Source organism: Amphiprion ocellaris, chromosome 2 (assembly GCF_022539595.1).
Source record: "Amphiprion ocellaris isolate individual 3 ecotype Okinawa chromosome 2, ASM2253959v1, whole genome shotgun sequence".
Taxonomy (NCBI): domain Eukaryota; kingdom Metazoa; phylum Chordata; class Actinopteri; family Pomacentridae; genus Amphiprion; species Amphiprion ocellaris.
In genome coordinates this window covers 35,222,172-35,283,119 of record NC_072767.1, presented here as the reverse complement: position 1 = coordinate 35,283,119, position 60,948 = coordinate 35,222,172, and the positions used below count along the sequence as shown (strand labels likewise).

The 60,948-nt window shown below is 40.9% G+C and overlaps 2 protein-coding genes across 2 annotated transcripts; both read right to left on the bottom strand.

Annotated features, from left to right (window-relative positions):
- Positions 1 to 9,289: 9,289 nt before the first annotated feature.
- pdgfra (platelet-derived growth factor receptor, alpha polypeptide) lies at positions 9,290 to 27,651 on the bottom strand. Its single transcript, XM_023271834.3, has 29 exons — positions 27,478 to 27,651; positions 25,258 to 25,333; positions 24,881 to 25,171; positions 23,231 to 23,491; positions 22,657 to 22,796; positions 21,593 to 21,755; positions 20,989 to 21,181; positions 20,520 to 20,635; positions 20,140 to 20,436; positions 19,783 to 20,049; positions 19,492 to 19,622; positions 19,212 to 19,380; positions 18,910 to 19,099; positions 18,652 to 18,767; positions 18,377 to 18,503; positions 18,048 to 18,244; positions 17,368 to 17,462; positions 16,790 to 16,922; positions 16,354 to 16,458; positions 15,493 to 15,603; positions 14,957 to 15,110; positions 14,113 to 14,273; positions 13,679 to 13,794; positions 13,015 to 13,137; positions 12,808 to 12,919; positions 12,619 to 12,718; positions 12,318 to 12,423; positions 11,304 to 11,539; positions 9,290 to 11,222 (listed from the first exon to the last, which is right to left on the bottom strand). The coding sequence occupies exons 2-29, from the start codon at positions 25,313 to 25,315 to the stop codon at positions 11,075 to 11,077; spliced, it is 4,416 nt and encodes a 1,471-aa protein (XP_023127602.2). The 5' UTR covers positions 25,316 to 25,333; positions 27,478 to 27,651; the 3' UTR covers positions 9,290 to 11,074.
- Positions 27,652 to 33,998: 6,347 nt separating this feature from the next.
- On the bottom strand, positions 33,999 to 35,542 carry gsx2 (GS homeobox 2). Its single transcript, XM_023271846.3, has 2 exons — positions 35,029 to 35,542; positions 33,999 to 34,798 (listed from the first exon to the last, which is right to left on the bottom strand). The coding sequence occupies exons 1-2, from the start codon at positions 35,402 to 35,404 to the stop codon at positions 34,458 to 34,460; spliced, it is 717 nt and encodes a 238-aa protein (XP_023127614.1). The 5' UTR covers positions 35,405 to 35,542; the 3' UTR covers positions 33,999 to 34,457.
- Between the last annotated feature and the right edge of the window lie 25,406 nt (positions 35,543 to 60,948).

Here is a 60,948-nt window from a genome sequence, read left to right as displayed (position 1 = left end):
ATACTAGCAACAGTGCACTTTTTGATGCAAAGAAAACATCATGTGTTAAAACTCATAAAACTCTCATAGCAATGACTCCACTGCATTCATCAAAGTAAACTGTGGTCTGTACTGTGAACATTGAGGGATACAGCATATTTTGATTATTGGGGCAAATTAGGAGCACAGAGCAAAGTGAGAAAATACAATGAAATACAAGAAAATAAAATAAAATTGACTGTCAGTAGTTTTGTATTTCATGGTGTTTTCTTCCTCTGCAGTCTTACTTTTTCTTCTCTAATGCTTTCTTCATATACTTTTGCTTCATCTACTTACACATGTTTCTTAAGTTGTAACAGAAATTTCCTGTAGGGAGAATTTAAATGATATGTCTGCATTAATATGGTCATATTTCATTTAACACAGGCATCACAGTAAAGCTGAAGTCGCTCTCCTGTCAATGGGAGTTATTATGAGTAAAGTGTTTGTCAAATTTGGCTTGGCATCTTTTTTTTTTACTGGCATCTTTTTTTTACTAGTAAGAAATACCTCAGATGAAGACAGATTCATTGTGAGTATTGTCAGGTCAGTTTAAAACAGCCAGTGACACATATGACAGATACATAGTTAATGGCCCTTACTTGCAAATGGTTTTGGAGAGAGATGCACTTGGTAATTTCAGAGAGTTTATTTCTGCCAGTTAGGCATATGAAAAGAGCCTGTGTACCCCACTTCTGCCTGAGGCTCCTCCAGAGTACCAACACAGCCCACTGATCACATGAATGGAAGGGTGTCATCCCCAGGCCAAAGCCACAAGTCAATAAGCACATGACTACTATACTGGCTTGGTAGCACGCAAGTACACATTTGTTCGCACAGACAAGCAGACACACCACAGAAAAGATGCACACTGAAGTTACTGTAAGACACAAAAACTGTTTTATGCAAAAAAACAAGCTCTCACAAGTTAAAAAACAAGCCACAAGCAAAATTGCTTTGAGTAAACATTGTTGTATCCAGGTCAAACTCCCAGGAAGCAGCAAGAAGCACAGTGGTTGGAGCCGAGAGCTATCAAATACATATGGGGAGAAGGGTAAATAAAAAAATAAAAATAAACCGAAAACAATCGTCACTTTGTCCAAAATTTCCAAGATGTCCGTGTGTGTTTGGAGGCGTAGGGGTCGGGGGTGGTGAAGATGCCACAGGGGCTTGTTGCTTTGCAAGAAGTTTGAAAGGAACTGAAACAGTTTGCTTGTTTCACTATGTACAGCTTCAGGGCAGGTGGTTCAAAGCACTGTCCACGGCCACTATCTCTACTGAAGATTCCCTCTCCTTTTCAGGTTATCCCAAAAGAGTTCAGTCATTCTGAGCTGTTATTCAGCAAATCCTGTAATGTGAGGCAGGCTGGGTACATTAATGTTTAACTGTGTGTACGGTACAGTGGAACTGTATAGCTGCGTGTCCTGTGTCCTCAGCAGTCACCATTACCGTCCAAGCGCTGCTCATCAGACCCCATTTTCTCTTCAAATTTACTCCCCTTGCAGTATTAACATTATATTGCCGGAGTGAGCAACATTAGCACTGACTTTGTAAGATTCCAAAATTCTTTGAGATACGATTTAGAAAATATGTGCTTTTTTTAAATGTCTATTTTAGTGCTGTTTTATTGCTGTTTATTGTTTTATTGCACATTGGTGTGGTGGTTAGCACTTTCGCCTTGCAGCTAGAAGGTCCCTGGTTTGCATCCTGACTTTCCCAGGATCTTTCTGCATGGAATTTGCATGTTCTACCTGTGCATGCGTGGCTTTCCTCCAGGTACTCCGGTTTCCTCCCACAATCCAAAAATGTGCTGAGGTTAACTGATTATTCTAAATTTGCCTGTAGGTGTGAGTGTGATTGTTTGTCCTGTTTTAAGTTACTGTATTGTTTTTAAGTTATTCTCTTGTTTTTCACTGTGAAGCACTATGGTCACCCTTTGGGCTGTTGTAAAGGACTATAGAAATAAACTTTGATTGATGGATTGCTTTTAAATCGTAAAAACTGCTAAAACAATCCAGTCATCTTGAGTTTCCGACACATAAATACATGAGTCTCCTCTAGGATAATGTAATTCCCTTCATGTCAGGTTTAGTTCCTCACAATTTTCCTTCTTACAAAAAAATGAAGCATAAAATTGTTTTTTTCCAGTACGTACGGCTGGAACTGTAACCTTCTGGAGTACATTTGCCACTGTCAAACCTGAAATGATCAGTTTTACGTTTTAAAATCAAAGAAATCTTATCAGTGATCTTTGAAGTTGCTTGTAGAAAACTAAAGTGCAGATCTAGACTGTTTCCTTCCTTCTGTATGCTCAGTTCAACTATAGCTAAAGCCTAATAGTTAGTGGACAGTGATGAAAGAGGTAGGAATGTTCTCATTTAACTCATTTAACTCTGTGCAAGAAAGCAAATTTCCCAAAATTTCAGCTATTTCCTTTAAAGAGCAACAATATTTGCTTATTTTCTTCAGAACATTGACAATTTTCCTGAAAAATGCTTGATGGCGCAAACTTGATTCCGTTAAGAATGTGTGGCTTGTGGTTACTCCGTCGTGGTCCAAAAATAACAAAATGAACACCAGTAAAGTCTATATTCAAAAAGTCATTGACCAAACTCACAATTATGAACAGATTTATCAATTTATTTACCTTCTGGCGTTCATCAAAAGTAACAAAGAACAAAGTCTTTCCAATGAACAGTCTGCCACGCCACGCCACACCATGCCACACCATGCCACACCATGCCACGGTCAAAAACAATTTACCTCCTGTTTTGCGTCACACCTGTGGCAATTAGTGTGGCCTTTAAATACACAGGTAACTGATTCGCAGCACCACTTGCTGGTTACTGATTGAAATGGCTCCAACAATGCTAAATAAACTGACTCATTGCTCATCCTCTGTGATTTATAAAATAGAAAACATGTTTTCTGACAAATGTAAAGTTAGGATCTGGTATCAGTGTTTAGGAATTTAGCCTCATACAGACATGGGACAAATTGGAGCCAGAGAGAGGATCTTTATTGTGACATTAAATCAGGAACATCAGCTTATTTGAAAGAAAAGCAATAAATCATGTCAGAAAACTTTAAAAATGGAGACAAGGGATGAAAGAAAAGCCTGTATGAAAATAAATGTTGCCTTTATGTAAACTTTCTTTAACTGAAGGGAACAAAACGTGTTTGTTGGAACTGAATATTTTGTACTAAATAGTGAAAGCGCAAGATGTGACCCGACAGAAATTTGCTTGGTAACTTAAAATACTGAATTAAAAAACAGGAAAGCATTTAAGTGGTGCTTGGTGTCCTGTCCTTGCCTCAGCCTGGAGCTGTCTCATATGATTCCTGAAAGCAAACTCTCATCAGAGTCATGAGTTAATATGTTTTTATGGCTTGCAGCAAATTCCCAACAATGGGGGCCTATGTGATTGCGACAATAAATTAGAGATTGACATCAATGGCTTTTTGGTCTTGACAGTTTGTGTTTCCTATGTATGTGAGAGTCCTTAGGGAGATTAGGCTAAAGGTACTGTTTGCATGCTACGACTGCTGTTTATTTTCCCGTCTTAGTGTCACAAATCAATGGCAGTATCTCTTACAGCGACGGCTTTTTAATCTGGATACAGTGCCCCTCTGTTAAACAAAAAGCCTGGGAAGCACACACAGAGCAAGTCCCTCAGAGAAAAAGGCATGAAATGAGACACCGGCCTCGAGGACGCATGGCAGCCAGGAGACAGATCTGTTTTACAGTGGATCTGTCTAAACCCTGAAACGCTCCTGGACCTGCTCTCCCTGAGGAGGCGAGGATGGAGACCGAGCCGACGGCAACAAGGCGTCGAGTTTCACGAAGGAGACTGATATTACATATCAAACAAACCAAAGAGATTGCTAATCTAATTGTCTCACACTCACTCGTGCAGCCAAATATATCAAAATCAGATTCCCTCTCACTCTGGCAAAGTAAAACATTACACAATCAAATTTACCTCAATATCTTTCATGACTTATGATCTGGTAAGGTCTCACTGAGTCTTTCCATATTGTTAAAAGAGATCTTTATTTGTCATTCTAAATTCAATTCAGTGTTTTCTGGGTTTTTTTTCTCAAAGCATTTGATCGATGCACCACATGCTACTGGCTTGTGCCTATGCATATGATGGTCTAAGAAGTCCTCCATTAGCGACTAAAAGAAATTAATTGTACTTGTGCAAAGGCAGACCCAATCAGAATGTCCAGTCATATGAGTTCTTACGTGCTGCTACGTGCTTAGATGTGCTAAAGTTGTTCCTTCTTCTACATAACAGCAAGCAACCATAGACACATTTAACAGGGACCCGACCACAGCTATGCATAAAGTGCTCTGAGTGGCTTTTCGAATTAGCCCAACAAGGGACACCAATGTAGGAAGCGTATCTCCAGCACTTATTAAATACGCAAGCATTGAATGATCAGTAATGTGGTTGCCTCATCCTAGTCTGTCCCCAAACAGATGGTTATTGTCACATTCGTTATTTTGGCTTGTTTGGTGGATTTGCTTAAAATTACTGCAAGTATACGTGTGTATGAGTTGGGTTGTGGCAGGTTGAATCCATTTATGTTGTGGTGACATGAGTCAAGGGAAATCAGGACATTTTGGGGTGAAGAGGTTAATGTAAGGGTCATTGTCAGGCAAGCATTGGTTATTGGTAAGGGAAAGTCTGCAGGAAATGAATGGGGAAATCAATGTGACGTCCTCTGAAGTGATGGAAATATGACTGTGTGTTTTTGATGGGTGATAATCTCGACAGGGCTAAAATCAATGTCATGCCTTTTGACAAATTTGCACGCTATTTTTAGCCACGCTACTGACATATCTGCATGTCAGTCTGTTGACTGATTGGTTTGTTTGTCTCCAGACTGGAATAATCAACAACTGCAAGATGGCTGTCAGGCAATTTTAGATGAAAATTCATGGTAGCCAGAGGTGTACTCAGCAGTTGCTTTCCATCCAGCTTTTTATGCACATTTTCAGTTTGGCCAAAAAAATAATTAACTAAAGGCTATTTAGTGAAGCAGAATATGGGGGAAAAAATTAACAGGATTACTAAAGTCACTGACACTGGGTTCCCGTCCAAATGTATCATAAATTTTAACAATTTTCAAAACTGTTGGCTGTGATTGAAATAAGTGGCATTTATTCACACAACTAGATCCCATAATTAGAAGAGTTCCAGTCAGACATCAAACAAAGAAAAACAAGCCACAAATGCATTCATGTCACAAAAGGCTTCGTGACTGAGACTAGACAGTGGAAACTGAGTTTTATTTTCTGGTAACAGCCAAAATCTTGAGTGACATTTAGGTCAGGTGTATTTCTGTATATTATCATTTATTCGTTAAACCAGTTTTTACTGCATATCACATTTACCTTATCAATACACAAAGCTTTCCACTTCTCTCAGTAAAACCTTTTCATTTTTTGCTATATTTTTAAACAAATAATTTTTGAAAAACTCGTTTTTTCAACCAGCAACAATCAGGGCCGAGAAATGAAGCCAATGCCAAATGCAGTCTGCAATTCCTCAAATGTCCTCTTGGGACTGCCTCCAAAAGCAGCTCAGTCTCCATTGACCCCCACGTTATAACGCACAACTTTACAGCAAATGTATACATGCTCATAGAATGGTACCAAAAAAGTTTTGGTCTTCATTGCTAACTTCCGCATTCATGACAGTTGTGCAGGTGGTGAATTTGTGTGTGACTCACCAGTTTAAATTGGATTAAGGCTTAAATTTATGCATATTTAGGGGGTGTGACTGCTTTGATTGACAGGTGGGTGTCATAACAGGAAAATCTATGGCTGAAAGATGTTTGCATGGTGCACCTCAGGCCCACTCACACTCCACCTCTGCTTATTTTTTTCATAAGCTGGGAGTTCAGAGGGGTTAAACACTGTCAAGATGAAAACAGGTTTCCTAAACCCGTGGGTGATGTCATGGAGGGTTTGTCCATCTTTACATACAGCCAATGGTTGGAACAGATGCTAACATCTCATGTTAGCAGTGGGAAAGTAAGCATGATGACATTAGTTCAAAGCCCATGCCTCATATTGTTGCTAGGAAGGCTGTAGACTCTTAGTTTTGTTAATACAAATTCTGACATTTCTTTCTTTTAAAAAAATAAATCTATATTCATGTTTGGCTAAAGAACCCAAAAGAGCTGCATTTTATCCCCTTTAGCTGAAGGTGGACTTTGAACATGTAAATTGCAAACATGGAAATAGATTCTGATCAGATATGTAAATCTACACAATACAACGGTTATGCTAAACCTTCAGTTATGTTCATGTTTACCACAGGGTTTTGCATCCATGTCCCACATTTGGTAAAGCTCAATGAATGGCTTATTTGTTAACTTTGTGGAGGGGCTCTTTCCATCGGCCTGCACACCACAACCAATATCATTTTTCTCTGAAACAAAGCCTCCCGTGTGGCCATTCTGGGAACTGCTGTTTTTCTTTTGTCAAATCAAAATTGTAACTTACCTTGTATGTCATATATTAATAAATAATGTGGATTTTAGTGAGAGATCAGTTGTTTATCAGTTGCAGTTGTTGCTAATAGACTCTCAGTTACATCACAAAATTCCAGATGTGAAGGTCATTTTTTGGCACAGGTGCATATTTTGCCAAGAAAAGCATATTTTTAAAAAACTGTTCTCTGCACAAGCAGCTCATTTTGGATGTAAAAAAAAAAAAAAAAGAATCTGCATGTAAATCAGGTGTTGATCCTTAGCACACAGATATATTTACCAACAGCCTAAAGCACATTTCTGCTTGCGCATCTAGCAGAAGTTCCTCTGCGAAGCCTGCTGGAAGATGCAGCTGTGGCTTGGAGCAGATACTGGTCTTGTTTTGCACCAGCACAGGTCTCCCTTCAGGCTTAAACAGTCTAACGAAACAAACAACAAAATACCCGAAAAACAAGACAGAATCAGTAAGAGAATAAGGGGGGAAAAAGCTATTTTTAATGATCCGTAATTTAGAATTTTGAAAGTATGAACAAAGTGATACAATAACACCACTGGAGAAACAAAATGCACCCTCAGGCAACTAATAAGTGTAATTATGCTTTTTTGCTGTGTGATTCTGGTTAAAGCTGCTGTTAAACAGCATGTCATCAAACAGGATTTTTTTGATCAGAGCCTTAAGAAATTATTTTTAATGAACTGCATGTGTGTCTTGGATGTGAAGTGATGCCACACAGCTGCATCTTCCTCACGCAACATTCTGGACACACGGAAGTATGCAGGGCATAACTGGATTAAAGAGGTCCACTCATACTGGCAAGGTCAGATCATCAGTTTTACCTCTGTGTGCGGACCTCCCCTTTCTGTCACTTTGTCTTGCATCCTGAGGACACCAAATATTATCTGGATACTGCCTCCCTCTAGTGGAGCTATAAGACAATGACTGTGTTACTGTCAGCAAATGGAACATTTTCAGATGGTGTAACATATGTTCAGCATTCAATCACATAAACTGCTGCCAGAGCACCGACACAACTGCGCAGCACATTAAATGACCCAAAACTTAAGTTTTTTGCAGTTCGTTGGCAGGATAGTTGGATTAATTGAACGGATTGCTTACACCACATATTGTGTGTAGTCAAAACATACTGATACTTTGTGCCAAGGCTGATATTCATTTCATTAATTTGTGCTACTTAATTTGACATGTGAAATGTTAGTCCTTTGCATGATGGACACTAAGTGTATTTGCACCAAAGTGATACTTACATACAGTTTTGAGGTTCTTATACTTGACATTTTCCATTTCATGCTACTTCATAATTCTGCTTCAGTACATTTCACATGCTAATTGTGTTTCACTACCTGACATCTGTAGTTATTTTCAGGCTTATGATGAACAAAAAAGAAATGTGCTTATGAAATTGGTCTACTTGACAGCAATCTGAACCCAGAAAAGTTGAGCACTCCACAGCTTGAACTTAGACAAGTACAGTATGGGTTACCAGAATTTAGAAACTGCAGAATACTTACCTGCATATTTATGACCATTTGCATAATTATTAACAGTTAGTGTAACTACCTATAGGGACAATATTTAATGAACCGCATGGTTGATATGTACAGTACTGGAGTGGTTTGGGGGGTTATTCAGGATACCAGTGGTGGCCCTATTTCAACTCCCACTGGGCCAATTTTGGTGAAGTTTCAGTCAATTTTAAGGTCATTTATGTGTGTAATATACTGGAGAGCTCAATGCCATCGGTGTAAATGTTGAGACATATAGTAGTACTTCTTTAAATATCTTCTGTTCTCTTCACCTTTTTTATTTGCTCCACAGCTTTGCATCATTTACCCGAGTTACTGCCTTGTCAATTTGTAACTTGTAAGTTATTTGTACACACCCCTCTTCAATAAGAACTATTTTTAACATACTGCTTAAGTCATGTTTTTGGGGCACTTAGTATTTCAAATTTTACAATACAGATGTATAGGCTGGCAAATAGATTTAATTGTCATGTAAAACAGTGATTCTCAGCCTATTAGGGTTGTGACGCCTTACAAGCAACAATGATATTACAATAGCTGCATGTCTGAGTGATCCCTGGATATATTTCCGTTTTAAACTTTGTAAATGGTTTAATTGAAATGCAACTATTTGAAACAACTAAAGGTTGCATAAAGATCTGAAAAATGACTACTGCTTTGTTTTTTTTTCTTTCTTCGAGTTGTGCTAATTAATTATGTCACCGCCTCTCAGATTAACCTTAACCCGTGGAGGAGGCAGGACCACTGGTTAGGAATCACTGGCCTGAACTGCCATACACAGTACAGTAATGTATCAGTCGCATGGGCCAATTTACTACAGAAAGTGTACTTTTACTTGATATAGCAGCATTTTTACTGGATCTGGGTATTTCTAACACTTGTTTGCTTGTTTGCATGTGTCATTGTATGTATTTGACATACCACCAACCTAGGGAGAAAGAATTTCTCTTTCTACTCTTATGTGATTTATATCGCAAATATAGTACACTGTTGGATATATAAATGCATAAACATACACTGATAAAAATATATAATGCATGAATATGAATGTAAAATGAGCATCAGTCAGTTAATGCTTTGTATTCTCATTCTTCTTGTCTGGGAATGCTGCTTTTCCAATTACATTGAATCACTTTGTGGACCCCACAGGTTGTATTTTTTGCCTATTTCCACCTAGTGCATAGTGCAATACTTTAAAAACAGAGTGAGCAAGGACATGTTTGCTTTGTTTTTTACATTATAAATCATTTATTGAAATATAAATCATCTGAATGTACACGATGTAAAATAATGGAACATAGTATTAAATCATCGTACTGGGTGTGATTACCTATTATTACAGATAGGGTACCGTCAACAACACGTCACTCATCTGCAGCACAAACATTCACATCCACGCTGCTATAAACATCCAAGGCCAAAGCAAGACTTGTTTCTTTTTTTTAAACATTTTTTCTCTGTTTGCTCAGCCTGGCTAATTTGTCTGCAACATCCAAAACAAAATGGAAGAAAAAGGAAAGTGCAACAACTGATTGTAGTTTATATCACAGTCACCGGGAAGAGGCAAAGGCAGTGGCACAGCAGTTGGAAGATATGGAGGGTAGAAACAGTCTACAGATAATTGATGTATGACATCAGAACGACATGAATCTCTAGTTCATCTAGTGTCTCAGTATAACTAGAACCTGCTAATAGACTTCAGGACAAGAGATAAAATATGAGGCAAGAGGACACAAACTTCTGGTAAAGCACTGATATAATAAACTGTGATTTTTTGGCCATACTGTCATGTTTACTGACATGATTATCTCTCTTTCATCTCTTATATTTCCATGCCTCTCTTCGACTATGCTATTCTACTTCTCGCAATAAATGTGTGAAAACATGAATAGTTCTCAATCAGTGTTTTATCTATCAATGACAATGTTGTCGACTACATTATTTTCTTGTTGGAAATAAGAAATATTTCCTTTCTTGTAATGGATTTGTCAAAAGCACTGGCTTCACCAGGGGGTGCAGAAGCTTAATATGTGCTTATATAAAATATTTGATTGTTATCCCAATAACTCTTTCTTATAAAACAACTCTGGAGCTATTTACATTACAAGCACACTTTCCTTGATAGAGCCCATATGAAAAATATGGCTGAAGTCTTTATCGGGGACAAAATGAATGCTTTTGTATTTGAGCAAAAAGGTTAGACAATGCAAAGATGCATGCAACTCAGAAGCTTTTTTTCTAACCATTCAAACAGCTATGGTCGACATCTACTTGGTATTCACAAATAATACATGTTTACATAACGATGAAGTAAAAAAATAAATTTGAATTACTGCACGTACTTAACCGTTGAAGACATTATATGGTCATATACAAAAAAATGCACACAGTCCAAATCTTGTGCTTTTTTTATCCAAGTACTGCTACTGATTGTGCCAGCATCAGGTGCTTCTCGTGCGGCAGGTGATTTTAGAGTGAGTTTACCCGCCAATGCTGTTGCTAGTATTGGAATAATCTAGTTTAAATAGTGCATCTGTAGTGGTTAAATATATATCATATGAAATACATCCTGTGGTGTTCATTTAGAGTTGCTGACCAACATGTTTACTTCATCCCTTCTTGCTTATATTGCTGTTAAAGAATGCCCGACAGAATAAAGCTCTGCAAAACAAAAAGACAACCTTTTTATCTGTTTTATCTACAGGCTCGGTGGTCCATTCAGTCCTTTCTTTGAGTCACCTTTCCATCAATGCTCACCCACTCCTCCAACCCAACAGGGGGCATTGTCCAGGGAGAAGTGATGGGCGTACCGTACGTCACCACAGACTCATGCAGACAGTGAAGTGGTTTTGTTCTGTCCTCTGAAGGGCGGGCAAAGAGAAGGAATAGCAGGGCTGGAGGGCCGACGGCTAAGTCTTTGGTTGATTTACAAGTCTTTCTCTAGTTTCCCGTGTCCTTGTACCCCTTTTCCTTTGCTGCTCCAGCTCTACAGGCTGGGCAGTTGTCACAGAAAGCTGTCCTCCACCAGGTCACTACAGTCCAGACACATCTCGTCCAGCAGTGTGATGTCCTCCAGAGTCTCACCCTCACGCTTAGCGAAGGTAGAGCTGCTGGAGCCCGTCTCGATGGCGCTCTCCTCGGACGTTTGAGAACTGCAAGGAAAAGCACAAGTTAAGTCCATCTGTGGTGCAATTCAGTACGATGTAATACAAGTAGATGATTGGTCCATTTACCTGTGTCTGTTCCTCTTTCCGTATTCTTCATCAGATATTGGGTCCAAGTCAGGCAGAGGAATGATGTAGCCGCTGTCGGAACTCAGCCGCTGCTCATCGAAGCCGCTTTCCCTGTCTTTCAGCTTACCCTGGTTCTTGTACGTGATGCCAATGTAGTCCTCGTCATTTTCCACGCACACACGAGTAACAGCAGGATGGTCACTCTTGAGGAACTCATGGTTCACCTTCTCATAATGCTGCACAAGACAGACAGACACAAAAGATGCTTTTAGATGGTGGAAGCACAAAGATATCACATTTATCTTGCTGTACAGAAGCAATGATGATACGACAAAATGTTTACGAGTAGAAGCACAGATAAAATTAAGCTCTGCAAATCCACAGCTGTGGAGGACTGTGATATGAGAATGTGTGATCACTTGCTGTGTCGCCAGCTGGATGGTGAGATCCAAACTGAAAATCACACGTCCCATGAAAGCCTGAGGTGCTAAAAATGGAGTTGGTCCCTCCTCCTCTGCCGCCAGCTTTTAAAATCTTGAGGAAGGCAGAGGTAAAGCTGTTTTGATGTGCCATGTGTGGTGTGGAGTTTAATGGGGTAATTAAGGTTGGGTGGTGGAGGCGAGAACTGGGGCTGCGTCATTACCTAGACTGAAGGCAGCCACTCTGACAGCCAGCTGCTGCATTGGCAATCTAATCACTTGTAGGTTTGTGTTCTAAAGAATCACAGTGAGCCTGCAGAAACACTCCTAATGTAGTTGAGGAGGAAGTGGAGGGGGTTTTAATTGAACAGCTTGCTACTTTAAGACTGTATTTAAACTATGTTCAACCTGTACTTTGCTTGGCAAAATGATACCTAAATAGCCAATAAACAGTCAGAAAATGAAAAAATAAAGACAAGAACAGAATGTTCAACTATGGGGTCAAGAATGAGGTAAGCTGAGGTGGTAAATTTAAAAAGCAGGTGTTAGGAATCCACAGAGGTCTGAGGATGTGAGAGGTCACAGGGAGACTCACCCTCTTGTAGCTGGAGGGCAGCAAAGAAGCCACATTTTCACTCAGACCCAGGAAAGAAGGCCTCTTCTCTGGTTCACTGTTCCAGCACTTCATCATCATCTCATACCTGAAAAGCAAAAACAGGCAATGTCACTACAGAAAACAGTACAACCTGTCCTGCGCCTTGTAATTTTGACATGACTGATGTCAGAACAAACTGTTCTGGGCATACAGTCCAATGCTTTCCTCATTTTACATGACGTCAGGGAAACTTTGCATAATCCACAGCAATATCATAAGAATCCCACGAGGGATCACGTACACATCATGTGGTGCATGCTCTGGTTTTGACATCCTGTATCCACTCTTGATCTTGTTGTAGAAGCTCGAGTCTACCACCATTCCTGGGTATGGGGTGCCACCTTCAGACAAAGACATATTCTTATGAATTTATTGATCTACTCCAATCTCAGGCATTTCATTTCACTGAAAGAAATTTGCAGAGGCTCACCTAAGGAGAATATCTCCCAGAGAAGGATGCCATAGGACCAAACATCACTGAGAGTGGTGTACAGGTTGTCAAAAATACTTTCTGGTGCCATCCACTTCACTGGCAGGAAAGTCTGTGTGATGACAGACAGGAAATTTTCAATCAAAACCCTTGTGGAAAAACTGTAGCATGTTTTAGGCATAAAATTAAGTATGAACAGAGACTTACGCTCCCTTTGGAGACATAGTTGTTGTCATGCATGATGTCCCTGGCCAGTCCAAAGTCACAGATCTTCACTATCTTGCCCTGAGAGAGGAGGACATTCCTGGCTGCGAGATCCCGATGCACACACTGTTAACAGAAAGAGTAAGCAAAGTTAGCAGCACCATACATGATAGAGTTGTTTTCAATTCTCATTCCCATTCATTCTCAAACCAACACATTCTGCTCCCACAGCTACTGACTACAGCTATTTCTGTGTGTATTTCACTTCAGCCAAGTTCATTTTTGATGCTGTTTCATATTGCTTTATAAAGCATAGCCTTTGTGTAAACATGCCAGTTGGAGGGACGTCTGTGACCACTGGATATTTAGGGATAATAACTATGAAACGGAATGAATAGCTTCTGGCTGCAGCGTGTCCCTGCCTGGTAATTCTAACTCTGGCTGTGCTGCTACTATATTCAGCCCCTGGACTCTCTCCTGAGTGGGCTCAGCAGTCTTCACGGGACTGCTTATCACACAACCGCTGATTTTTCTCAGTCCCTCCTCGGCCATCCATGGCTGCCATCATATAGAACACAGTGCAAAATCTACAACCTGCCATTAGTGCAGTGGGAAGCAGGGGAATGTGAGGTTGTAGATCTGAGAAAAAAAAGACTTTCAAACTTACATTTTTGGAAGCCAGGAACTCCATGCCTTTGGCCACCTGGTAGGTGAAGCTGAGCAGGTCGGTGGTGGTGAGGCCTTCATTCATGTCGTCAGACAGCAGGTTGTCCATCTCGCACTCTGGTTTGGCAAACACATGCACACATACAATGAGGCGGTCCTTGAGTAAATGTTCATCATGTATTGTAAATATAGTACTGCCTGCTCAAACCTGGCTTTTACTAATGGCAGGGAGAAACCTGGCATTATTATGCATGTGCTACAATTATCCTCTCCATGTAATTACAGGGCTGTACCAGTCCTAAATTCTGACAAGGGTGTACCCCTCAACCAGCACTGACTCAAACACAACGCCAAGGCCAAGCAAGTACACACCAATAATTCTGAGGACAGAGTGAAGAGAAGGACAGGGAGAAGAGGAAGAGCTGCAGTGCCTACCACTCGAGCTTTTCTGCGATGGTGGGTGGTCGTAGTTAGACCTCTGGATGTCTGTGTACTTGGAGGCGTTGCTCATCTCCAGCATGGGCACATACTGAGTGTTGTCAGCCTGCTTCATATCCATGTAGTCGCCTTTACTCTCAAAGGACAGGATCACATAGCTGTGAGCAAAGACAAGTGAGGAATGTTATTAGTGATGACAGGTTGTGGGACTAGTGAGCCACGTGACCTGGTGAGAATACACTGAAAATATATATCTCAGTCAGTCTGTCCCCTATTGTGTGTACGCCAATGTGTACACGTCCTTAAATCCTCTCCCTCCCTCCGGCTGAGGTTGGAGGAAGATGCGGTTGAGGCTAACATGGTAGCCAGGATGAAATTATGTTATGGTCATTTTGAGGTGTGGTCACTGTGAGTCATCCATCAACATAGATGAGCCTCAAAGAGAGAGAGAGGGCTGCTGTTTCACCATGAACATTTGGGCAGACACAATTAACAGGTACCTCCATAGAAATTAAATTAAGGCTGAAAGCTGAGACCACTTCTGGCTGCGATCTGATTAGGGGGAAGATGCCAGGCAATCTCCTCAACCACGGACAAAATGGCGATAGAGTTACCGATTAGGGGTAGAGGGAGAGTGTATGTGAGTGTATGTGAGACAATTGGTGAAAATGGCTGTTAGAGACAGTAGAAAGTATATTTGAATCTGTTTACTTTGTCCTTTTCCAACCACGTCTCAGAATGACAAGGGAAAATATCAGTGAATCCCATATAATTCAGGAGATTAGAAAAAGATAATTTGAGATGTAAATGCACACGTTTATGCTTAGAAATGATGTTGTACCTTCTGCTGCTCTCATCGGCAGGGTTGATTCCAAAGATGTCCAACTCTTTTTTGTTTTTCTCTGGGTTCAGGCTGAGGAAGTTCTCCCTGTTCTTGTGCAGATAGTTCACCAGGTCCCCATAGAAGCAGTACTCAGTGATAATGTAGATAGGGCCTGGGAACAACACAGCAGATAAAGTCGTGCATCGGCGTCAGTCTGCAGGCTAATCTTATCAGAGGCTCGTAAAGGCTAAAAGCACAGTCAAGAGGGCAAGCCTCCACTTTCCCATAAAAAGCCTATTAAAAAAACCACACCCACCAAGAGCTGAGGCAAGGCTGTCAGTCTTTTTTGGCTGCTACAGTTGTAAATGTCTACAACTGCCAAATTGTGTGTGCTTGCTTGTGGGCGTTATTGTGTGAGTCTTTGTAAAGTGGTGACAAAATTACATGGGAGAGGCAACAATGGTTATTCTAAACTGTTATTATACAGGTTGTGTTTGCCAGCGAATGAGTGAGTGTGTTTTTCAGTCTCCCATTTGTGTGTGTTTATTATTCACCTGCTTTGGTGCATGCTCCCAGAAGGTTGACAATGTTGAGATGAGGTCCAAGATGAGTCATGATCTTCAGTTCAGACATCAGGGCCTGTTTCTCACTGGAGCGTGCTGTGGCTGGAAGAAAATACAGCAGATATGACTATCACTGCACACAATCAAACCGCCAACTATCAACCAATCACACATTCGTCATTTTTGTTGTGGAAATTCTTTGGTATTTGTACTACTTCCTCTTTGGCATATTTTTCTATTTACTACTGATGCCCCCACAGGTATCAAATTCTACATCAATAAGATCTGCTGCCAGATTTAGTGTTGCTCCACTTACATCTATCAGTGTTTTTCAGTCATGTCAAATATGAAATGGTTTAGGAGGACTAATCCTATTGTGTGCCACTGATTGATTATATTATTAGTGTTTTATAGGCTTATTAATTAATGCAGGATTTTCAAAGCCCCTTCAGATCCACAGATTTATGAAAAACTAGCACCACTGAAAGCATGTCAGGTAGGGTATTAGCAGCTCCCATTTCCTATCACTGATTTACTTTAACACAAAAGGAAACTAAAAAATGTGACAATGCTCAGACAAGTTTGACATCAGAGATAATGATATCCTCTGAACATGTAAGTCACACTGAACTGGCTGGGTTATAAACACATCGTGCTGATGCTGCAACTGCTGACTGTGCTTATATGCTTCACTTCAGTTTGAAAACATTTGATTTATTGTTCTGAAGTAGCAACAGTAGCTGCTGTCACCAAAGTGGTCCTTATATCTAGTGTGTTTGTCAGTGGTATAATGTCAGTAACTGGTAGCAACACTGCTTAAAAACCTCATCAGCTGTAATCTGTTAAACTCACGTTTCAGCATTTTCACTGCCACCTTCATGACAGGTTGAGAGCGGCTGAGTCCATAGGCGGTGCCTTCTACCACCTTCCCAAAGGCTCCAGAGCCCAGGATACGACCTGAGAAACACAAGAAAGCAAGAAAGGATCAGCTATCTAGGAAGAAAAACAAAAGAGACTGCACAAACACAGCCACATAAACGCATCCATGCACTTTGGATGCTTATGCTTTCTCAGCTGTGACTGTTTCAATGACTGCATGTCCCCTTGATCACTGAGTCAAACAAAATCCCAGCCAGCAATACCTTACTGCCCAATCCAGATTAGCTTATCACAGCCTCACTTCAAAGACGGACTGAGACATCCTGGCTAGAACATCCCTGCAGGGAGGCTGCAGAGCCACCAGCACAAGACTACAGCGTTAGCACACTGAAAATGAAAGTCAGCTCACCGAGCACAAGTCTGTCACGGGGAAACTCCCATCGAGAGTCATAGGGAAGCTGCATGGGATCCACATAGATGTACTCATGGCCATCTGGGCTCACGGACTCTATGACCCTCCAGCGGATCTCATATCGTGGCTTCTGGAAGATATAGAACATGTAAAAACGGATTCATTAACCTTTGTAAAGTCAAATTTAGTCCTTAGAGGAACTACATGCTTTCTCATTTGAACCATTTGCTCTTAGCATTGCAAAATACACACAGAAATGAAGTTTAATTTATCTGTTCAAAAGACATTTTTTCATAATTTGTATATGAGTGGACCAGCCTTTAAGTAGGCAGAGTAACAAAGTCAACACACTGTTGAGAAGAAATGCTGAAATACATAGTTTATCATATTATACAATAAGAATCTAATATCTCATACTGAAAAAATAATGAAACTCAGGCTTGACCTTGCAAGGCTAGTTTTCTCCCAAAACAAGTTTTGCAACACTTTTATGTTTAACAAAACAGAACATATGAGTGAGTGAATGGGTGAGAAGGTGAAAAGTAGGAATAAATGTCAAATGATCACAACAATACCTGTTTCCAGATAACAACCAAGACAATGAGTGAGATGATGACAATGACCAGGAGCACCAGCACAGCAGCAGCTACAGTCAGCTCAGGATGAGGGCCTGTTCAGGAGGAAAGTCAGTGGTCACACACATTAGATGAAGGCCGCCTTTATTACATGTATGCAACATATCTGCTGAAATGCTTTCAATCTAATACACTGTATGTGTTGCTTAAAAAATATCCTGTCAGGTTTAAGAGACAATGAAATCCATAAGGTGTCCAGATTACTAGGCCCTAAAAGGAATGCTGGGAAGATAAGATGGAAGTGGGGTGTGGAGGAGGAGGCAAGACACTGGTTTAAGGGGCAGGATGAAGTTGTAAAGCTCATCTGGAAGGACCAAATGGCCTAACGATCTCTGGCCTCCCTGAATTAGCTGTCACATTAAGAGTCTCTTCCTCATACCCCGCTATCAGCTGTCTCACCAAACACTCATCAGCTGACAGCTGCTGCAACACTGACAGCACTAACTCAGCCCGAACACAGTCCCTTACAAAGAGTGTTGCACCCCAAGTGTCAGAAATGGAAGGAACTTTAGAGGTAGCGAGGTAAAAACAACAACGTCAAATGACAATTCAAAGCTGGGTAAACAAAAAAAAGGAAAGGCACCTCAGTGGCTGTGATGAAATGCGCTGTGTGTTCTTACCATTGGAAACCAGTTTGACCTCCCTGCTGACGGCGGCCATTTCGTTCCTGGCCAGGCAGCGCACTGCTAGTGTGCTTTCCAGATGACCAAACATGACCTGGCTCTCCAGGTTACTGTCTTCATCAATGTGTGAGTCCATTGTAATGTCAGTGGAGTTGGCAGGGAGGGGAACCCAAGCAGATGAGTCATTGGCACAACTGGACGGGAACGAAGGAAGAAAGAAACACAACCAAAGCAATTAATGTATTGCATGACTTCATGTAAGTAGACAGAGAAGTCCAATGCTTGTTAGCCAAGATGAAAGTTCTGCTAAATAAGATTGAACTTACTGTTTGATGTTCTTGCAGACGAACCACTCAACCACAGGAGTGGGCTGCCCTCTAGTAATGCACACCACAGACTGGCCTGTGGCTGAACCATGGTGGATGTCCATCAGGTCCACAATGACTGCAGGCACTGTAACACAGTCCAACAGATGCGGTAAGTATAGCAGTGTTTGGAAGGTGGAGAGAAAGATGGACTGTAATTGAAGCTAAAAGCTTGTCAGAGCAATATCCAAGTGAAATAACCTTGACAAATGTCTGAAGGCATTCATCTTCCATACCTTTGACCTCCAGCATTAAGCTGACATCACGACTTTGGTTTCCATTCTCTACCCGGATGGTGTAGTTCCCACTGTCCTCCTCCTTGGCCCGGATCAGGGTGAGAACACTCATGTAGCTGCACAGAACAACAACACAAGAAACAGTAATAACTATTGGTCATAGAAGTTGACAGTTGCACTAAACCCTAATTAGAGGCCCAGTTGATGTGTGGGAATGTTTGAGGTTGTCATTAGCTCTGCTGTCATTAGCAGACTCACCTGGTCTCACTGATCTGCCGGAGGCTGGTGGAGATCTCGGCTGTCACATCGCTGAGTGGGATGCCGTCTTTGAGCCAAGTGACACGAGCACTGGGGAAGGAGTTGATCTGAGCCCTGAACTCCCGGACTTCATCCAGGTCGGCAGATTCATATTCTCGGAACTCCGGCTGGATGGACATAAACTCACTTGCTGTTAGGAAAGAAGAAAGTTTGACCAATCAACACTGACTCAAGGCTAAAGAAAAAAAAGGTTAAAAATGCCACGTCATTTATTGTAGATAAACAAAATCAACATGTTTTACCAAAAACTCGAACAGCTAGTTGTTTCGTTTGGCTCTCATTACTGATAATATCAGTGATGGAGCATGAGTAGATGCCGCTGTCTTTGGTTGAGGCTTGTGGGATTGTCAGGATGTAAAGAATCTCCTGATCCCTCTTATTCTCATGCACTGTTTTGATTGCACGATTAGCCTGTTAAACAAAAAGGAACATCAGGCACTTTGAGTTACAAATCACCTTATAACCAAAACACAGTAAATTTAAGTCATCTTTTGTGCTGCATAGAATAACTTTTACCCTCACCAGTTTCCCAGGGTATTTCCAGTGGTCTTCTAGAATCTCAGATCCTCGAGCCAGACAGGTGACAGTGATTGTCTCTCCTACTAGCAGAGCCGTCCTTTTGGCTGTCAGCTCAACATGCAGCGCAGCGCCTCCTGAGATACAAGAATTGATAAGGTTAAAAAGTCCATGTCAGAGAACAGATCCACCAAACAAAACATGATGCACACAGACCAGATAGAAAACGTCTAAATGTCACTTTTTTGCATGATCTTAAAAACTCATACAAATTCAAAAAAATACAGGAACACACACCTGTCCAGCCGTGGACAATGTATTCTCCGCTGTAGTGTTCCTCTCCATTTATGAGGGCCTTACAAACATAGGTTCCAGCAGTGAATACCCCCAAAGCACCCCTTTTACTGTCATAAACACTAGGCACAGGCTTCTGGGTGTCAACATTAATCAGGGTCACGTTAGCACTCGGATCAGACACCCGACACTGGATCTCCATCTCCTCGTGGTCAGACAGGACATGGTTTCCAAAAGGCACCGGTGACGGCACAAAGGGAACATCAGGATCTGCGTTGGAGTAAAATAAAGCTGTCAGACTAAAAAATGAAGACTAATAATTAAAAACTGACCAGCTCAGTGTTGCTGTGTACTCCATACCTGGCACATAGATGTAGATGCTGCTGTCCTCTGCATCGTCAGTAGCATTTCTACTGTAAAAACATGTGTAGTAGCCAGTGTGCATCGCTGTGGCGCTGTCCACAGTGATGGTGGTGACAAACAAACCACTGTTGTCCTCCTGCGTTTGCTCGGGCACATCCAGGGGCATTTCCCAGGCCAGTTTTGCCTCTCCGCGACATGTCAATGTAAAAGGAGTGTGGAGGGGAATCACCATCTCCTCTTTCTCTGGCAGCAGCACAGGAGCGGAGGATGGTGGGATCAACGCTGCGGTGGTGGCTGAAAAAAAGTAAAAGATGCTCAGTCTATCTATCTATCTATCTATCTATCTATCTATCTATCTATCTATCTATCTATCTTACCTTTCACTTTGAGGATAAAGGAGAACTGAGCAGTGTGAGAGCCACTACTGGCAGTGATGCTGTAATTTCCATTGTCTTTCTCCAGAGGCTGTCGTAATGTCAGAACGCTCTGATATCTGTTAGAAGAAAAGTAGCAAATACCTTTGTCATTGAAAAGAACATGCTGACATTTTAGAAAATTTGCTTTCTTCAAGGGAGCTACATGACACACCTGTTTACTAAATATGGAGCTTCAGTTACCGGCCACTATCTTAGCATATGCACAGGAGAAAGAAGCAAGTTTGGATCTGCAGCTTTTTGGTACAAATAACTTTAAATTTCATTGTCATGTAATTTATTTGATTTGAAAGCGTAAACAGAAAGCTTGTGCCTTTTAAATTTTACATTTAAACTCAAGAGATGTTGTCAGAGCTGAAACTGAAAAACCATGTCTCTTAATTTAACAATAAAACATAATCTGTATTCTCACCGATTCCCTTCAAGATGGGCTGTTTTGATGACAATGTAGTAATTCCCTGGTAAGGCTTTGCCGTCCTTATGCCACGTCACTTTGGGGGCCGGGTATGCATCAATGAGGATAGTATACTCTGTCTCCTCTAAAATGCTGACAAACTCCGTTGCTAGAATCCCACTGTGGTCCAAAGTCACAAAAGAATTCTCCTCTACATAAGAAACAGAGAATTATAAAAGGATTATTGGTGATGAAAACCGGTAAAGAAACAGAATCAGCAAGTTAAAAACTGAGTTGCAGTGAACTGGGATCAAGGCAGAGTGACGACGAGGTCTGAGGTGAAATGAAGGTCTGACACACATCTGTTGAAGCCATCCCATAAAACACAGTAGCTGATGTTGAAAGCAGAGGTGAAGCTTTATGGTCGGATAGTAGAAAATGACTTCCACACACCACTAAAAGCACCTTGTGCACATATGTGAAACTACAGATAATTTACCTGAATGATGAGAATATTAAATATATAAGTGACTGTGAATCAGGGGTTTGAGCACTTATGCTATTACAGCTCTACTCAAAACTCACTAAAGGCATCCAAGAAATGTTTCTGTGGGAGACTTACCAAAAACGGTCACAGACACACTGCTGACTCTGACCACTCCACTGATTTTGTTGGTGATGGAGCATTCATAGGTGCCGCTGTCCTGAGAAGTGGCTTGTGTGATACTGAGGGTGTAGATGACCTGGTCAGGTAAAACCTGTTTCGTCTGAAATGCTTCTGTAGCCTAAAAGAACAGAACAACAGTATGGATTTAGTATCCTACTCGCCAGAGTCAAAAAAAGCACATCTTGGTAATAAGATATTTGAATATTGCAACTCCCAGTGTTTTTCCATTTTACAGGTACGGCATATCCGAATCTGTGTGTCGTGCTGCTGAAGGCTAATGGTTAAAACACTTGCTAGGCTACAGGAGATAAATCAGGATCACAGAGCCTTTTAAAAGCCTGTAATTGCAGCTGAGACCAAAACCGGGAGTCACAAGTCGTGCGTTCCTACCCTCACCATCTCTGGAAAAGGGCTTAAAGGAATCCCATACCGAAAAACTGCCAACATGCTGCATAGATTAAGAATATGAATATAAACAAACATAAATTCTGCATGCAACTCTTTCAGATCCTTGTAAATAACATTTCAAAAGCATAAAATGTTTAGTTGGCTGTCATGTGCAGACAGCATCTGTCCTACACGTCTCAAAGTCACTGGGGTCACAGGATTTACTGTCCTTTTCTTTCCCGTCTTTTGAACTTCCTCCTTCCCTCAAGCCATTTGTCCTGAACTCTACAGTCAGAGTCTTTCGTGTTGATTTAACTGCCACAGCGAGAAGTTTGGCCAACATCCTCACTCCTCAGTGAAGACACAACATTCAGTTGCTGCTTTCCTAACACATACTTTGAAACCACTAAGGGCCATCCTCGGAGCTATATTCCTCTTGCCACTGCTAGGTTTGGGTCCAAAACCATTATCCGCTTATTTAAGGCTACAGTGCTGCTGGGTAGGAAATGACATGGAAATATGACAAGGGGTTTAAGGAAATAGAGCTGGACTACTAAGACAGGGCGGATAAAGCCATAGAGATGACTTCATTGAAACTTATGAAAGCAGAAAGGAAAATTATTGTATCTTGCCTGTTTTTTCGGATGAAGCCACTGCTGGTCGAAGCCCTGGCCAGAGGGACCGATGCAGGTGATGAGGAACGGCTGCCCTACCGTCACTGTCTCATCACTAGCTTTCACTTCCACGTCAAAGTCCTCCACTTCCTCAGGGGCTACAGAGGGACCACCAGAAAGCAGATATCAACACCGCCATCTCACAGGTCCCCAGATAGAGACGACCTGATTACCATGACCTCATTTATGATAGAGTAATGGCTCAGTAGGTCATCATTACTCACTCACACATACATAAAGAGTGAAAACAGGCATGTTAAGTCATCCCCCTCCCCTGTAATAATGACATAATGTCATGGCTTTCATGCAGTGAGATCACCCCGTGGTTAACAATGCTGTGCAGTTATTCTTTCATAAAATCTTTATTTTGTCACTTAAGTGTTACAAAAGCTCTTAATCATTCTTATTTCATAAAAACAGCTTATTTTTGATGCATGTGGTAAAGATCCAGATAAACTTTGGGGTCTTACATAAAACACATCCACAGAATTCAAAACTGTATTAGACGAAATCTGTGTTTGCCTCAACTTACCTTCAAGTTTCACAGTGTAAATGTCACTTGTGAATATCTGATCGTTCAGAGTGGTTTCACACTGGTACTGCCCAGGAGAGAGGCTTCCAAAGAAGCCCATCTTGTTGTCGTAGAAGGCAGGCATCTCCTCTCCACTGGGGACACTCCTCAAGATGACGTGAGAGTCGGGATGAGATACACGGCATGAGATGGCAACTCCAGACGGTTCCATGGACACAACCAGGTTATCTTGTGTCTCAGGTACAAATGGCGCATGGGGATCTAGATGTCCACAGACAGGAATTTTTTATACTTCATTTCATAACAGTTATATAGATAATTCTTGGCCTGATTTGTTTTGTTGTAGTTTTTACTCCTTTAAAGTGAGGCCAAGTTTATCTTGACAAAGAAGCAACATACTACCACTCAACAGAATGAATAGTTTAATTCATAACCAATGAAATTTGTCTTTACTTGGTCTGGTGTTGTGTTAACTAATGTTTGCTAATGCTGCCTAATGTCTGATAGGCTAATGCAGTCTAAATAATATTACTGTTAGCATATCTACTATATGCTATTTTACTTATTTACTTTAGAGGAAGACTACAGAATTACTTAAAGAAACTACAGAAAGAAATAATGCATTAAACAAACAAAAAGCTGAATTCACATTCAATAAAATTTCTTAATTTATTACACTTAGAGGTAGGGCCACTGGCTTGTGATAACTAATGTTGACTAATTTTAGATAGGCTAATTCAGTCTAACTGACAATACAAAGAACATTCTTTCTTTGTTCCTTTACAGTGAAACTAACCTCAACTTTAAAAAGAAGAAAACCCCATTATTGCTCATACAAATGAAAAGTTGAATTCATAAGCAAAGAAATGTCTTACTCAATATACTTGCAAGTACTAACACTAGTTTGTGGTGGCTAATGTTGACTACTTTTAGACAGACTAATGCAGTCTAACTGATATTACTAAGAACATTTTTACTTTGTTCCTTGAGGAGGAGGTTAACTTTACCTTTACAGAGAAGAAAAAACACACTATTCTTTGCACAAATTCATAAACAAAAACATTTCTTCATTTATCATACAGCCACTGGCTTGCGGTAGCTAATGTTGCCTAACTTTAGGCTAGTGGCAGTATAGCTATTAATTTACTCTATTCCTTAAAAGGGAGACTAATTTTAACTTTAGAAAGAATAAATAACGCTTTATGACTCATGTAGATTAAAAGTTCAGTTCCTAAGCTATTGCTTAATTTAAGACAGTCAGAGGTCGTGCTGATATAGTTAGTTGGTCCAACATGACCAGTAGCTTGTGGTAGCTAATGTTGGCTAATTTTAGACAAGCTAATGCAGCCTAACTGGTATTACAAAGAACAGTTTACTGTTTCTTTGACGGGAGACTAACTTTAACCTTAGAAATTAGAAATACCACATTTTCATACGACCGAAGAGTTGAATTCATGAGCAATAACATTTGTTCATTTGTGACAGTCAGAGGTTTTGCTGTTACAAGTATCAGATCGCGTTAATACTTGGTAGCTAATTTCAGCTAACTTTAGCTGCAGCATAACTGATAGCATTAAGCCAATTCTCCACTCCCCTACACTAAGCTTTAACACGGAGCTACGTAGCACAGAAAACTATTGCGGTATTTACCTGGGACGAAGACATAAATTCCCGCCTCATTAAACTCCTCCGGTTCGCCGTTCGCGTCTCCTTCCTGGGTCTGGTAGGTGCACATGTAGTAGCCGGTGTTTTCCACGGTTGCGTTGTCAATGAAGAGCGTCGCGGTGTAGTATCCTGGATAAACGTGGGTGTTTTGGGGCAGAGGCTCAGCCCAAACCACGTTTCTTTTCCCGGTGCAGCTTATGTTGAAGAGGGAGTTTGGCTGCAGGACGAACTCTTCCTGGTTGGACACGATGGTCGGCGGCGACAGTCCACAGGTAACTGGGACACAGGTGGGGAAACATTAGATAAGCTAGTAGCCACAAACTAAAAACTAAATGTCACCTGCTGCAGATTATTTTGCTTACCTGAAACCAGCACCACCAATATTCCCCCAAAGAAGACATACGTCCTCACTCCATCCATGACTATGGATGAGCTGGCCTGTAAACACAAAACGGTTATTTAGCAAACAAGCAAGGTAAACACTTTTTGATTAAATACTACTGTCTCCATTTTACTTTTTAAACTAGTGGATAAATTGATTTTTGACTTCCCATTGCCATGTCAAGCTCAGCCTACGAGCTTCACCCTCCTGCCATAATGATCCCAGACTCAGAAACTGGAGGGATTTGTGGAATTTAAAAGCCACGTTTATGACTTGTGGTCTCCCACATCGCTTTAAACCCTATCAAACTGAAATTTATTACAGGATTACATTAATTATTTCTAAAGAAGATGAAGGTTAAGATTACAAGGCTGTTAATTCCTTGGCGTTAGAGGAATCCACACTGTGTTGGTCACGGAATGGAGAGGACAGACTCTGGCCGTTGCGCAACGCTCCAAGTGTCGGTAGAGGGCGACACAGCCCATCCTTTAGAGCCACAATCCCTCCTCGGATCTGATCACATCCAGCTTGCCCACCAGTTCTCTTAAAACTTTATTTTTGTGTGTGTTAAATTAAGTATCATTTTACTTGCTCTGACTGGCAAAGTTGAAATTTTGGAGCCAAAAGGAATTTACGCATGGCTGTTGTTTAGTTTTGTTGCAGTTCCAAACAGATATGTTTTACACAAATATCCGCTGGATGCTTAAGACAAGTTTAGTCCAGGCTTTTCGCAATTCATCTCAGAGATCATGACAGGCTTAGTATTTTCCATGGATCTCTGGAGTTCCTTGTAATTTGAGATGCGCATACTTTAAGAAAACGCATCTAAAAGTTCTTCATAAAATCTCCATCCAAAGCAGCTCTACTGCAGGGATCGGTTGAGTTGAGGAGGCACTGTGGAATTCCAGTATCTTCAGTGTCTGTCTGCAGTGTCCCCACACAATCAAGCTGCTGGCCCTCTCGCTGTTTCCTGTGGCAGTCCGCTCTGGCTCGGCTGAAACGGGCTAAATCATCCACAGACAACCTGGGTTTGTTTAACTCTATAATTAGCGCACCCACTCCGCGCAAAAGTACAGATTCGCGTGGGAATCAGTTGATAAATGTCTAATCCGTTTTGACGCGTTTGCGCACAGGTTTTGTCTCATACAATTTCAAAAAGGGAATTTTTTTTCCTTTGGCTTGGCAAGGATCCTCTTTACCACTGCGCGTAAATCTAACTAAGCCTGGAGTGGCACTCAGACTACTTGCATGTCCTCCTCTTCTTTTTATTCTCGCCGCTCTCACTCACCAAGCGGGTCGACAAATGTGCCAGATACCAAATGCATCCTCTGCCGGGCTGAAAAACATTTGAGCGACAGCTGATGAAGACTTGTCTCAGCTTTCAGTGCTGCAGTCAAAAGGCTGATTTCCATGGAAGTGGTTGGGAGACTATCTGGGATCGTCTTCAAAAAGTTTGGAATATTTGTTTTTGTCTAATTCTTTGAGCAATTCGGGTCACAAGCAGGATTCTTTTGAAAAATAAAGTTTTAAACAAAGATCCCCCCTATTGGTGACCCAGCAGGGTCGGTGGTTAATGAAGAATGCACCGTGGCTCCAAAACGCACTCTTTCACTCAGTTCAGCTGCAGCTCTGCAATCCCCATTTCCAGTGCTCCCAGTTGCAGATTTTCCATTTTAAATCCTCGCATTCCACGGGCAGACGAGAAAACAATGCGATGTACAATTTCCAATGTGTTTCCCATCAAATGCCAGGAGGCAGCATCCCCACAATGGTGCCTTCAGTCTTCGAGGTGACACCTCCAGCTGTGAGGCCGAAACCGAGCGCTTTTATCCAGCAGAGACTGACATCTCCCTCGCTCGGCTTCCAGGGGTGAGACCATATGGTGACACCGAGGAGACGAAATCTAATCTAAAAATAAAAAAAATCTAATGCACGGTTTAATGTAGAAGTTGCATGTAACTTTGTAGGGAAACGGGGTGTCCCTTTCTTTTTTTCAGAGAATGAAACTTTTAGACCAACTTTTCTGCAAGTGTGATGAAATGAAAAGGGCCATCCAGGGTAATCCACTAATTGGATAAAGTAATTAAGAATGCAATTAAACCCCCACTAGACCTATAGTGAAAGATTCTGTCACAGATTCTTATAAAAAACACCCCAAACTTTTAAAAAAAAAAGAAGCTTCAATCGACCTTTCAATTACCTTTTACTAATCCCCTCTTTATATTCCTTTCGTGTAAGTATATCCACAGTGAATCGGTCTCTCCAAAAGGCGCAGTAAGGGTCCTTTTTTTGCGGCGATTATAATCCTCAGAGATCCTTTCGCTGCGACCTTCTGTCCGCATCCACGACCGCCCTCACAACTGCGCTCCAGCTACAGCGACCTGTAACTGATTCAATGTTACAGTCCTCCCTCCTCCCCCTCCTTCTGCTCCTTCTCCCCTCAACCCCCTCTCCGAAGGAAAAAAAAGTAATCATCTGGCTCAAAGTAAATAACTCGCAGGAAATGACACCCCCCTTCTCTCTCTCTCTCTCTTTTTCTCTCCTCCCTTCCAGCATTGGACCCCTTTTCAAAGCAAGAGTCTTTTTTATTTAGGGAGGTAAATTCAGACACTTAAATGAGTGCATAGCATGGCATTTTAGTCAGAACTTTTGGAAACCAAAAGTCGGTTTGATGTCTTCTGATGCCGTTTCACTTGGACAGATTTTCACAGATAGATTTTCACATTATGTGCCTGTAATTGTCTTTAAGCGTTTTCTGCAGTTTAGAACGAAAGAAATTGCACTTTTAAAAACTGTTTTCTTGCATGATGCATTGCTGGTCTAGTGAACGGACACCGTGCGTCTGTCAGAAATGGTGGAACAGTGGCGCGTAAAGCTCATAGAGGGCGCTCCAACACCATCATATCACCGCCACGGTCCGTCTCTGTCTCTATCATAAACGCTTTTTCCCCTAAATTTCATCAAAATAAATTACACCATCGGGTCAGACCTTTTCTTCTCTTCTGCGCCACAGCAAAACTAATGGGAGCTCTGTTTACTGGCACACATGCGTCAGCTGTTTACCGAGGACTTACAGTCACTATTCTCATTTATTCTACCCCGAGGCTTTACTGACGGCCAGCGGAAGAATAATGGGCCCCAGTGAATCACCTATCTCTGGGTGCACAGGAGGAGTGTGAGCCCGGTGTCTCTGCAGGGCCCCGGGGCCTGATGCTGCTACAGCTCCCCCCTCCCCCCTCCTCCCTTCTCCTCTCTCCTTACTCCGTGCAGCCACTTGGTTGCAATTACTTCCACATGTTAGCGAAAAGAACAGTGCCCTTGTTCTCCAAACAAAGGATCTAAACTTAGGAAGCTTTACCTCAGACCCGTTTGAGATTCTCACTTTTGAGGGATTGTCTCCTAACACTTTGCGCCTATGTGCGTCCAGGTGAACTGCTTTGTAGAGAGTTTTCAAACCAGATGGAAGTTTTGTAGATTTTGGTCTATCAGCATATTTAAGGCAAACATCAGCTTTCACTTAAAACAATAACCAGAGTTGCTTTTGAACATAAGTACGTTGCAGCGCTGTCATCTCCAATTAATTAAAATTAAATATCACTGAAAGCTTTGATGATATCAAAAGGTTATGATTCACTGTTGTGATGATGCACCAGGATGTGGATGCCTATTATTTGTATTACATTGCATCAAATTCCTATATTTGGTACGTTGAAGGCAGTGGAAATGCCAAGGTAGTGCATATGTGCATTAAGTTGAAGTATTGTCACTCTAATTTACTTTATTCATTAAAGAATTTTACAGATATTTGGATTTGATCTGCAGTTGTAATTATTTTGTCTGTGATATTGTCTTTATGTACTGAAAAAAGTCATTATCAAGGCTTAGCAACTCATCTCGCATTCTTTTATAGTGACTTGCCCTGTTCTGCCTGAGTCTGTCCACTAGGGGGCTTTGGAAAAATGGAAACTGTATTGAAACACATAGTCTATACTGTATTTGTTACATAAAAGAGAATTCGAATGATGCTTCTAATACAGAAAACAGTTTTTCCACAGTTTTTCAGACCTCATGCTGTGTCTTTGTAAACTGCAGCTTTTAAATTGTCCTTTAAACAAACGGAATCAGGCATTGTCTGCTCTGTGTTGTCTAAAAGACGTTACAAACACTGTGATAAATTCAGTCTTCTATCTCACGGTGTGTCTTGCAAGAGAAAATGTATGCATTATCTAAACAGACCTGGACATAAAGCTGAGCAGCTCCTGTAGACACAACAGTGATCAGACACTCTGCAGACTGATGGTGACCCCTGAGTGGAGGTCCCTGTGGGAGCTGTCCAGAGTGCTGAAATGCTCCTCTATCTATCTATCTATCTATGGTTGAAATGCCAACATAGTGCATTAATGAATTAAGTTGAAGTAATCTCAGCCTAATATACTCTATTCATTTGATCTCTTATCATGTGCTTAATACGTCGTTTATGCATAGACAAAAATCATCCACCCACCCATTTGTATTACACTGTATTAGATTAAAGTCAGTGGAAATGTAGTGCCTGCATGCAGTAATGAAATAGGTTGTAGTACTGTCAGCCTAATTTATTTTATTCATTTGATCTGGGCTCGTAATACTTTTTTCCATAATATTTCTTTTATGCATTACAGAATATCCCATCTACCCACCCATCACACCTAATCACCATCTATAAGAAATATGTTCTTAGTGATTAATTACTTATAGGATTATGTATTTGAATTTACATGTAAATGTTCTGTGAGATAATGCCATCTTCACTGTACTTAATCCACCGACCCGACTCTTCCTTCCTTCCTTCCTTCCTTCCTTCCTTCCTTCCTTCCTTCCTTCCTTCCTTCCTTCCTTCCTTCCTTCCTTCCTTGTACAATTATCTCAGCTATGGTTGTTTTGCATGTCTATCATTTGTATTACTATTAATCAGATTCCTATATTTAATACATTTAAAACAGTGGAAATGCCAAGACGGTGCATTAATAAAGTAAGTTATGCCAGACTAATTTATTCATGAAGCCACTGTGCTGACATTTGGATTTGATCTGTAATTGTAAATATTTTGTCTTTATATACTTGATATCATCTTTATGCATAGAAAAAAAATCATCCATTCACCCACCATCATCAAAAGACAATTATTAATGGATATACTATTATCAATTAATGCATTTTTGAATTCTTTGTTTTAATGTGTTTTTATGTTCTAGAGCCAATGCTAGCACCATCAATGTAGTTGTTTCCTTCCTTCCTTCCTTCCTTCTTTCCTTCCTTCCTTCCTTCCTGTCATTCCTTACATTGAATCAGATTCCTATATTTTAGTGGAACTTGCTAAGATAGTGCATGTGAGCATTAATGAAGGAAGGTGAAGTTATGTCAGCCTAATTTATTTAATACATCAGTGTGCTTACATGTGGATTTGGTCTGTGATTGTAATTATTTTGTTTTTGTATACATGATATCTTTATGTATTAAAAAAAATATCCGTCCATCCACCTATACCCATCGGACCTACTCATTATCAATAACAAATAATTTATTGGAATTACTTTCTAGATCCTCTGTCCTATCTAGTCTGTCAGCTGTTGATTAGTATTTGTCAGAAAACTACTTTTCCATTGCATAAATCACACAGGATAAGCCATGATTCAGTTTTTTTATTCATTTTTTTCAGGCTAATTTTCAACAGCTTTGAATTGAGCAATAGTGACTTTTCCTATCAGTCTATTGATTTATCTGTTCAATAAAATCTCCTCTCTTTTGTTTTTCAGCTTTAACTTCTCTGAGACAGTGTGTTGAAGATAAATCCAAAGGCTTTGACCCATACATTAGGTGAGTTTTTACATCTAAAGATAAACACAAAATGCATTAATTTTAACTGAATGAATAATATTTTCAAAGCTGTAACACCATCACCAGACTTCACATTACAATTAATGCTGCTAAACATATTTCATGCTTCCAAAAACCACAGTAAACACCATAAATCCAGGGATGTAGAAGTGACAAGTTATATAGAATAGAATAGAATAGAATAGATTAGAATAGAACATACTTTATTAATCTCCAAGGGGAAATTCTGTTACAGTAGCAAGCAGGAAGAGATAAGTGACCACCACAACAGAAAAATAGAAAATATAATATAAATGTTGAAAAATATACTAAGATACAAAGTTCACAATAAAGTGTAAAACAAGCTGAATAAAAAATTACTAAATTGGCATCAGTGTCAATGGTAACAGTAAAAATATACAGTGAATGACAAATTAAGTCCTGTCAATAAAAGTCACTGCCACTGTACACATTTGCTGTCTAACCATAGGAAGGTCAGCTGAACAAAAAATTTGAATTAAATTTTAAGCTTTTACATATAAATGTTGTTTCTGTTGTTCTGCTGGCCCTACCTCTTCCTGTGTGTGAATGTACCTGACCTTGTCTATGGAGGGATAAATGGAGCCACTTGACTTTTACTGTTGAAAGGTCACCATTATGATTAATGATCAACCCCCCTGACACACATAGAGATTAACTCCTCAACTCCCTGACATTATGTTGGCAAATTAGCCTCCAATCATTCTCAAAATACCAGATCCTGCAGCCTAAATGTTACACACTTAGTTCACAGCAACAGCAGACAATCATCACCCTTTTAGATGCACATTTACTAAAACTTTCCACAGTTCAGACGAATGACCTTCCTCTCCCAGCTTTCCAATATGCGCTTTACATGAGAGGTTTAGGCCACGTGTATGGAGAGTGAATGCAACACTGTTGATTGATAAATAAAGTGGACGTCTCTTAGAATAAAATAAAAAAAGACAACTGTTCCCTCTCTTCCTCCCTGGCACTTGAGCTTCTTCTAGCCTCTATCTCTCCGCATGAGACAGCAGCTGCAACCGGCTGAAAAGCGCTCTTATTAATTGTCTTTTGTCATGCGTAATTGCCACATTTTCAATAGTGGTCGAGGCCTAACGTCTTTGGAGTGGGGTTTTTTTTCTGTGCATTAGTAGGTATGGACCTCTTTCTTGCCACATTTTATACATTCCACGGTCTTTTGCTTTATTTTTTAAACACTTTGTTTGGAAACAGCGATGCGATCAGATTTTTTTTTCGCTCTGTGTGACAGTTGTGGAGGACATCCGACCTGGACAAATGGATGTGTTCTCAAAATGAGCTTCAGCAGCTCCCATTATAGCGGCCTTACAGTCCGAGGTCACGTCTTGAGGGTCTGAAAAGAGGAGGGGAGGCAGTCTTTCTCCCAAAAAACTGCGGTTTATTCTATTGTTAATCGTTTTAAATGGTGCATTGGTCTTTCACACCTGCAAGGGAGCTCTAATTCGATTAATAGGAACTTCAATATATATTCATTAGATGGCTTTCCCCCAATAATATATGATCACCAGCGAGTTGTGAAAGGGGACCATTTATTCCTGCTCTGAATAGGCCTGCGTGGGACCAAAACTTCACCTGCTTCCCCTCTCAATTAGGAATGTATCCCAAACTCTGACAGAAACGAGTTAAATTAGGCGTCAGCTAATTTCCAGTGGCCCCTCCCACGTAATCCCTCCTCAGAGTCCTTTCCATTTTGAGCATGCCCCCTTTAATTCACCATAAGTTGAAAGGTTCAAATAGTGCCTAATGAAACAGTGACTAAATCGTTCTGTGTCGCTCGGAGGAACCCTGTAGCTGTCCCTCAAAGCTCTCTGAGCACACAGCCGTCGGGGGGTCTCGGGCTAAATGCGAGTCCCAAGGCAGGACAATCTAACCTGTCAAAGCCTTTGCCCACTTCTATATATCCTTGTTCTGTGGTTTCAAGCAATTGCAGCATAATCAACCGACGTGGGACCGAAAACGCAATTAAACTCGCTTTGGACGACCAGAATCTTTTCAAAAGCGAACATTAATGGACTATTGGCTGCTCCCCGGGGGCGTTATCGGGTACCCTTTTGTGGTCGGATCTAAGGAGAAATTACGGCTACACTTTCATAAAGCTCACTGCCGTCCATTTTGAATTCAGGCAGCTCAGATCATGTAAATTGAGCACCGCTGCAGAATGTTTCTAAATAAAAATATGCGCAATGGAAATTGGAGTGTACCAACATAACACCAACAACGTGGTAGTGACACATAAATAATAATAATAATAATAATAATAATAATAATAGCAGCCAGGATAGAACAGTTTGGAAAGGTTTTGGTGCAAAATTCTATAATAAAACAGTTTTTCGACTTAGATGTGCTTTTATGAAGTGGCCAGAAAATAGGAAACTCAATTAAATCTTGTGATTTTTTAAAGATGGAGTTCGTGTTGGTGTTTTACTTGATTGCATTATGAGGAAATTAAATAATCACTGCAGCTATAGAGCCAATGCTTCCTTCAATTATAATACAGAATTATATAAACAAAATTATTATTACGATGCAACGTGTTTCTCTGATTTTTAAAGCAATAATGAAGGAAATAAATTTTATTTCTGTGTCCCATTTTGGCTAAACTTCCACTGATGCAAAAACGCATTTGTATTTAAATTTAATGTTCAATTAATGATCACTTTTTAAAAATAGTTTGTTCTTTGTAATGTCTTGTTTTTGCACAGCCTTGAGAAACAGTCACCCTGCATTATACTGCACATACTGTATGAGCATGTCACAAATAAAAACTCTTTAATCTAGTGAGTCAATACACTGAGATTTTCTTAGGTCAGCTCGTCATGTTTATTACAATAAATACAGATTTACATAGTTTACAAATCGTTGCGTACAGGTTTCCAAGTTTACACCTATACCGTTTTTCTAGGGGCTTTGTTTACACCACATAACCTCACTGACAGCAATGGGAAATCCGGCAATGCTGGAAAATATTTAACATGGTGGGTAATTAAAAAGACCTGTGCATGTAGACGAGAAACCCAAGAGGATCTAAATAACAGTCAGTTACAGACAGCCAGCGGTCATGTTTCCAAATATTTCACGAACATCTATTCACTTTTTTTTTCAACAGCAGGATGAACATGAATTAATATTTTAAACACTTCTTGTCAGACTTCATGCAGGAGTTTTTTGGCTCAGAGGTTGCACGATGCACTGACTCATAACTGCACCAGGGCATAACTGCACCAGGGCAGAGTAAGTTGCCAGCAGCGGGGCTTGGGGGACTCAGATGGGTGACACCTCTTTCTCTTCCGAAGCAGAGGCCGGAGACAGAGACTCCTCGTCCTCTGACCTTGAATAGTCTGTGTGGCCGGTTGCGCACTTGCAACCGCTGTGTGCGCTCCTTTGCGTGGCTTTGCCCTCCTTCTTGTGCTTCACTCTTCGGTTCTGAAACCAGATTTTCACCTGTTTCTCTGACAGGTTCAGATACGTGGCGATTTCGATTCTTCTGAGTCTAGAAAGATACATGTTCGTGGAAAACTCCCTTTCAAGTTCCAGGAGTTGCGTGCTTGTGAACGCCGTGCGCATCCTCTTGCCATTCTGTATGTGGCTGTTCTCAGAGGCGCCTGTTGGAGGAAAGAAACATTTTTATGTCAGGCGTTTTAATTGTGTACTATCTCTGTCAGTTTCAGCTCAATCAAAGACAAGTTACGCAAAATATCGCGCGTAAATCATCGTGCGTAAAAAGCGATGGATTGCGTAACAGTGATTAAAGTGTAACATGAACTGTGTTAAGAGCAATCAAACAGGTGCCAGATAGCGGATGAATTTGTGTCTGTAGCTAACAGGTGCTTACCAATAGAAAGACAGTGGTATCTCCTGGGATCTGTAACGCTGAAGGTGGGCGTGCAGACAGGTGTATGTCCAGGGTGCGCGAGTGCGGGAGACTGCTGGTGCGCTATTCTCTGACAGTACTGCGTCTCCGCTCCTGGAAACTGACTCTTCAGCATGGGAATGCCGCTGCGGGAAGAGTGGATGTGGGACGTTACGCACAGCGGGCAAACGCAAAAAGTCCCATTTTTCCTGGACGGGCACACCGGAGCCGTGACCGTCATCACGCTCGGGGAGTGCATGCTGATGGGTATAAGGAAGTCTTGTCCCGGATGCTCAGCCGGTCCAGGTCGCACCGTATCCTTGATGATTAAAGAGTCGACGTAAAAAGACCTCGACATGGCTTGGCCGCTAATAAGTGATCGCTCCGTGCGCAAGATGATAGCTGTTTCTCATCTGAACCCCTCGGGATCTCCAAAGGTGCTTATGTTTGATGGTTCAACAAAAGGGACCCCGAAGAGGGTTGGCCCTGCCGCGTCACCCACGTGCGCACCCGGCTCCAAGGGTTTATACTGTCAGTGACCCAAACCACGTGATGTCTCTCTGGGCTTCCAATCACAACTTGCAGATTTACTCTTTTTGTACCGAATTTAGGAAAATCTGGAATGCTAAATTATAGCAACCACTCATTTTAATATTTTCTCTATCAGAAATGTCTAGAAAGCTGTGCAGTGACATTTAGCACTTAGTGTTTAGTAACCAAGACATCATTTTCAAACGGTGTCTTAATATAGCTTCAACAAATACATATTTTACAGATGGTAATACTGCATTTTGGATGATTTGATTTATGGGAATTTGATTCATAGGTCAAATGGCACATTTGTAACGTGTAATTTGGAAATGTATGGTGTTACATAACATGGACCACCGAGCAACACTCTATAAATATACATTTTTTTAAAGGAACAATTTAATAAATGCAATCTGATCGTAAGATTTTTTTCTCCGAAATTTAACCTCCGATTATTCTTTTAAATTACTGCGTAAAAATCATGTAAAGGATATGATGGATTTTATCCAGACCTACTTTTTAAATTCAATAGTCGATTTATTTTCTCCAAATGCGATTTAAAGAATTGTTCACGCGACCATAAACACTAATTGCCTTGCAGCCTAATCACGCTCAGAATCCGGTTGGTCCAGGTTTCACTTCCAGCAATTAAAGAATTATGAAGTGATGGCGAGTCTGGGGCTGCGGTTATTTGACAGCGATTAGGATTCAATTAGAAAGTGTTTATAATGGCTGGTCTGTGCGGGGGTAAACAGGCAGCTATTTCAGAAATGCGCTAATCCCTCATCTTGTGACAATAATTAGCGAGTTTGATCCCCCGGGCGGGTCACCGGGCAGGTTTAGCTTCTTCTTTCATCTGCCAAGTAACGCCTCGGACCTTCAGAGGGGCGAGCCGGCAGTAGGTTTATGGCACAGACGGTCCAGCTCCAACACAACGTGTTAGTTTCTCCTCTGACCCCAGGAGGTGAAACAAACCCTCACAAACACAAGTGGAACGAGTCTGATGCAGATTCTTTAACATATTTTGCTCCTTTTTCTACAAATCATCCATATTAATCCAAATTACGCACCGAATGCTTCAATCCAACATGCAGCTACTGAAGTGTGAGTTTGGAGGCACTCTTTGAAAGAATTAGAAACTCTTTAAAATCCAACCAGGGTAAAGATGGAGCTTAGAAAAGCAGCCATGTCTGTCACACGGACAGTAATTGCTATAATAAAGTGAATCCAGTCTCTGACAAGGAAGACGCACAGTTGTTATGGTACAGATAACCGTCTAAAAACCTCAGCGAGAGAGAGAGGAGGGTAGAGAGAGGCAGCAAACCAAGCGGAATGATGCGTGGCGCGCGCCCTCATCACACCATGCGAGGTCTAATATTATTTTTCCATAATTCTGCACGATAAAATTTCATTGTCTATTAAGTAATCCCACAAATGAGATCCTTTATGAGGCTATAATGAGGCCTAATTGCCAGGACTAGTGGAGCCACGTGGAAGGATTTAGGAAGCATTAAGCCGTCGGGTACTGAGCACAGGCTGTTACCTAGCCATTACTTTCATAATTCAAGGAGAAAATTAGTCCATTTAAGGGAAAAAATCCTTTGATTCCTTTTATTCTGCTCGGGGTGACAGGGCTGCACTTTTTTTTTCTTTTAGTTAAGAAGCCAGAGCAGCAAATGGGTGCAATATTACTCACTGTTTAAAGCATAGTTGAAAAAAGAGAAGAGTTTCAGAAATGTATAAAGCTGGCAGACCCCAACTCTACTTTATGGTCCACTCTTCAACCCTTTTCAGATCATGAATGGGCAATTAATCATTGAGCTATTCAAAAAAAAAAAACTGAAAATGTAGTTTTTCAGAAGTTTATTCCCTTTAGATTTTTTTTTTTTTTTTTTTTTTTAGTGGAATATAGAATTTTCAGTGCATCACGGAGGAGGGAAAAGGTGTGTAAGTCTGTGTGTGAGTGTGTTATCCAGCTCCTCCCAGCAGTAAAAAAACACACAAACTTGTTAAAGTCCTCTGCTAAAGTTCCCCCCTCTCATTCACAGCACATCCCATGCCATATTATACCGTGAAGAAGTCCATTAATGTTTTGTTGAACAAGCGTCATTAACTTGTATCAACGCCTTTTTACAAACCTGGCATTGTTGTGCAGGGCCAGTCTGCGGCCCATCTTGGCCAATACAGTGGATGATTTGCCCCCTTTTATTAGTTTCCAGGCAACAGATCCTGAATACCAAAACTCAAAAGGAAACACTCTGGTCCTCCATATAGATCTCAGTGGCGATGGGGGGAAATGAACAATGATCCCGTGGACAACATAATGCCACGCAATGACTTTTCATTAACAATTATCTGCTTGATGTGAATAGCAGCTGCAGTGGCTACTCTCCATCTCGTGGTCTTGCAAGAGAAAAGGGGAGCGAGGGAGAGGGAAAGAGGGCTCGCCAGTGAATGGTGTCCTGCAGGAGTTTAGGGGGGTTTTCGTGGGTCTCCGTGAATGAGGAATCTAATTTATATCTGGGTGAATAATTAGGTTTATATGCAAAAATGAGTTGGAAATAATTACATCTTAAAACACCGTGACATCTTAGCCGGATAAACAAAGCAAAGCAGTGCCTTTTAATGTCTCTCACCAGGAGGGTTTGAGCATTTTCAAGTCAACCTCATCTAAATTTAAGTGCAGAAACACACATCAGGAAACAGATTCTCCTTCAATGTTGAATCACAGGATGGTTATGTTGCAGCTGTAACCCTAAAAATATCCACAAACTGTTCCAGTGATTGGGCACAGACAACACTATTAAGGAGCCTGGCCCTATAGAAAAGTAAAGTGACAGCTTCAGTGTAAGAAGAGGCTGCTGAACAAAGCCGGCGAGGGCCCTGTTGATGGCCTATAGAGATGTCCTGCACCAGGCTCCATCTAATTAGGGAGACGCTTCTCAGTCTCACAGAGCCGCTCAGACCAGACACTCCAGACTGAAGTGTGCCCCTGCGCCAACGAGTGTCTGGATGTCCACACTCGACGCCGCATGTGTACGAGTCTGGGCTTTGCGGTGCACACAATTAAGGAGTCTCGAAAATGAGATAAACACCGACTGATAGTGACGCCGATCACGCTTAAGTTCCCAGAGAAATGTCTTTATTAAAGCTTATTGTTCGGGGCCCTCTGCCTCCTCTGTTGTTTCCAAAAGACTAAGCAAATGCCATTAGAGAGACAGCACAGAGCAGCCCTTATTTCAATCTTTTCTTGCTTGAGTTGTCAAATAGTCCCGAATTTCAGTCCTTATTGTAATAAGAAGCTCTTCTGTTGTTGGGCACTGCATCTCCATGGTGCAGGAGTTGGGAGTTATCAGCTGTAAGGACTCATTACTGGCCTCCTCACTGGTCTCAGAGAGAGATCAAGATGCTGTTTTATGTTCATTAATGATTGGCCTTTTTGGGAAATTATATGGGTTTACAACGATGCCTTCGGAAAACACGCTCACCTACACAAAAAGCAGGAAATATCTTACTCAGATTCACACATTAAAGACAGTTGTGGGAGTCTGATGGCGACCAATCAGCCTCCCGTCCATTGAACAACCTGAAATGTTCTCACCCCTCCTCTCCTCACAACACAGAACTGCTGACTTCCATCGAAACCTAAATCAGGAAATGTCTCAAAGAGTGAATGACAGGAGTCCCTCCACCCGGTTTCCCGCACCGATCTCTCCCTCAGTTTAAAGGAGGTGATATTGTAGCCTCTTTTCTCCCCTTTTGAAAGGAGGGAAATCCCGGGGATTGAGCTTGTGTGCTGGAGCGGAAGCAGACTGGAATGTGTGTCCGGGCCGCGTCTTTTGTCACCATGAATAGACGAAGGCCGTAGTTCTGTTTATCAGACTGTGAAGAAGCAAACAAACTGTTTCACCTTATACCTGTCAGTCACCTTCATGCATGTCGGATCTGATGTTTGAACTTTTTTTCAATGTTGGCATGCCCTGAATTACATTTTTAATCCAATCAGCTTGAAGGAAAGAAGCTGCAGCTTTTTGGTTTTAGTTAGCATCCTCTGTATTTGCATTCATGCTAAATGTAGCCCAGATCGAGGCTTTCATACCCTGCTTTAGGACCTAATCTACTATTTATTTGTCTCTCTGGGCTCTCATCAGATTAAATATTGATTTGGGAAAGTGTCACGTTGAGTCGAGGCTGTCATTATGTTGATTTTCATTGTTGCCTGTTAGTGTCTCTCAAGGCAGCTTGTCGCTCCCAGCTTTTCCCTCCGTTTGCTGCTTTCTCACAAACTCATTTCTTAATTGAGAGGCTGCCTCCATTTTCCCATCTGTTATGTATATATCGAAAGATATGTAGAAGTTTAAAAGGCAGGCAGAGAGTTTGTCTGGCTGCATTTGGAGCCTTATTTTTCTCATTTGGACAATGAAGAACACATCGATCTGATCCTCTTCATCAGCTGTTGGCACTTCAGTGATCTAGTGTTCTTCCCATCAGAGTATGTGAATCTTTTTCTGTCATTTAGTGAGGAGGATCAGATTTATATATGTAATGGCCTTTGGCTGCAGCTGCACAATACATCGTTTCATCATCAGTATTGCAATGTGTGCATGCACATTGTTGCATCACAAAGTGCAAATTAACTCAGACACATCATGCTACAACTTTTCTTGCAGCTTGCTACCAAAAAAACATGGCATTGTTCTCATTTTCATGACTAATCTACAAGAAGTCTGTCTAATAGAATATTATTTACTCCGGTTTAAGAGTTTTTAATTGTAACCGATATTCACTGTCTTGGATTATCTTGAATAATTGGATTGTTTTTTTCTTACTTTATTCACAAGACAGTAAGTTTTTTTTACTGTGCAGGCTCCACATGCACAGCAAAAGGAGCGAGGAACAGAAGATTTTGGTCCAAGAAAAAAACAGCATCAGTTGTATGGAAATTTTTCAGCTGCAGAAAGGATGATGTTGATCAAAAACATGCACGCTGTTGACACAGTCTAGCAACTGTTGCCAGTACATGAAGCAATAGAAATCATTTGTTTGGTCATCTAAATCAACACCACAAAGATCTGTATGACAAGTGAAAAACCAGCTCTGAATACTATCCAAAGCAAAAAAGAAAAAAAGAACAGTTTGGATGCCTTTGTTAGTGTTACATCAAGTCTTTTTTCAGCTTTTTGTCAGTCATGAAATCACCTTGATCATTGCAGAATGATTCATTCTGAGTTATTCAAGTCATTTGGTAAAAAAAAATCTGTGTTTTTTCAGATCTCAGTATATATCAGAGAAAAGCAGAATACCAACATGTCAGTTTTTTCAAATTTTGTGCAGCCTGAGGCAGGTTTAGTAGTGATTTCCTGTCTTTTGAGGAAGATAAAACTCTACTTGTTCTTATGTAATTCTCAGAAACAGACCCTGAAGGAAACAGTTTTACCACAACACTTGTTAGTTTGGCTTCAGATATTGAATATTCTATTTCATAGCAACAGTCCTGAAACATTATTTTACTACCAGCTGCATTTTTATCTTTGACTTTCCAAGAAGATAAATGTAAGTGTTGCTTTGGGATACATTCATCTCAAAGCTGATGTGACTCAATGTTGTGATCACATTAAAGGGATTCTCTTTAGATCGTGACTGGGAATTGCTCATCTCAAATGATAAAGATATTTTATAAGCATAGTGTGAAGATGCCAGCGACAAATATCTGTAAAATCCACCAGTGTCATCCAATTAATCTCAGGCTTTTTTGTGAGTTCAGTCCACTGTGAGTTTTAGAGCCCGAGTCAGTCAGCATTTGTGTTACACTCTGCAGCATCACATGCTAAAAGGAAGCTTTATCATTATTCATTTTTATTCTTTTCATCCATCCAGCAGCAGTATGCATCAGCCAGATTGAGGGTGTCACAAGGTTTAATAGTGGAGGAACTAATAAAGTGTTTTAAGCCCGGCAGAGCTTATTATACAACAGGCAGCTAATTGTGTGGTTGGTAGTTTGGAACATCACATGAACTGGCTGGAGTTTGGTGGGCAGCTGCATCCAACCTCCAGCTCTGAGAGTCATCAGGCGTAGCAGCAGCACAGAGCCTCCACAGGCTCACAGCCCTGCAGCGCTGGTTTGTTCTCTACATGGGATATCTGCAGGTTGTAGTGTTCCTTAGGAATCAGTTTAAATATACAAAACTGCAAATAATTGCGCTGTCAATGTAGCATAAGGAATATCAGAAATATTCAGTGTCTAACTGTAATATATGCAAATAGAACCACTTTATGTTGACCTTGGAAGCCGCTTTGTGAATTTTAAACAGTATCAGTGAATAAAAGTGGAATGTCTGCCTGTTTTTGCACTGTTTGAGGCAAGCTTTGCATTTTATTCTAAATGCGTAATGAATCAAATGATAACAACAAATATACAGCAGATTAATATGTAAACAAGTGATATCTGAAAGTCTTGAAGGAAGGGTTGTTCGTTTTGATCAAAAACTGCAGAGAAAAGGCTCCAGTTAAGTCAGTGTACAGATCAGAAAAAAAAAATCTTTTAAGCAAAAAGCATCCAGTCATTCATGTATTTATACCTTTTGCGTGATCTCAAATGAAATTGCTAAGAGCAGTCACCACTGTTCAAAATTTAATGTTTGGTTGCTATAAAATCGTTTCAGTCCACATTTTCATACAGAGAATCCAAATAAATCATGAATTTCAGCTCCGCTGTCCATAGTCTGTAAATAAATGAAGATTTAACCTTTGTGGCCAGTGTTAATTATAATGGTAGGTATCTTTCCAAACTTAAATCTAACTTTCACAAGCTGAGTGTAGACCTCCCACCTAAACAAAACAGGTGCTATGAAGATGAATTTGCATTGTTCAGTAATTGTTGCTATAATAGTATTTCATTGGAGAATTATTACTTGAAACTTGCCACTGCATACACACAAAAAGAAACCCGAAATATTAAAAGTCAGGGCTTTCTGTGTTTTGCACAGTTTAGTCTCTGTTTAACAGCTATTCAGGCTTTTATGTGGTGACATAATAAGCAGCTGTGCTAATCAGCTGCAAACTATCATGTCTGGCATCATTTATATGACATGTTGAGTTGCTTTTTTTTACTCAGCATGTCATAAAATAAACTTTGAAATGTTAATTGTAAAGCTGCTGAGATCATCCATAACTGTGAGGTTGTGATTCAGAGTTAAGGATTCATACCTTTGGATTTTTATTTTGCCCTACACCCAAACCCTTAAAGCCTGCGCCACCCTGGTCGTTATCTTCCCATTGTCCACTCATTTCTCTGGAAGTGCATTAGTTTATAGAAATTTAACAAGTGTTTTGCTTAGCTGTGTTTGCATTTCCAAGTGCGGCTCGGCTTCCCTTTGAGCGCATCCAGACGACCGAGGTCAGAGCCGAGAGCTCCTGTCTGCACCGTCCCAGCTCTGTGCCTGCCAGATAAATGGACAGAGTGTTTGTAAGCTGTCTGAGCTTTTTGTGTTTGCACAGAGTCACAACTTTGTATGGGGTCGAGGGGGTTTTCGGGGCAGTGAAATGAGATTTGTATGCAGACGACATCGCTCTGCCTCCCCCCTCGGTCCACTCTGTGTCCTCTCACCTGCCTGTTGCAGTAAATCATAGAGCCATCAAGTGAAGCGTGTTGATGGGCCTGCACGTGCAAGAGCTTTGCTGCACCTGTCATGTGTATGTGTGTGCGTAATGAAGACGTAAAGAAAGAAAAAGGTCTTTGCAAATGGGTGTCCACCTCACATCTTTTGCCTGGGGTGTGATTCTTCCTGCAGGCCTGGAGGTCGGCGATAAGAGAGATTTGGAGATCCGCCTAATGGTTCGGTAAATGCGTGTATGTGCGTCTGTGTTAGTAGTAGGGATTGAAACCGAGGTAGCTGGGTGTCAAACAGGAGGTCTGCAGATGCCTGTCCGGCTGAGAGCTGCAAGGTCCCTCCTTTTGACAGAGTATCCATTCAGAGTCAATGAGCTGGGTCAAAGCCTGCACGTCAGGCTGCAGCTCTGCCTAGCACTGGGGCGGTCCAAGAGGTCAGTCTTATTCACATGGCGCTGTCATGCAAATGAACCCACCCACGCTTAAACAACTCTTGGAATTTTTATGTCTGCTCCCCTGGCCTTTTTTTTTTTTTTTTTTTTCACCGTTTCTCCCCTTTTTTTTCCTCCCTCTCCTCCTCTCCAAATCTCTCTCCCCTGTATTCACAAAGTCATTGACGAGACATTCAAAGCTTTTTAAATTGGCCAGCTTCATTGTGGCTGCACTAAAGTAGGGGGGAACGGAGAGAGGGAGAGTGTAAAGAGGAGTGGGCCTAAATATACTCCGGTCTGCAAGTAGTTAGATCATGTTCTTTTCATGGTCCGATTAGAATCAAATCGATCCCCCCGCCCCTGCTGACACTCCAAGGTTTGAAGAGGAGCAACCGAACAAAGATTTCTTGGCTTAGACGGGAGGAATGAATGAGCAAACCTGAATGCTAAACACACTCTTAAAAGTCTCATTCTGAAGCATCACAATAGCAAAGGGAGCAAATTTGTTTTAAGTGTGAGTGAGAGATGTTTGTGTGGATGACAGAAAGATATCTCTACAGTGCTGATACTGTAGGAGCATCCCTGGACGAGACGTGGTCGACATGTAAATCAGGAAAACACACAGGCTTCAGTGGAAGGTCTTCTCTAAATGGAAAATGAAAGTTGTTTTTTGTTTTTTTGTTTTTTTTACACAAAGCTACTTTATCAGTAAGAGCATCTTTCAATCAAGCAGTATTTTTGTGTAACAGGTTTTTGTAGGATGTGAGGTTACAAATACAAAGTACAGAGAAGTGGGCTGGGATGAGAAGGCTGGTTTGGCCCGAGGTGTCAGACGACAGAGAGGACAACTGGACGCTGTCTCTACTCGACTCTCCTCCGGCGAGACGACCGCTGAGGGTGAGGCGAGGGAGGGGTGGAGGGTTTTGAACTTGGTGACACCCTTTCTGCACCTGCAGCTGTGAAAATCATCTGCTTATTCTCCCACTAAAGTGCAATAACTCTTGTTTTATGGGCTTTTAAGCAAACAAGTAATTCACCATCTGAACCAGTTTGCTGAAGTCCCTAAGACCAAATTTTTTTTTTTTTACTTATTCTTGCTGTTCCAGAAATATCTTTGTATCTCAAAAATATATGAAAGTCTCATAAGCTAAGAAACACAACTTTCAGCTGTGTTAAAATGCTTTTTATTTATTTTTTTTTAGATAATCCAGTGGTTTTGAAGCTGTTTATAATTAGAGGAATAAAACTAAATTCTCACATATTCCATTAGTTTCCTCTGACATTTAAAATCACCACAGCTGGAGCTTTTTTTGTTTTCAATAGGTGGAAAGTCACTTTTAGTACATTTACTCGAATACCGCATGGAAGTACAATTTGTACCTTTTTTCATGCTTTTATGCTAATTTGTACTTGTATTGTAATTTCTGCTCCACTGCATTTATTTGGAACCTTTAGTTACTTTTGAGATGAAGATTTCACACAATGGATAATAGAACAAGCTTTTAAAATACAACACATTGTCAAAGATTAAACCAGTGGTTTTCGGCTTTTTTGAGTTTTGCAAACAGCAGTGTGTAGTTCACATTTCGACTCCACTGAATAGGTCTTCTTCACTCATAGTTTCATATCAATCAATGGTCCAGTGTCTGACCAAAAATTCAAAATGAGAGAAAAAGTCCAAAAACTAATACCAGATCAGAATCAGAACTTAGTTTTCTCTTGTTTCCTCTCTCATTAATTAATTTAGCTACTATTCCTGTATATAGAACTGTGTATAAATTAGTTGAAACCAGCTCCAGCTGCAGCAACTACAACAGTAACAGGCTGCTGACACACTGATGCTTCACTATTGTTAATCTAATGATAATATATCAATCAGAGGGGCCAAACCAGGACTTGTATTTAACTATTTATGTACTTTTTCATAAGTAGAACTGTTCATGCAAGACTTTTACTTGTAACAGAGTATTTTTACATTACTGTATTGGTACTTTTACTTCAGTAAAGGATCAAACTGCCTTGATGTCTGCACTCTAAACTTGTTTTATCCTGCTTCAGTCAGGCCGTTTTCTCAGCTGCGTTTCTTTGTTTGTGGTTAATGGGCATCATGCATGCTTGCATATATAGCAGCTACACTGTAATAAAAGAAAAGCTTTAAAAAAAATAAAAAAAAAAGTCAAATATGGCAGCAAAGGTGCCAGAAAAAAATGTTTAAAAATGATGGAATATTGTAACATTTAAAAACTAAGAAAATAACAGCAAATATGTGTAGATACTATATTTCTTAGCATATTTAAATGCAGCAAAACTATGCAACTTTATGAAAACACATTGTAAACAATGAATTGCTATTTCTAAAAGTACAGATCTTTGATGTGGACATTATTTACAGAACATAAATGAACATAAACATGTAAATGTATGCTTTTTGCGTCTTCCACCACTGTTAAGTGCACCATACTGGTAAAATTAAACTAATAAAAAATACACCAGCCAAACCTTGCACTTCCCAAGTTTAGACATGTTCATATTCATCACAAAAGAGTGGCTTTTTAAAGTTATTATTTTTATTTTGACAGTGGCCAGTGTTTCTGTTATTCTGTCCATTCTATTTATATCAGTAAGTGCAGACTAAATAACAACAGACCAGAAACAACAGCTTTCAAAATGATCCGACACTTCTAGGAGCCAGCTTCTCCAAAACCTGAACATAACCTTAATGAAGGGAGGGATTAGAGCAGGACTGCTGGATTAGACTGCATTAGTTTTAGCTCGGTGTACCTAATAGAGCCAAAATCCTTATTCCTCTAATTAAGAATTAACTGATTAATGAATATTACTGTATGTTAGTAAGGCTCCATTTATTTCTTAAACTGTCTATTCAAAACACTGCAGTGAAGTCTGGTAGGGTTTGACCAGTAGGGTTTTTTTCAGGGCCAATCCTCAGATTGATTATTAGTAATCAAGGTAACAGATACCCGATATTTGGAACTTGCAGTAAAAAATTAAAAACCTGATGTCAAAATTTAGAATGACTGAAACTTAAACACAAAACTTTATACATATATATACGTTCATTTGTGTTTCACATGTTAGAATAAAATAACTTTTCAACTGTTATCCAGTGTGGACATGTAACGAATCAATTACTTGTGACTGTTAACCAATCAGATACGGTCGTGGGCGGGACTTTGGCTACAGTTAGGGAGAGGCAACTGCTTTCAAGAAAAGGGAGACATTTTTAAAACTGAAATTGGTTTAAAAAAATAATAATGGTGATAATAATCTAAAATGTGATGAAATTCCTATCTGATCAGTTGACCCCTGAAAAATATGTTTAGACATTTAACTGCAATAATTTAATTCATGTTATTGATTTGTTAGATGTATTGCTGTAAATGTAAATAAAAAACCCAAACTAACTGCAGTCATTATTGATCCCAGTTAAACATTCTGCAATTAAACTGAAGAGCTGCTTCTCCTTTATATACCAATATTACTCCGTTGTAAAAGTGGCCCTAACACTATATTCTGCCATGGCTTCTTTAAGTAAAGGTGTTTTTTGTATGCATGCATTAATTTCCAGTATTTGATCTTATATTTATTCATCTGTCTGTTAAAACAAGCAGAGGCCTGAACAAATTCATGTAGTGCTGTAAAATGTTGTTTAAAATTACAGAGTTTTTTCATGACACATCCACAGATTACAAACATGTCGGCCTAAATTTTGGGGAAAGTTTGTGAAAAGATGCACAGGATCTAAAATATTTCCATTAGATCAAACAGCTGCCGCTAGAAGCCCATGGTTTGATTATTTCTTGTAGTTTAAACATCATATAGCTTCAGTGAAGAGCTGGAACAAGTTGAAGTTGTATACAATTTATGATTCAGCCACACAGTGTAGAAAAAGCTGCTTCAGAGGAAGACTGAAACCTGTGGGTAAACACATGAACCTCAGCCCCTCTCTGCTCCCTCAGCGCTGTCACAGGAGCAGTCTGAGCTTGTAGCATGACCACTAAGTTGTTTGTGTTCTGAATCCTGAGAGAAGCCAAACAACTCCGTGGAGGTGGAGGGACGGAGGGGTGGGACCACCCTGCAGCTGCCCCCTTCTCTCTCCTCCTCACTCCCACCTCATCCCTTCATTCTCCTATTCATCCTGCAGCTGCAGTCTTGTGCCCCTCTCTCTCACTCTGTCATACAAAGTTTCTCTCCCTCTCTCTCTTTCTCTATTTGTCCCCGAGACACAAAGATGGATGGAGAAGCTCCTGGAATGGGGCTCACAATAGGTTGTGCCACAAGGTGAGCAGCCTCAGCTGCATACGGCCCAGTGCTGCCTTTTTTAGCTCCTGCGAGGCTCCTTACCCGACTGGAGTATGTGTGTGTTAAGGGGGGTCTGAGCGGCACAGTATGGCAACAGATGCTTTTGTTCGGCCAAAAGTCTGAAAGGGGCCTTGGGTGGGGGGCTTAGCAGTGTCAGAGCACAGAGTCATTTTTCTCTCCTTTTTCTCTCACTCTGCCCCTCTTTCTGTGCAGCTCTCTCTCCCCAGCTGTGGCTGCCGTGGCGGCTGAGCAAGAGGAAATGTGAGGGCAACGGCGTGATGGAATACGTAAGTGGGGCGCGCGGTTTTGGCCTGTTTTGTGGGCGATTTCATTAAAGGGTCGTTTATCTGGCCTGTGATCCCATTGTCCTGGGCCTTCTTTATCAGCCCCGGTGTGTCAGGGGGGCTTAATTGGCCGATTGGCCACGGTCTGCGCATGCTGAGGTGATTTATAAAGCTGTGAATGGAGCTGACTCCTCTCCGGGCAGTGCTCCCTCTCCCATATAGGAGACACTGCACTGCAGAATAACACTGAATAAATGCAGAAGAAATGTGAAAAGGATGAAACGTCCCCAAAGCTCTTTGTGCAAGTGTGAAATCAGAGGCTTGAATAAAAGGGCTGCAGAATCACTCTTTCTCTTGTCATCTATTTTCTCCACCTTTATACTCTGCCTGACTTTGTTGTTTCATCTCTTTGGACTTTCCTCTGCTCTGCGGTCCTCGGCAGCTTTTCATCGTTTTTTTTATTCTCATTTTCTCTATATTTCATCCTATGAATCATGGTCAGTGTAACGATCTTTTTTACCTTTTGGCCAGTCAGACAAAGTGGTTCCCATTAGTCAAGAAATGTTGAAAAAGGAGGAAAACGGTTTCATTTTTATTCATTAATTTCACCTACTCTGTTCAAATATAACATTATTTTCAATGCATTGCAAATTAAGCAATTCCAGGCAGTTTGTGGATAAAATGAACATTAATTTAAATGACTGGAAAACGCAGACGCACGTAGTTTGGTGGAGTGTTCAAGTATGTTTGAATGAAGGTTGCAGTGCTGAGATTGTGATTGCAGGTGGGAGTGGGTGCTGCCTTTATGTGGTGCCGTGGTGTGTTGAGGTTGGCTCTTAATGACCTCCTAATTAAAGCAGGCCCTCCTCTCAATGGGCTGATCATGTAGGGGAGGTCACAGGTCATTTACAGGGCTGCTGGTGGCCAGAGTTCCTGCTCCATGCTAATTACCCTCCAATATACACAAATTAACACAACATGATCATTTCTGGCCTGTAAATGTTTAGAAAAAATCTGCTTCCAAGTGGAGTCAGAACAGTTTTCTTTAATGTTTTCATTACCAGTCCAGTTTCTTTTCTGTTTAGATTGAATTCACAATCCTGTGTTTCTGCTGTCTGTCAGTCTCTCTCAGGGACCTTTGCTTTGTCTAAACAGAGACCCTAAGTTCATTAAGCCAACCTCAGTGTTTGTGTAGAGGCTAGACGAGACAGCTTAAATCCCCATCAAGTGTTTGTGGACTTTCAGATAAGGTCTGCAAACATTTGTAGGGAAATTCACTGGAAGATTGTAATTTTTAAGTGTTTAATTATACCCATAGTTTGAGATAAATTCCTCTTCAGGTGGTGTAGATTGCTTAGTCTTATCTGATGGTTACAAACATAAAGAAAAGGTGACCATAAAAGGAAGCTAATTGCAAGTTCTCCTGTTTCAAAGGGGCTGATAAGGAGAAAATTAGTGCACGTTTATGGAAGCCATATTCTAGCAAAGTCTTCTCCTCTGTTACCACCTTACTCAGTTCTCTGAAATAGGCCAAAGTCCTGCGTTGGAGCGTCGGGAAGGCCAGGCGAGGAGGAGGAGGAGGAGGAGGAGGAGGCGGTCCCAGCTCTGGTTTAATGTAGCTGATTGTGTTCACATGAAAAAAGGAACAGTTTCTTCTGTGTTAATTTTCAATTTTGTTGCTGTCTGTGTGCCCGGCCTTTGTGTCCAATTCTTCTTCCCTCCCTAAACGGCACCACCACCCCTCTCTTTTTCTTTTCTGTTCGCTCCTCCTGTCGTCAGGCCGTCTAGATTATGTTGCTAAGGAGATTTTTCTTTCTTTTTCCCCCCCTTTTTTTGCTTTTTCACTGTTTCCCATTGATTTGGCGTTAATGCGTTTTGAATGCCCCTTGGTGTGTGCCGAGCGCTGGGGGAGGAGGAGCGCAGGGTCTTGCCGAGTGGAGGAATTTCAATCTGAAGCAGTTAGGAGGGGGTCCGTGTGGGTTAAGGCCCAAAGAGAGGCACTCAAGTGAGAACTGAAGTGGTTTGCAGAGCTGAGGAACCTCTCCGACAGCCACTCCCCCTCCTCTTCTTCCACTCTCTTTTTCAGGGGTCACTCCTTCATTGGCAGCCCACAGGTGCACTGTCAATCTTTCCTTTTCATATCCAAAAACGAACCCATGAGTAAAACAAACATATTATTTCCCTCAGTGAGAAAAAAGGGGAGAAATGAGTCCAGCAGCTTGCACAGCACATTAGGTGTGCAACAGTTCAGCTCATGATACAAATCTTGGTTTGGGATTAAAGTTTAGGAGGTTCTGGTACTGTGAGAAAGAAAAAGGTTTCTTTTCATTCCGTATAAAAAGCATAAATGCTGTTCTTCACGGACCATATTTCTAGCCACAGCCCAGTATCTCGAAGAGTTATGTCTCTACTGGATGGTTACACAGCTCATCATGTACGTCCAGTGCCAACATTCAGTGCCAATGTGTAGCGTGTTTATGAAGCAGAAAGTGAGGCTGGATGGGCACACAGCCAGTCTGACTTTCACATGCAGTCAGCTGGAGGTTGTCTCCCGTTGCAGGCCTTTTGCAACTTTATTAACCATAACCACACCCTTTCCCGGTAGGTTATGCAGAATTATCCGCAGCTGACATCCCAGTCTGGTGATGGATTGGAACCCCATAATTCCACTCAGGGAACCTGCAGAGATCAGTGTTTGCATGTGCATTAGCAGTTCTTTAAAGGATCTGCTCTGGTGAAAATTAAATTTTTAACACTGTTAGCATATGCATATAGTGTTTTTAATGTGCTAGTGCTTATTTCATGAGTGAAATAAGCATTGAATGTCATGGCTGAGTGTTGTACCTTAAAATTTCAGTATGCCAGTGGCATTTTTAAAACCACAGATTCTGTCTCTTAGGGTTGGATGAGTTGAAAAATACCGCAAAAACCAATCCTGTCATCTTGCAGGGTTGATTTTTCTTTGTGTCATTATTCTTCTTTAGAATCAGCTTTGAACGTGTGGCTGAATTACTCCATTTACAACTTGCTATTGAGCAGCGTGGAGCGGTTTTGCAGCGGTTGTGCAGAGTTGTAAGTGAGCTGATGGGAAGGTTGTCTGCGAGGCGACATTTTAGAGTTGCTTCTAAACCATTTTAAGTCAGGAAAATCTCCTAAATATTTAAGTTTGGTACACACAGATGAGTTTTTCAGGGTTAAATCAACAACCAGAGAGGCATTTTAACCGTCTACACAGTCTTTTCTTATTACTAACTACTAAGTACTTTTTAAGCCTTAACTTACTCAAATCAAATGTTTTCACATTAGAAAACAATTCATGGCTTGTTTTGAAAGGCGATGACGTATGATTTGTCCAGCTTGAAGGGCTTATTGTGTGAAGGCTGTTCTCTGTGATGTGCTGTGGTCACATCTGCAGCAATAAAAGACTTTATGGAAGGGCTTTGTCCTGGTGTGAATCATCTTTATCCAGTATTATAAAACTTTACTAAAAGCACCTCTTGCTTCTAATCACTTCCACCCACAGTCTAGCATCTGTAATCCAACTGGGATGGAAAAAGTATTTAGGTGAACTATACAGAAATAAGTTGTGCATTAAAGTCTCTAGCAAATTTCAGGACATCCTACACAGTAAGAGCTTATTTACATCATTTAAATGTTATTTTTACACCTACAATGTTCCATCTTTTTACATTAGTTACAGTCATGAGGAGGAAAATCACCCAGGGGGAGAAGAAATGGTGGTCCTGATGTAGATTCTGTAAAATTACAAGGTGTTACATGCTGTTGCACTCAGTCTATTGGAATGTCTCACTGTGATCTAAAACTTTTACATTTGTTAATACGCCATGAGACCAAGTAATGACTTTTCCAGCACAAATCCTGCAAAAGAGAAGAGGTTGATTAGCTGATGTATTTGGGTTTTTCGTTTTATTTCATTTTAACTTCTTTGTTTCACCTCATTAAACTGTATATTTTATTTACTCAGCTCCCTCCCTCCTCCTCTGTAACTTTCTCACACTTTCCCCCTCACATCTGTCTCTGCCCTGTAGCTGTGTGAGAAGTATCCCTGCAAAACGACCTCTCAGACCGTTTCATCGACATCAGCGCTTAACATAATTAGACAATCAGAGGTTTGCCTCCAGCAGAGGCTGCTGCTCCATGAAGAGCTCTGTCGTCCAGCTGCTGTGTGCATCACTCGGGTTGCCTTTGGAGAGGTTCAGTGCAACATTACAGAAGCAAACACGGAGGAAACTGCAGCACTTAACCCTAATCATATGCCGGCTATTCTCAAGGGCTTTCTCCATTACATGAAAACATAGAAGGCTGCTGGAAGTTTGCTCTTGTTTTTATGCATTTCAGAGAGGAACTGAAACAAGCAGCCAAATGATCTCTGACTTCTAGTGTTCAGCGCTAGATTGCAAAACTACAGTTGATGTACTACGTTCTAAATAGTAAAACATGTTTGAATGAGAGGGAAAAAGGATTAATTCACCAGGTTGATGCCCAAGTTAAAGCTACTATTTTATTATTTTATTTTATTATTAACAGTGACTACTTGTGTTCGAGGTGTTATTCATATTGATGCAGATAATTTTCACTTTCCTGCTGTTGGATGGAGATTTATAGCATCTTATTTCCGTGATTTTGATTTTCCATCTCACAGCCTCACTGTTTGGGTCACTCTTTTTTCATTTTGTTCCAGCTGTTGTCAGCAAAAATAACCAGCTTATTACCTGCCCAGAACCAAATAGCAGAGTTATCTGATTACGAGGAAATGTTTTGCAACTTTAGCAGCTCCAAAAGTAGATATTTTAAGTATTTGGAGAGCAAAAACAAATCTGAAAGGAGAGAAAGTGCTGGACCTACAGTCATGGAAAAAATATTAGACCACCTTTGTTTTCTTGCCTGGTACCACTGAAGGTTTATTACCTGAAGAATAAAATAAACATGACAATATGCAGCTGATTCCATAATACTTTATGTGCTATTTGGCATGCTTCAGCCTCATTGTATTCCAGGGTATATAAGAGGCCATTTCATATCATCAGCAGCACTGCACATGTAAAGGCCTAGAATGGTTTCCTGCTGACATTCAACCTGTAGCACAACTCAGAAGTTGTCAGCTCTCACATAATGCCTAAAACTAAAGAATTATGTAAAGCCACAAAGGCATCTTGCTATCTTGACACTGCTGGAAATTGGCAAGACTGAGAGACAGGTAGCGAAAAAACTGAAGATCTCCAAGACAGCTGTTCATTACACCAAGAAAAAACAAGCCCAACATGGTTCTACCAAACTGCTAGCTGTTCAGGAAACGTCTTTCAACCCACCAGATGACCGTCACTCATCCTTTCCTGTGTCAGGAATTGTTGTCAGACCTCCAGGGACCTTAAAAATGAGTGGGCACTGTGGAGAAATGTGACTTGTTCGGCAAGAACAGTTGGAAACAGACTTCTTGAAGCAGGTCTGAAGTCACACAGGGCAGGAAGAAGCTCTTCATCAAGGAAAGGCAGAGGAAAGTCTGGTTATTCTTTGCTGGGATCACAAGGATTGGACTGTTGATAATTGGACTGAGGTTCTCTTCAGTGATGGATCCAGTTTTCAGTTGATGCTCACTCCAGCCAACTTACTGGTTAGGAGGAAGCCTGGAGAAGCTACAAACCAGACTGTCTGCCCCTACAGTAAAACATGGGGGTGGATCAGTGGTGATCTGGGGTAGTTACAGTCTGGGTGGAACAGGGTGAATGAACCAGGTCATGTTTGGGGCTACGCTTGAAAACAATCTTCTTCCATCAGCTAGAAAACTCTTTCCTGCCTCTAATGACTGGATTTTCCAACAATGCCTCTTGCCACACATCAAGGTCAGTTAAAGCCTGGATGGAGAACCAGAACATTGGAACCATGCCTTGATCTGCTCAATCACCAGATCTAAATCCAATTGAAAAACTGTGGAAAATCATCAAACGCAAAATGGAGATCCACAAGCCCAAAAACAAAGCAAATTAGTTTGAATTTGTACAACAGGAATGGGCTGCTGTGACAGCAGAACAATGTGAGAAGCTGGTGGAGAGCATCCAAGACGCATGGATGCAGTCATCAGAAACAATGGTTACGCAATCAAGTGCAAACTCCATGTGACTGAAACAGACAGAAAAGAAAACATGGAATGCCTAAAAGCACTGTTATAGGCAGTACAATGCATTAGCTATTGATATAAGAACTTAAATGCTTTTGGTTATTATCAAGAAAACCTTAGAAAATGTCTAGATATCGGGTCTTACATTAAACTCTTATGAGATATTTTTGTTGTTATCATTATATTTGTCCAAACAAATGTACCTTTAGTGGTACCAGGCATTAAAATTAACAAGAAATTGAAGAAAACAAGGGTGGTTCAGTCATTTTTCCATGACTGTATATTCAACAAGTGACTTGCATGACCCCAGATGAATGCTAATTTCCACTGATACGAGCTGAAATCTCGGGAAAAAAAATCCCTTTAATAACTAATCCAGAATGCACACATCATGATGGCTTAATTATGATTTTACTGAAAATGATCATTTTCAGTAGCACGAATATGAGAAACTTCGTTAAACCAGTTCAAATATTATTTAAATGCGGATATATATGCAGCACTTAGTCTTGCATCTCACTGAGTTTTTGACACATGATGCAAATACTGATAGCATGTTTCAAAATCCTGATGTGCTCTTATTTTATACCACTTTCTAAATATCTTACACAACTTTAATTATAGCGGTGTTAAACTGTGTAAATACAGAATATAATAAATGATCATTTATTATAATGAAAAGAGAACCTGCCCAAATAATCACAACCTTCCCTTCTGAATGCTGCCAACCAGTTGCACACTGAATATGGAAATACATGTTAATTAATTTACCAGCATTGATCGTAGATAAGCAGAAGCACAACTAATTTAACAGCCATAATGAACATAAAATGAGCTTCTTCACTGACTTCTGTGCAAAATCGAACACTTTTCAAGTGCTTTGTAAGGCATAAAACCAGGGCTCTGGACAGATCACTAGAGCTGATAGCTGACTGGAGATTTCTAGGAGGCAGGATTCTCTGGAACCAATTACTTTTGTCATTCGTGCACCACATCTCAGCAGCATATAATGGTCTTTTAGGCTGATATGGACTACAAATAATAAGATAATAGCCCTTAAACTGGGCAAACAATTAATTATTGAGTTGAATAAAACCCTGTCAGCAGAGCTTTGTTTGGTTTGAAATTTGGTAGCAAACAACATTTGAAAAGTGGTTGTGTGTCTCCAGACGTGTCCTTGTTGTTAAATGCTACAGGTGGATGCTTGAAGTTGTTGGCTCTGAGTAAATTAAACCTATTCTACACCAGCATCAGGGTTGACCTCTGACCTGTGACCCTAATTTAGTCATCACCAGTGTACTACAAGGAGACAAACACTCCCAGCTGCTGAGGATCTCAATAGCCTTTAACTGGAGGGGAGGAGAGGCCATTCTGTAGCAGACTCCAGACTCTTGTAGCACTCTTGTAGCAAGTCACTTGAGACTGTTGTGGCAGCAGATACAGCGATTTAAATGTGCACACCCACAATGACAATGATGAAATGTGTGCAAACTGTGAAAGCTATTCCTATTGAATATTCAGTTTTCTTGTTTTCTCTCCGTTTATTTTCAATCTTTGCTGGGAACTTCTCTCGGCGTAAACTGGTCTATTTATACCCGCAGTGCTGACATAAATCATATAATATGTGTACACAAAGAGGAGAAAAAGACAAATCACCTGACACATTTTTGAAACGTTCCTTTATTTAAGTAATAATGATGCCGCTTTGGTTGGGAGAACAGACTGAATTACAGATTACTATTCCGCATCATCGTCAATTATGGTCTGCTCTGTTTGCTTACTTGGTCGTCTCTTTGATTGGATAATGATACACTGAGTTGTAAGGAGAGATATAGATGAACAAAGAAACATTTCACTCCCCATGTACACCAGCAATCATCACTCTATGCTTTGTACTACTGATGAACCCTTTCTCTGAACAAATGTGGGTTCACAAGGGTGTAGGAAAAACACTCAGCAGTGTCGACCTTTTCACTACACTTTGAAACTCTGCAGTTGTAAGGCAAGCTAAAATAATTTAATTTGCCTTCTTCCTAGCGAACATTTCATTACTTTCCATAAAAGCTGTAGATGTGAAAGTGACCTTTGAGTGAGCCAACTGTAATTATTAAATTGGAATAAAATAAAGGCTTGATTGAGCTCTTTTTAAATGACGATTAAAAAGAACATTTTCATTAGCAGGAGGCACAAACCTACACTATCTATTTTTCAGAAGTGGCGCAGCTGTTAGGAATTACTCCCAAATTCTAGTTATGGGATTGATTTTAAATTATGCCTTATAAAAATGCAGGTTCTCTTGTCAAGTGGATTGTATTGATCGTGGGTGGAGGTTGAATGAAATTATCTTTAAGTCCTGTGGGAAACATGACAAACATTCCACCAATGTGGACGCCACTTGTTCAGGAGGCAAAATTCACAGCTCAGAAATGTTTACAGACAACATATGTATGCACTTGCTGCCGAAGCCACCTGTTTTTCCCCTTTACATGACGCACACATGAGAAAATGCATGTACACACATGCAGCGCAACAGTAGCTACTGCAGCTGCAGTGGGGTGCCATCACTGGTCATGTCTTCATACGTTTGATCCTTTTGACTGGGAGCTTCACTGCTGGAGGAGAAAAAACAGCAAAACTGAGCTAATGTGTGTCTTTGTCCTCCATGGGAGGGGAGAGCCTTTCTTCTCCCCAAGTACAAATCGCAAGACTTTGGCTGCATTCTCCCAGGACAGAGGGAGGCAATGGCGGAGAGAAAGATCCCAATCAGACATTGATCTGAACCAAACTAATCCCCCATTGGTGCCAATGTGACCTTAAAAAATCGGCTTAGAGCAGCTCGGTTAAACTGGACACGGTTTTCTATTTAAGTGGCCCCAGCACAGCCCACCCTAATTTTGCCACCCACAGACATTAGTAGAAGAGAATTAAGACACATACATTCATAACACTTTTCATTACAGCGAGGGTGGGGCTGTGGGTGGTGTTATCTGCCGCCCTCACACAGTGAAAAACAGCTCCACAACAGGGATAAGCCTGTGGGCCTGATGAGAGGAGATGGGATGATATCTTCCTTTTTATCTTCTACCATTTTTCATTGTTGAAGTTTGGAGATAGAGAAAGTCTTTTTTTCCATCTTCCCAAGTATGGAAATGGAGATTTTCTTTGGTCTCATGTGCTGTAGACTGCACACAGTGGATTTGGAAGGTTTTCAGCGATATGCAGATAAGAAAATATTATTCATCCTCCTTCACATTCGGTATGAATTTTAACTTTGTTAAATAATACTGGAAGCATGACAGTGGAGTCGGAGGTCAAATCCAGCCCTGGTGTCATCAGGTGGTGCTCCACCACTTTGGCCCTGATTGAAATATAAGTATCAAGTATCAATCGTTGAATGGATGACATAAAATTGATATTGACTGATGAGTCATCTTGACTTTAGGGATCCTCTGACCTTTCCTCTTAATTAGCATATCACGTTTTAAACCATGCTGTAGCTATGCTGCTATAGTCCCTGGTCTCCTCATTTTCATTCTTCTTACATTTATATGGCACCACTGCATGCTACATACCATACAAACACAACTTTGTGTTTTTTTCTCTCTTGTAGTTTGTGTTTTGTTCTCTCTGTAGCTATCTTTAGCTCCGAAGCTGCATGTTTCTGAGCTGTGGTTTACCCTCGTCCCAACAGGTCGAGGCAGATGTCTGCCCTTCCTGAACATGGTTCTGCTGGAGGTTTCTTCCTGTTTAAAGAGTTTTGTTCATCCCGCTGGCAACAAAGAGCTTGTTTAAAGGGACTCATTTTGATTTGTGGGGTTTCTCTTTATAATATATATTATTGGAAGGTCTTTACATTATTACATGCTGGAAACTGAACTGAATTTGAATTGTCACTGTGAGCGTGTTAACATGCTGTGCTGCAGGATTTATCTCAAGGCACCAGCGTGCATCAACTGTGTCCTAGTGCCATTCTAAAATAAACAGATAAAAATATCTAGATATTGTTCTTTTTCAGCAATGAGACTTCACGTTAGTAATATTAGCTTTCACAGAGCACCTACTCTGCATTTCAAATTACGTACCTTTTCTGTTTCCTTCAGTGTTCACTACAGCCCTTAAAAAGTATGTAGTGTCTAATGCAGTATACATGCAATTGGGACGTACTATTTTGTCATTATGTTAAGCTTTGACCCTCTTACTCATTTATCTGTTGCAGTTTATGTTGGGAAATGAGCAGTTTGTGTGCTTCTGGTGGCTCCAGCTCATTACTTGTGTGGGACACAGTGCTGTATGTGATGCATCTTCCACTGTGTAGATAACTGTGGGTCAGAGTGGTCAGAAAAACATGATGGGTTGCATACTGCAAAATGAGACCGGATATAGAGGGAGTTTGTGGTATTTTCAGCACTCTGCTTTTTAAATGCTGTATATTGGGACATACTTGCATAGTGTCGTAGTTGGGACATTCAACGCACCAATAGTGTAGACAGAATATTTCCTGTTTAAAAGGCAAAGGTCAAACCCAACATTGCGGTTTCCTCTTTAACTCTTGTTTGATACTCTTAAGAAGCACATCATGACCCTGCACACACTGTAATGATGACATAATTTCAAAATGACCTCAAGCACTTGGTATCTGTGTTATTCCCTCAGTATGTCACTGTGGCAGTGAGCATTGGGAACTTTGAAAACAACAAAACCATGTTCTCTGCAGCAGCCAGTCTCACATTAGCTTTCTCAGGCTGCAACCAACATCTTTACTTCTGCTTCTGATTAGAGAGCCTGAACCCCGACAGCTAATGGCAGCTCCTCTGCGTCTGTGCCCGCCTGTCTGTCTGTGACTGTGTGTGGGAGGTTAGTACACGAATGGGTAAGAGGGATCCTGGAGGGGACTTTGTTTATATGTACAGCGCTGTGAGACTGAGACTAACGAACATTAAAGAGGATAAAGAAACATTAAAGATCTGTGTTGTGGCCTGCCAGCTTTTTAGGCCTATCTGAAGATGGAGGACTATTTTGAGCATGAGCAAAAAAGCATCTCAGCTTTGTTATAGCGACTATAGAGAGAAAAAATCAACCACAGTAAAAATAACCATATCCTGTGATTTATATGAGCACCAATACGGCCACAATCCACCACCGCCACTTCCAGGGATCAACGGCTAAACCAACAGCCAGTAAGAGGCATTTGGGGTTGCTGGCAGCCGGCCAGAGCCCATAGAGAGGGTCCCATTATAAAGCCAGATCCTCCTATTATACAGCCTCCACCACAAAGACACAACTGACAGATCTCACACACAAGAATTATAAAGATACACTGAACACAATTACACATAGATTCTGTCGGTGTGCCATTCATCCTGCGACTTTACTCTTGTGTGACACATTTCTGTATAATTACAGGCACAATCCAAATACTTGTGTTTATAAATAACATTGAGAATAAATTTCAAAGAACACTTTTCACTTTTTTTTTCTCGTTTGCATGCGAAAGATTATGATCGTATTCCATGTGGAAAATATGAGATTTCTGCTTGCTTTCTTTGAGTTTTGGGTAACTCAGCTGGGCAATTATGTAAACTTTGACTGTGCCCTGTGAGGTGTCTGTTGACTGTTTAGTCTGCAGCAGCCGACTACACAGGCCTGGCCTGTGTCCTGTCGACTACTGAGCCTCTCAGCAGGGAGGCCCAGAGTGAGTGTCTGTTCCAGCACCTTCATAAATCACTCATTGGAGTTCTTCTGGGCATCTTGCTGACACATCAAAAGACTAGCTCTGCAATCAAGACAGAGCAGAAGCTTTACCCAACTAGGCAGCAGGAAAACAGGCACAGACGCTCGGTGACTTCATAGATTTGAGCTCAGAGACATCCAAAACCCTGTTATGTCACCGGGTGTCATGGTCACACATTTGTCTTGTCAGAGAAAGCGGCAAGGTGGCACTCAGAGGGGGATTTGATTGCTAATCTGTTCACAGTGATGCAGTCAGGGGATTTGCTTGTCAGTTAAGGTCATTTACCTGAGCTCACGCTGAGCTGAGTTGAGGCTGCACTTTATGGAAATTGGAAGCTGGGTTGAAAACTTAAAAGCAGCAGTTACATCAAATCCAGATTGAATGGCAGTTTCTTAAATTGCACCAGCAAACCGTTATGCCATTGATCAGCAATGCTGTCTGCAGAAAGGTCCCGTCTGAAATAAATGCAAAACCCAGCAGTTTTACCAAATCAAAAAAGAAAAAAAAAAGCCACATCTGATCCGTCTCTGTAACAGGACATGTTAACAATGACAGTCTCACCAACATTTGAAGTGGAACAATCTGTTTCTGTCGGCCAAACAAACCCCTGTTATTTCCATGTTAGTTCTACATCAAAGTCCGCAGTTTCCCAGCTCTGTTCTCGGTTCGAAAGCAGAGAGAGCTTTGCCGGAGACGCAGACTCTCAGGGTAAATGAGACAGCTTACAAAAACCACACCACTCCTCAAGAGAGACAGATGCACTCGAGACTATTGTCAAGACACTCTCAGTGTGTCTCTTCAAAGGAGACAAAAGTATAAGAGCACCAATTACTGTAAGTAATCCTTCTTGGGATCAACAA

What these genes read in the sequence shown, in the direction of transcription:
- pdgfra (XM_023271834.3), bottom strand. Translation starts at nt 25,315, where the DNA reads ATGGATGGAGTGAGGACGTATGTCTTCTTTGGGGGAATATTGGTGGTG. An exon ending in TTACACTGTGAAACTTGAAG is followed by an intron (nt 22,797 to 23,230) that starts GTAAGTTGAGGC and finishes GTCCCTCTGTAG; the next exon opens with CCCCTGAGGAAGTGGAGGAC. An exon ending in TGTGTCTGTGACCGTTTTTG is followed by an intron (nt 21,182 to 21,592) that starts GTAAGTCTCCCA and finishes TTTCTTATGTAG; the next exon opens with AGGAGAATTCTTTTGTGACT.
- gsx2 (XM_023271846.3), bottom strand. Translation starts at nt 35,404, where the DNA reads ATGTCGAGGTCTTTTTACGTCGACTCTTTAATCATCAAGGATACGGTG. An exon ending in ATACCACTGTCTTTCTATTG is followed by an intron (nt 34,799 to 35,028) that starts GTAAGCACCTGT and finishes TTCCTCCAACAG; the next exon opens with GCGCCTCTGAGAACAGCCAC.